Source organism: Hirundo rustica, chromosome 1 (genome assembly GCF_015227805.2).
Source record: "Hirundo rustica isolate bHirRus1 chromosome 1, bHirRus1.pri.v3, whole genome shotgun sequence".
Taxonomy (NCBI): Eukaryota; Metazoa; Chordata; class Aves; order Passeriformes; family Hirundinidae; genus Hirundo; species Hirundo rustica.
In genome coordinates, this window is record NC_053450.1 from 103,183,269 (window position 1) to 103,247,277 (window position 64,009).

Here is a 64,009-nt window from a genome sequence, read left to right on the forward strand (position 1 = left end):
ATACATCCCTTTGTCAGAGAATTCCACACTGATATATGGCAGGCCTTTGCCTTGTAATATTGCTGCTGCCCGCATGATAGCATTCATCCAGACCAACCATCCCCTGGCTTTTTTCCTTGCAGATTAGCAAACAACAATCACCCAGTCAACATTTCAGGCCCATAATACCCACAGGCCATTTACTGTGAGCTTCAAGACCCACCCAAGGCCCTCAGAGCTCAGTTTGGGAACCAAGTCACAAAGCCCTGGCTGACACCAGGCGACTCCTCTCTGCCTTGGGTGATTTGAGGCTACACTGAAAGCAGGCATGCCAGTCCCAACATTTGTCATTCAAAAAAGATGAGATATGGAAGGGGTATGAGGAAGAACAGAAGGAAAGTGAGCTGCTTAGTGCCAAGCAGCAGACTGGATGGAAAGCCAGGAACAGAGCACAGGCTTCTTAGGAACAAGCTTAGAGCTCTCTGTGGAGTGACAGCCCCTGGAACACAGATACTTCAAACTTATGCAGAAATTTATGTTTAGGATAAGAGGTCACTAAAAAATACATACATACTTACATACATATATACATATACATATACATACACACACACACATATATATATAGCCAAGAGCTGCCTTTCTGCTGAACTGGACAGCTATAACTCCGCAACGACTTGCTCTGTAGTTTTGGGACGATGTTGCAATTTTTTTTTTTAATACTTACTATTGTCATAATATAGAAGGAGAAAAGCTGTGATGTATACTAAACTCCTATTACTTAGCTTTGCCAGGAGAGAGATCACAGCAGATTTGACCAGCATTATAAGAACATTCTTGATTCTAAGAGAATAATTAATAAAAAAATTAAAAGGCCTACTGTTTTCTCACTTAAGTGTGGCAAATAAAGTAAGCTAGTTTTGAAATTCGCACAACGTGGTGGTGTTACAACAGACAGCTGTTGAGAAACAAAAAGTTTTTAGTCTCTTCTAGTGCACTCTAATTTATCTTTGGTAAGGCTTTGTGTTCATCTTTCCTTGAAGCAGAGTTGCTCAACACTATCAACATTCCCTAGTGTTTCAGGCCACAGTCCTCCTGCATTTTAGTATCTGCCTGGGATATGTGAGCCCTGCACTTGGCTCCCTCCAGAGCTATGACAACTTTAACAATTTGACAAGTCCTGTGACATAAGGCATTTAAAAAAAAAAAAAAAAAAAAAAAAAAAACGAACCAAAAACCCCAAATAACAACAACAACAACACAACAACAACAACAACAAAACAACAAAAAAAACCCCACCAAATACCTCAGAACTAATAAAAAACAATAGAACAGGCATAAGCCATGTTTAACTCTCCCACAGAGAAAATGTGAGTGGACAATGCATTCGTTTTCTCCCAGGACATCTGCATCCATCTGTATCTCAGGTCAGCCTGTCTGCTGGCAGTGCCTGGTAATATCCACCTCACAACAGGAATCAAGGCAATTCTTAATATTCAGTACTCCTCTCTGCTGGTAGTTATGACTTCTGAACAAACTCAGCTCGTGACAAGAAACAAGGTTTTCGATAATAATACCCATCCCACTTCAGCTCTCTGGGAATATATTGTGCTGCTTTCCTCCTGCCTTTCCCTACAAATAGCCAAGGCACTGACATGACAAAATCCCTTACCATATTCATCAGATTGTTACTACAGTTATTTCTCAGAGAAACACAGGAGCTTCATTCGGGTACATTCAGACAAACCACATTCAAGAATATGGTATTGGGCATTTCCAGGAAAAGAAAACATTCAGGCTGGCAAAAAGGTTCTATTAGCTGCAAGAAGAGCTGTCAAGCTGTGCCTTATTCCTTGCAAAGTTCCCATTACCTGTGAGAACATGTGTCTGGGAGAGGTTGCTATTCCCTCCTAATCTCTTCACTCATCCTCCTTCTTCCTACAGTGGTTAATGGCGACACCCAATGCCACACATTCCTCCAGGTGGATTCCTGTACTGTCCTTGTAACACTCCCTTAATTTCTTCTGTTGTACCCTCCTATGATAACCCTTAGCAGTAGCTCCTAATTTCCCACACTTCTCCCATCATCATCACCACCACCACTACCTCCGGTACCCACTGGCCTGTGGCTTTGTCCTCTCTGTTGCTTAGAGACTCCTTTCTGCTCTTTCCTCATCAACTTCAGCAGGGTAAAGCAGACTACTGGGACAACAGAAAGACAGAGATCTGGGAAGACTTTGCCCTTTTCTATGCCCTACATACCTATCTCCACCAAAAGACACATGCCTCTGGACATCTGTCATACATCTGGACATCTATTATTGTGTCTATCATATACCTAAAATTACATTCAAATATTGATGTGAACATTCCATAGTCCACTAGTCCACCTTTAGGAAGTGGCAGATCTGATTTCCCTCTGAGCCACGTGCTGATATAACCCAAGTCTGCTGCTTCATCCAGAGTCCACGATGGATGGCTGAATTAGGGGATGGATATTTGGTTTTAACATTATTATTCAGTTTATGGTATTAAGAGCATATCTTCCCCCTGCTGACCTAAGCACAGAATTATAAATCCTAACAGGCTTTTCCATAGTATTCATCACTTTTTTGTGGAGTCCTCTAGCAATCATGAATATACCTAAAACCCTTGCAACATGCCTGTTCATCTCAGTGCCACGTGGTTTCCTGGCCGGCTGCCACACCTTTGGCAGAAGCAGTCTCTGTCTTACCTGTGTGCTCCCAGGGTCTCCCTGGCACTGGAGGCCTTCTCTGTGGTTGTTTCCCTGAACAGTTTCATTAGAGGATCAGACACCCCTGCCCTAAGGCAAAGCTAGAAACATGTCTCTGGTGATGGGAAACAGGGAAAGAAGGACTGCCTCTTTTGGGAGCAGTTGCATTTGCTTACAAACATCTTAACAGACCAAGCCTGAGTTCCATTACATTGCCCATGTGCTTGGGATATATTTTGTGAAATCAATAATGTAGGATAAATTCAAACTGTATTTTACAGAGATTTTAAATAGGGCTTTTTGAGCTCTGCTAGAATGCAAACTGTTTAACTGATTAAAACACCTCAATAAGTCCTACATCCAAAACTTTAGTTCTACTTCTAAATGGTTAACAAGCTTAATCTCTCTAGAGGTCAGCACAGTACCAGAAACAAATAAAAACCGAACAAACCAAAACAAAACAATACAAAACAAAACTTGTTTGACTGGGGTTTTACATTTCCTCTGGAACTTCCGAAAAAGAGACAAAGGAATTCATAATTTTCCAGAAGAGACAGGATTCCCAGTATTTTAACCCTGTAAAATAATTGATACTGTCCAGAAAATGGTAGAACTCAGGGAGTGCTCTGGAGTGCAGGCTACAGCTAGTACAGTACCATAGTACTCAGTTCCTAATCAAGAGGTTGCTAACAAATCGTAACAGATGTGGCCAGGACTGCCAAGTTTGAAGTTAAGTGTCAGGCTGAGCCATGACACATGCACTCACTGCGTTACCTAAAGTATCATCCTTATAAACAGTTTTAGATTGGCTTTTATAACTGGGTGTTGGTAGAGCAAATGCAAACAGCTTGGTCTTCCATTAAGGCAATCACATACCCAGATGCAAAATCCAGGACTCTGAGACTTCATACAAATCTGACAGTCCTTGGGGAATTTGGGTTTGATGAAAAATATATATAAATATTATAATCTGTGACAGATATAATCTTACTCCAATATTTTCCACTTTATTTAAAAGGAAATCTACCTATTTGGTTTAGTCCCACAGTCTGGCATTTACAAAGATAAAAGGACCTTTCAGCATGAGCAAACTGCAAAACGTATTTGAAAATAAATTCTTAATGACAATTGGCATTAAACAATTTATTTTCAAATACATTTTGCAGGCTGTTCACACTGAAGGGTGTTTTAATCTTCTGAACTGGATGCTGCTAGGCTGAGCAGAGATGAAGTTTTCTCTTAACTCTTTCAGTACCTCACAGAGAGCAGGTTCCATCAGGATTTTCTGATAAAGTACTTACACCTGCATTAGATGCACATTGCATTACAGGGCCTCAGTTTCTAGTCTCAAGATAAGAAGCAGATAACGACAGCTCTGATAGCCAATCACCTGACACCTACTTCTAACTCAAAGAATACTTCTTTAATACAGTCCCCCTCCCCACCCCCACCCCCCACCCCCTTTTTTTTTTCCTCAGCAGAAATCCCAATTGCTGTGCTAACAGTGCCTTTTTGGTTGACCACAAATCATAGCAGCTTTACCTACTAAGTAGCAGGCACGCTTCGCAAGACCAGAATTTCCGGTCTCCCAGGTGGGAGTCAGCATCTTGTGTTACAAATAGCTCCTTTGTTGACAAGGGAAAGGCAAGCTCTGCCTCCATTTCTGGCATCTGTTCTGCGCCGCATGCCTCAACCTTCATTGCAACTCAGGCACTTTTAAAGTCACAAAATAAAGCCAGATCACTGCTGAACAGTGTAGTACATCCACCACAGCTCTGCCCTGCTACAGTCATTACTATGCTTTCCCTTTGGATATTCACAGAGCTGCACCATGAACCAGGACTGGGAAAAAAATCCATCAGAAATCAATCACCCTTTTTGCTTTGAGCCCTTTTAAAGCAAAATAGTTCCCCTGGCTTGTCTGACTGTATAGCCAGACAAATGTCGCTGAGGCAAGCTTAGAGGGTGGAAATAAGAAGCCAGGCTTGGGGATGTGCTGGAATTTATATTGCATTTAAAAAGTAACCACAGACTAAAACAGAGGTATAACAGAACTTTCAGTAACAAATTCTAGGAGCCTAAAGGAAGTTGTGAGGCATATACATTATCCAATAGTATGAGCCACCTAGGGGCTGCACCATGGTGCCAAGATGACCATTATTTCCATCCCTTCGGGCTTCACGTTGTTGTATAAGGAAACTAACGGAACCAAACAATGGAGAACAAGAAGGGCCTAGAGAAAGACAGACCCTTCCTGATGCCACTGGAATTTAGATCAGACTGTAGAATATAACCCTGCCTCTGTGAAAATTCCATTTCTATTTCTTTTGGGGCAGAATGAGAAGAAACGGAAATCATCTGAATACAGGACATAAGCTGTAAAAATAACTAGAGGAAGAAACTCTGAAACACTCATTTTTGCCCAGCTTGCTCTGTCTCAGGAAGGAGGCAGGTAAAGGGAAAGTCGGAAGAGTTATTTTGGATCACTGCATCCAGTTATCCCCTTCAGTTATCCCTTTCCATTTGACTGGTTAAACATCCTTCATATCCATCCAGTTCACAAACACAAACAGCACATACCATAACTGCAAACTGACTTGAATCCATGACTATCCAAGCTCACATCTAAGAGAATTATCAGAATGTGAAGGAAAGCTCTTGCCTGATCCAACAGCTGCTATGCTCAAGGGGTATTGATATGGAAAACTTATCAAGAGTGATAACAATGAAGATATGAAGCCAGAGCAAAGACGCATACCAAAAAGGTATCCATAGAGAATCAAAAAAGCTGGATGAACCCAATTTACTGGTGTGATATTAACCTGAAGAGGAACATTCCAGGAGAGGAAGACAACTCCTTCCACTCATATAAGATCAAAAAAAGCAGAAGATATGAGCTCTAGCACTCCTCAGAGATGCTCTTGTTGAAGTTGGTAACACATCTTCCACTAGCTTTAGAAATACTGAATCCTAAAGAAGAAAAAACAATTCATAATAGAACATGCTTCCCTGGTATGAGAAAGATGCTCTTGAAATCTATGACTTTATTATGATGCTCACAAACCATTTTCAAAGCCCTCTCCCATTTTCCCAAGGATCCACTGAAACTGGGATACTACAGTGGACACCCTTGACAGAACAGGTAAGCTCTGGTATCGGTGCTGCTGGTGCTTGTTTTTTTTCATAAATCTTTACCTATACAAAGCACTCTGTTTCAAAAAAGCTCCCACAGGCGATAGGAAGCCGTGACATATGGAGTCAAATATGCTGCTTGGTAAACCAAAGTTTTCAGCAGTTGAGTAAGGTCACATTATCTCTGAGTAAGCATCTTTGCCCTCTGGCAGAAAGCTGAGAGGTTGAAGTTTTGCAGATAAGAAAATGCTTCTATCCACTCCTTCCTGGCAAAGTTCAGGTGAGCTCCTTCCCTCCTGACCTCTTTCAGATCACCCTCCATGGAAAGGACACTAAAGCTGTCTTATGAAACTGTGACAAACATGCCTTTAGAAAAAAATTGCAGGAGAACTATACACAGAAAGGAAACACTGAAAGGACATGATGATGTTGTGACAAGAAAGGACGTGGAACAGGAAAACAAAGTGGAAAACGTTGTCTTGATAAAAGCAAGCCTGTATCTCCTACTAAACAAACTAGCATGTGAATGTATCAGCTAATCACATTTGTCTGTCTTTTCTCAGCAGAGCACCACTGCAAACTGCACATCCGCTTTGCTGGTTCAAACACTCTTGCCTGGTCTCAAATGTCAATCCCTGTCACTGTCAGTAACTATGGACAAGGCCATGGTGGCAGGAGAATTTCCATTAAAATCAACAAGGCTTGAGGGGAAGCCCAAAGTGCACTTGTGAGCTGCAGCACCCCAACCCACCGACCTGTCTGGTGCTGCCAAGTCTGTGAGTGCCAGAACTTGCATGGGGGCTCTTATGAGACAGCTCTGGTGTGTCTGGCCCAAAAGTGCTACTCCATTTGGACTAATTACTGCTAATTTGTTCTTGGACAAAAACTAACTTTAACCCATCGTTTCAGTTTATGTCTTTCAAGAGTGTTATGGAGCTACCAGATGAGATCAGCTGAGGTGACCAGCAGCCACTGACAGACTGTTCTTGGCCACCGTTTCTCTGCATCACTTCCAGTATTCACTTGACCTCTACTGAGGTATCCTAATTCTCCAGTATAGTGGAAAAAGAAAGTTTTCTTCCAGATCAGCAATGTTCAATTCATGCAAGTCATAATGCAGTCTGATTTAAGTTGTGGTAAATTACGCCTCTCAAAATTAAACAGGAGCTTCTGTAAAGGCTTTTATATCAAGTTCATATGCAAGAATTCAAATTAACATCCAAATTTACACGGCCAAAATCAGAGTACCCTCAATAAAGAATGCAAAAAGTAAATATTTACATGCTCTGTTTTTTCCTCACTCCTTCAGTTGGTACAACTAACAGGATATAAAAGTGAAGTGCTTAAGCAATGTAGAAACTTTCTACAGAGGAACAAATGGCTGCACAGTTCCAGAGAGCTCCTAGTTTAACATGTTCTTATAAACTGAAAGACTTGGCAGAAAAGACGAGATATAAAACCATCTCCTCAGTCCTTACAGCTTTAGAAGTGTTGCCTCTTATTTATCTACAGTATTTTCATTACATTCACTTAATAACATCATATTAGGTTACATTACCTAATGACTACCTGAGTGTTAAATAGGGAGGGCAATTCTCTGGGGAAGTTGCAGGAACCACTCCTAGGAGACAACAATTTAAGCAAAACAGAATCAGATCATTCTCTTCAATACAAAAAAGTGGCTTAGATCTACCTTACTGGAGCAGTTGGATATTGTCCTTGCACAGTGAACATGTGGCTTGATTTAGTCAGTCAGGCACCAAAGTCAGCTATGAAAAGTTTTTAGAAATGAAGATACATGAAACAAGTGACTTCTGACAACTTTTCTGCAAAGATGCACTCTCCACCTTGTTATTCATCACATGTAATGGATTAATTTCTCAACTATCATACATTTTGCCATCACTAGCTTATGGAAAGCACTGTCATCAGATTTAATGAGGCAAAACACATAACAGGATTCCAAAAGCACCTAATGCTCCTGGAGAGAATGAGACAGTCCAAATAACACTCACAGTGAGCAGAAACAAGCATGGGATTTAGACTTTTCTAAGCACATAATTATTGACAGTAAGAAAGAAGCGATCCCTGTGGGAAAACTGTCCAGTAACAGTTTATGAACTAGAGCTTCTTCATTCGCCTCCCCCGCCTTCAGTAAAAGTGGCTCTCAGCTTTGTGCAGGGCTCAACTGAGGATAGCAGGACCTGTTTCAACTTTACCATTCCTGAGTTTTTCTACCAGCCAACAAAGAGCACACACCCAAAACACCAATTCCTTCTGACCTACCAAAGATTTCTTAGCTTTCCATAACGTCTTTCTCTCTCTCTCTCTTGACCTCCTTCACCTCCTCTTCACGGCTCCTCCTTCCCTCCTGCCCCCATCTCTGGAAAACCTGAAATAAATATTTTAAGACATCCCTGAGAGGCAGCAGGTTATCACTCAGTCAGATTTGTAGTCTTGTCTGTGCCTCAGTATCCCCAGCTGTGAAGTGGTAAAAACTTATTTACCTTTATAAACTACACTAGACTTCTGGGGCAAAAGAAAAATATCTGTATTCCAAGTAGTGCTGAAAGTCTGGTCTGAGTAACAAAACATTATTTCAAACCACTGTATTTAGAGCATCTAATATGTAACTTAGCATACCCTTATCTATACACAAAAGATCCTGACTTTATATTTTTTCTCAGGTTCTCCATAAAAAGCCATATCTTCTGATTGGCAAACCAATCAAAACAATCAATCAATTAGCTCCAAGAAGCCTTCTGAAACATTAAACGCTAAGTGAAGTACAAAAAACTCTTCTTTTTCTCCTGTAGACTTTTACTAGAATCTTTGACTTTCCTTTTCTCTCAAGCCAGTCTCCATGAAAAAGAAGAGAACTCTTTGCAAAACAAAAATTAAGGGACAATACTTTTCCCAAAACATGAATAGTTATATCTGCCACCAGATGCCCTAGGCATCAGCTCACAAGAAAAGATTGCACTAGTCTTGGGACCTTTTCAGAAAGTCTGGTCCTTGCTGCTAACAAAAAAACCCAAAAACAACAAACAAACAAACAAACAAACTTGTTTTTAAAATAGTAGTTTCAGTCAGGTGTTGTGCAATCTAATCTCACAGCTCATTAGCACTGAGTCTACTTCTCTAAATTAAACAATTTTCCAAATTATCTCTTTTGGCAAGATGCAAAAATAAAAACAACGCCAAAAAACCCAAACCAACCCTGAACCACAACATTATAAGAATTTACTTATTGTTCAAACAGCAATGAAGATAACCACCTACTTTTTTTTTAACTATTCTGCAACTGTTTCAGAGACTCAAATTAGAATCAACACCCTTCCCTCCCCACACTAGTGTAACAAAGGATAATGCTTAACACAACCCAGTCTAACCAAGGATCCACCTAACCTACTGCACTATTTGCAAAGATGGCCATGAGTTCATGCCCAGAGAAAAGTAAGAACTTAGAGATAGTCTACATTTTATGCACATAAACACATACAATATGTCAGCCCCAACTAATATTCTCTCACTTTCCAGCTATTTTATGAAGGTTTCCAAAAGCAACGCTTACGTAAGGATAAGAGGGTAAGATTGTAAGGGTAAGAGACAACAGGCACAAGTTAAAACAAGGAACGTTCAGACAGAACATTTGGAAGCACTTTTTCACTATGAGGACTATCAAGCATAGAAGCAAGCTTCCCAGAGAGGCTATGCAGATTCATTGGAGGATTTCAGAACCAGACTGAATAAAGCTCTGAGTAAAATTGTGTGAGCCAGGTGGTCCAGCTTTCAGCGGGACATCACACTAGAGGTCCCCTGCAATCCCTTCCAAGCTGAATTAGCCTATGATTCTATTTTTCATCTCAGGGATCTTTGGTCTGGATGTTGCTTCCATGTCCCAAGTTATTTACCCACTTTTTGTTGTTGTTGTTTTACTTTTCTTGTGAGCTTGTTTGTTTGTTTGTTTTACTGTATTTTGTTTTCCTTCCTGTTTCTCCCCTGAGCCTGTGCAAACTTCTGACAACTAGTTCCTCCACCGTCTGACAAACAATGTCCCTTTCTTTGCTCCTAGCTTCACTGAGCTTTGTTTCATGACTCTGGCTTGCTTTCAAGTGCAAGAAATATAAAAAACATGTGCAAGGGAAGAAAGGAAACAAGTTTTAAAAAATTAGTATCATTTATTCACAACATTCTTAGGACATGAAAACACTTTAAATAAATACTCTGCACAGTATTTCTGAATTTGGAGGGGAGGGGGAAGGGTGGTCACATATCACATTCAGTTACCATCACTTGCTGTCAAAACTTCCCAGCACTCTGCTTGACTTCACAGCACACCTTTGGAGTTCTTGCACTGAGTCACCACAACGCAGGACAAGTTCCCACATCCAGTCATTGCACAGGCACAGAAGCATATGAAGAAAGAATTTCTTGTCCCACACCTGCTGGAGTCCCAGTTCCCAGTCTCTGTATCAACCATGGCACCTGGACCAAATGGGTGCTGAGAATAAGTGAAGTTGTCCCTGCACAGAGATGGTTTGACACGATGGCACCACAACCTGTCACACTCCAGGTATCAGCAGAGAGTTTCAGCCACTATCATGTTTCTATCAGATATCCTTCAAAACCCTAATTCAGTTACGGGGGGTTCACTCCTGCTGTCCTGACTAAAGACAAGTGGATGCTTGCACAGCTTTCCACCTTCTGCACTTGAATGAGGCAGACACCGTGCATAAAGAGTTTGGACAAACTTCCCATTTGTAACCAGAATATTACAGATGCTGGAACCTTCTTGCATTTTAACAGTGAGACTAAATATCTTCCACCACCTCTCAGAGGAATGTGGTGATCCATCTCCACAGTATTTGCTTCTTCTTAGGAGTCCAATATCAATCTGTACAATTGAGACTCAAAAGTCATGGCTAAGAGGAACAACTAGGTAATCACACCTAGGGTTTTTTTTGTTTGGTTGGGGAGGGTTGTTTGTTTGTTTTTGGTTTGGTTTGGTTTTTTGATTGTTTGTTTGTCTGTTTGTTTTGGTGGGTTTTTTGTTGGTTTTTTGTTTGTTTTGTTTTGTTTTGTTTTGTTTTGTTTTGTTTTATCTACTAGGTTTTTCAATACCACTCAGTTCCCTCATAGTAAATCCAGTGGTTATTACCTAAATCATTAATTTTGCTTCTGCATCAAGCCAAAGTCTCTGGCTGTGCCTCCATCCATTCCATTAATGACTGCTTTAGGACCTAGCTTTTTGGGTTTTTTTCCCCCTTTATGAAATGACAAAACATAAGTCACTCCTGTATCCTCCTTTTCGATAAAATAAACAGATTTTACGTCTGAAAGTGTTTGTCCCTACACAGGGAGGATTTTTTTTTTTCCCCCCAAGATTTAGGGTTTATTTCTTTACCCACTTGCGCTGGTTTAGCACAGATAGCAAAAAACAATTAGTGACTGTCTTTGAAACTGACAACCAGATTAGCCAATTAAATATAGGGATACATCTCTGGGCTACACAAGTTAAAAACCAGAAGAATCACGGGAAACTTTCTTTTTCTTCCGGGATTTGAGAGAGGTAAGCCAGCCTGGTTCCCTGCTTGCCGCAGGAGGCTAGGCGAGGCAGCCTGACCCTACCACCACCTTCAGCCACTTTCCAGGGAAGAACCATCATGCCCTCTGCAGACCTGGGAGATGTTAACTCTTTCCTTGCACATATGAAATTTTAAAAGCACTAACCCTTCTCTGAGTGAGAGGAAAGACAGAGTCATTAAGAAATGGAGAGACACAGCATGAGACTAAAGTCAGTGAAGAGACAGAAAAAGTTCTAAGTTGGAGGAGGATTGAGGAGTTGCCTGGTTTGGGCTGGACTTCTCTTGTGAGGCCATGGAGAATTGACTAAAATATCCCTGTAACAGAGAATGCTTTTTAGGGGGATGCAATGTTCTAGTCATAACCATGGACTGATATAGCTGTGATCCAGTGAAGAATTTTCAGCAGAGGAAAATGATAAAGAGATGCCCTCTGCCCCAGAGATGAAGAGAAAAGAAGACCTCTGCTTCTTGAGATAAAGATGATTTTGGAGATAGATGAAGAGAATCTTTATTTTATACTAGAAGAGGCATCCTTAAATGGTACATTAAAAAGAGCAGATAGGCCTATGAGTGCAGCTGGTGGGAAAGCTGCTAAGTGGGAGGGACTTCATGGTTTGCAGAGTTTTCTGGGCAGCTGCAGATTTGTGACATGGGAGCCACCAGAGAACTGTTTCTTGTGGCAATGTCTCCATGGGATTTCTAAGAGAGACTTCTCTCTCTAAGAACTGATGAAAGACTATTTTATGAGTGGTGAAACTGATTGAAATCACCAGTTTTGTCTCTTTTTGTCTGTGGGAAAATGAACAGTTATGGGAGGATGAGAAGTGTTTTGAAGGTTTCATTTTGATTCTCATTTTCTTCTAGTGTGTGTTAATAAACCTATCTTTATACCTTTGTATTGGATCATGTAACCTAGAAATGTGTATTCTATTTCATCTGTTGAAGGCTGGTTTTTTTGGGAGATGTTTTGTCCTTCTCTTGTCCCTCCAGGGGGGAAGGAGGAGGATGCCTCCTGCTAGTGGCCCAGCCATTAAAACCAGGTGAGGCAGTGTTTCTTATCTCTTTCACCTCCCCTCCATCCTCCAGGGGGACATCTTCTGATAATGGGCCATTAGGGCCCACCAATGACATGACACATTCCATTGTCCCATTGTGAGATGCTCCACACAGTGGGGGAGGAGCCAGCTGTTCCCAGCTAGAGAAAAACTGGGACTGAAGGACACAAGGTATCCCTGTTTTTCCACTGGATTCCCAGAGGAAGACTGGACCCATCTCACCACCACTGGACTTTCTACAGGACCATCTCTACTCCACAGAACCACATCTGTTACTCCAGGAGGACTTATTTAGACTGCTTCCACAACCCTGACCACCAAGGTGCCAGGCTGTATCCCTGACTCTGTCAGGGTTTTTTCCAGGATCTTTGTTTGCTTCCTTGCTTGGTGGTGGTTTTTGTTTTTGTTTTGTTTTAGTTTTGGGGTTTTTTGGTACGACTACATTTGTATTTTCCTTTTTATTTTTAATATTCCTAGTAAAGAACTGTTACTCCTATTTACCATATCTTTGCCTGAGAGCCCCTAATTGCAAAATTATAATAGTTGGAGGGAAGGGGGTTTACATTCTCCATTCCAAGGGAGGCTCTATTTTTCCCTTGCAGACAACTGTCTTTCAAGACCAAGACAACCTTTTAAGTCTGAGCCTGCTTTGCTTTCCCTCCTAATCCTATCTCACAGTAGAAGGAGAATGGATCATTCCAGTGAGCACTCAGACCACTACACTAATTTTAAGAAGCAGAAATTGGCAAACATGAAATCATTACATGATCTGGTGTTTCCACCTGGTTGCTAACTGAAATCATCACATCTCTCAAGTTTGGTTATATTCTATAATGGGTGTTAATATTTGGCCTGAGGGCCACATTTGGGAATCTGGGGATAGAAACAGTTGGAGCAAGACATTTCCAGGTGCAGCCTTCATTGCTTATGTGTGGCTTTTATTCCTTTATGCTGTACATGTAACTTGCATTGTTGGCTGGGGCACACTGAAAAAATGGTATCTAAAAGCAATAAACACGTAACACACCTCTGTCTCCACCATTACATATTCCACAGGATTCTCATATCATCTGATGATTCCTTCAGTAATGTTAACTGTACTTACCTTCAGATCACTGAAGATACTGAATAGTGACAGGCTCTGTATTAATTCTAAACACACTCCTCCCAGCCCAAATCTCAAATAGCAAGAAATCCCACTCAAAATATATGCCTTTGTTACTACTTTTTGAGATTTCCCCTTAACAATATGACTGTGAGCAGTGAATAAACAGTGAAACTAACTTTGTCTCCAGACAAACAACTAACCTGAAACCTTGCCTTAAAATGCCCAAATTCACTGCTTCAAATTTTTAGAAACTATACCCACAAAATAAACAGATGAACATGGGAAGAGCAAAATGAGCAACTGTGTTCAATGAACCTCATTAAAAGGGAAGATAAATATTTCAAAAACAAATTAGAGATCCACTCAGGGAGCAACACAATTCCTCTTTCCTTGTACAATAGTAACCCATTAGGAGTAACAAATTCTCAACATATTTATTTATGCTTCCTTCAAAACTAGCTGGCCCAGTACCTCATGAAAACTGTGTAGGAAAAGTATTTTCAAGAATGAAGAACAAGAGTTCTTAGTCTACACTGAGGAATCTTGCTCATTGCAGATAGTTATCTGCAGATTTCTGACCTATGTATCATATTGTTATAGGCAACTTGGCAACAAATTCTTCCATACTGAAGAAAAATTCTTCCACATTTGAAAAAAAAAAAAAAAAAAAAGATGATCTTATGCATCAACATTCAGTTGAAACCAGTAGCACAGGAGAAAGGTACTGCAGCAGCCATGTATGGGTAGGAGTTCATGGGCATCAGTATTTCCTTTTCTTTTCAAGAAAAAAAGAAAATCTTTCTGTTGCAGCATAAAAAGCTTGATTAGAAGAATAAAGCCTCAGGCTAACCCTAGAGGTAGAAGCAACTTGAAAGAAACACTGTGCTCAAAAACTATGTTGATGCAATATTGAAGAAGTGAAATCAGGGAAACAGGGCAGGGGGAAATCTTACAGAGTCAGATTCTGAATTCTTTTACGTTGATTTGACGTTAACCTAATTCTGCTAATTACTGCAGAATTGCTAGTTGCAGCAATTACACCACTCACTCACACAAGTGTAATATACAGAGCCAGGCCCACAATTCTCTATCTGCAACACAGAGTTGCTCGCACAGCCCTGAGGTTCACTCCTCCTTCCGCAGACCCCAAAATATATCTGGTTACAGTTGCCACAACCTCTGAGTGTCTGGTCATGACCCATTTCCCTGGATGGGGAAGGTCATGGGGAACTGAACTGCATGATCACAATCAGAGCAACTTCTCTGCATCAGAAATGGCCCTTGCAACAACAATTGTGCTTTGCTGATCAAACCACACACGGGAGACAGGTCCCCCTTAGACCTTCTGGTTCTGTCCAAACCTTTCAAGTGCATCATTACAGGACTGAGATATTACAGGCTGAACAACGCACACACAAACACAAGTTTTCAACAATGAAAAAGGAAGTATTTCCGATGAAATGCTTGATCAAAACAATGCAGTTCTTTCACGCTGCTATTATTTCCTTACAACACAGAAGCCAGGTGCACATTTTTCAGTCACATCTAACCTTTCACCTGTTACCCATAAGAAATATTCAAGCTGTCAAATGTCATATCAAAGGATTTTTGAAGATCCTCATTCAAAACCAACAGGACCAGTGCTGGAGGAACCAGCATTGCCAGAGGCACACAGTGACATCACTATCAGTGTTACTGCAATTTGGGCCACCGCTGTCCCACGTCTCTGCCTCCAAAGTCCTTTACTGCTTGCAGCAAAGGTTATCTCATCCTGAAATAAAGGGCAGGAATTGCCTGATTACAGTCTCCTACATTCGTTTTGAGAATGTAATTTGATGTTGGTTTTGTAACCTGTTATTTTCAGGCAGGTGTCAAAGCGTGCAGATGTAGGAGCTTGCCTTTAAATACCATGGGCTTTTTGTCCACCATACATTTCAAGTTTTGCTCCAAAGGCTCATTCTTTACTCGACACTTAGGTGACTATGCTGCAAAAGATGACAATTGTTTCAGCACTGCTGATTCTGATCCTGGTTGATCAACTAAAGGCACAAGGTGAGTCAACAACATTGGCAAATTCACCTTTGTCAATTTAAGTAAGATTCGCATTCATACTGTCCTTACTCCTAGAGTTACTTTTCTCCCCCTTCCTAAACTCCTACTTGGGATCTCTGATCTGTAAAACGAACTACACACATTTTTGGATATCCCTAAAAATAACTTTTCAAACCATGCTCCTCATCCTGTAAATTCCTTTCACTTTATTTGTAGGTACCCCTGTTACCCCAGTGCTTGAGGTAACAAGCGTGGAGCAAAGCAGTGATCCCAGCACACAGCCAGGCACAGAGCTGCCCCCGGACTACAGCGGAGACTCACACACAGGGCAACCTGGGAACAACGGAGTGCAGGAAGGTGAACAGACCTTTTGGGACCTGAGCGGAGAGTCGAGTGCTGAGTCTACCCCTAAGCCCAGTGTGGAGCCAAGCCAAGAATCGACCCAGAAGTCATCCACTGAAATATCTGGTAAGACCCATTTTGTCTTTGACTGTCTATGTTATTGAAATCTCAGTTTTGTTACTCCAATCTCCCACCTTTCCTGCACTAAGGCGGCAGGATGAATTAAAACACTGTGTTTCATTGTAGCCTGTTTTTGGCAGGATATATGGCATATCACATATCCAGCCTCTCCTTATTCCAAAAACAAAAATAAATTGCTGCAACTGAGAGGAAGATGACAAATTGTGTTATTATGGATGAGTGCGTTTTACAACTGTATGTGAAGCAAAGAGATCAGACCTCTCCTGATCTGGAAGAAGTTTTTCTTGTGGATATAGTTAATGATGGTTTTTAATACACATTTCTAATGTGGGGAAAAAAAAAAGAAAAAAAAAAGAAAAAACCACAAAAAAAAAAAACCAACCTGAAAACATATTTATATGGTCAGCTCCATTGTTATGAAGACCTGTGGTATGTCTGAGTGACATTTCACTCTGGTGAACATCATCTCAATAAAGATGGGCTAAATTAACCCCTATAGAAGAAAAGACCTGAAGAGGATTTTGGTACCTACACAGTATAAAGTTCTGTGGCCTGTATCTCCATATTTCTCATTACTACCCTGAGCTGCTTTATCATGTACTCAGTCTCATTAATAAAGCAGCACAGATTCATTATCAGATGTTAATTCTTTTGTGGACTTTGTGGGGGGTTTCTTATTTTGTTGATTTGAGATTTGATTTGGGATCTTTTTGTTATATCCCTTCATATTACATATTTCATTATATGTGAGGAGCACTCACCTTCTGTAAGAGACATTATAAGTGAGGATCATTTAAATATACACAATGGAATAATAAAGCTGTGAGGAGGGGGGTTGTTTGCTTATTCCTTACAATAGTTTATATAGGAACAATCTTAATTTCCATGGTGTTCATAGGGAACAACTTGCAAAGCTCCAAAGTCACACTTCTGAGCATATTCACTTTTCTTTTTTTTTTTTCTTCTCTCTCTCTCTCTTGCTAGAGTAAATTGGAGTAAATTGGAACAAGCAAGAGCCAGTTACCTAAAGAAGTGATTTCACCACTGAGAACACAGGAGGTGCCTGTTGCAAGCTAGATGGCAGAGCTATTCCCAGAACTACATCTTGCAGGAAAACTGTAACCATAGCCTTCACTTCAAGAACCCCATCTAATTCTTGCTTACTTTACCAGATTAATTAGATAACAGCTGACCTGTGCTGTTTTGCTTGCATAATAACCTGAAATAAAAAATGTCATTGCAAGTGCATGCTTTGTCATTATTGTAAATCCTTTCCTTGGCCCACTTCAACAAAAAAAGATTAAAAACATTTTAGGTGGTTGGTTGGTGGGGTTTTTTGTTTGTTTTGGGGGTTTTTTTGTTTGTTTGTTTTTGTTTTTGTTTTAATGTCGCCTCTCAAATAGATTTCATACAACTGATGCTTGTGTTTCCTTTTTTTATTTCTGTTATGACCAAGCCTACTTTCAGTTTGCAGGAACTAGAAGCAGGGTTGTGAAAGGATTTTCAGACAGGCTCCAGCTGACCTTAGCAGAATGCTTTACATTGGCTAAAGGCATCCTCAGATGACGGGCAGTTTGAAACACAAACCACTACTGAGCCCATTAACTTTTAAACATCTAGGACTACAAACATGGAAAAACTATCTCTGAGTGTTTTCATGGCTTGCAGGTACAATAAATTATTGATCTACAAGATTTTTTAGCCAGAACAACAGCAAGTAAAGTACACAGAAACATAAATGTACTAAAAACTTAACTTATTGATTTATTTTTCATATAATATCCAAATGCTTCCTACTGCCTGGCATCAATTGCAGCATTCTTCATTTGATATTCTTACTGTTGGAGCAAAGAGAGCAGGCTGAGTGCTGCACAGAACAGAGATGTTCTCCTTAGAAACCATACAGAAATGATCTAAAATAAATTAGAAGTGTCAGAAGAAAAACATTCCCTAAAAAAATTTAGGATTCCATCTTTCTCAAGAAGCTTAATGCTGAAAACTTCCAATAAACAAAAATGTCTCAAAATCCATAGCAGCAAGTGAGACATGTCCATATTCTCCTCTGCCTGGTGTAGTGTAGACAAAGCAGTTGTGTGATGTTGGAAGAAAGGAAAAGCAGTCTTGGATTTCCATTTATTCAAACTAATTTCAAATATAATTTTCCATCTTCTAATGGCTTATTTGTAAAGTCATAAATAAGGGAATTTCAACATCTAATCCCCCATGGATGACATTAAGTAAAAGATATCTAAATGCACCAAACCAGAGCACTGGTTTATATGAGCAGATCACCAGTATATTCAAAGGCAATATAAAAACCACCAAATATTACAATCAAAAAACATTTTGTTTCCAAGCCAGCATTCTTTCATCTTATAGAACAATTTTTAGAGTCTGTCAACAGTACACTTCTGTTTGACTGATAAGCAAAAAAAAGGTGGGGGGGCTGGGGGGAAGAACATCCACATTCTGAGTTTTTCATTGCAAGATGCAACAGGGAAACAGAAGATAACAATAAAGCCCTCAAGATGCCCAGGGGCGGGTAGAAAGGGTTTAATATTCCTAAAATAGTGCCTATATGATTGGCAGAAATTAGTAAAAGAAAGAAAATTGGTTCAACAACAAATACCGTGTTGCTCAAAAAGGACTGGTAATAAGGAAAATCACCACACGATGGCTCCAGATACAAAGGCTTTTAAACAGTTGCACTTTCTGGTCACACCAAAGTGTGACTGCAAAACCAGTCTGCCAGCTCGGTAGCAGCAGCTGTGAAGGAATACTCACCCACTTCAAAACAAAACTCACACACTTCTGATCCCAGGAATACAGAGGTCACTTGCATTTTACTGCTTTCTCCGGGTCACCTACCATGTTAAAATGCAAGACGCTGCCCTCTCACATCTGGCCTGGAGAAACTTCTTCAGAAAGTGCCCAAGAGGATAATCAAGATTGCTGAATGCAATACAAGGCAAATGATGGAAACATAATTCTTTAGAGCCACAACAAGAAGTGGAACGAAGCAGCTGTCTCCCTTTTACTCAATCAAAGCCCTCATCAGGTTAAAAAGGCTGTGAGCATATTAACTTTAATGAAAAGGATTGAAAGGCCATAATGAATTACCATGCATAAGTGCACTGTTACCATGCACCTAGCTTTGACTATATCCTGTAATACTGTAAAACAGATTAATCAGTGAAAAATCACTGGCAAGGAGGAGACATTGCCAGGAGCATCCGAGGGAGATCTAAGCAGCTCCAGGGAGCACAAGGGGCTGCTTGAATAGGCAGAGTGCAAAGGTAGAGCATAAAACTTAGGGAGTGAGTCTTAGGGGTGATGACCCATCGAATTAGAAGAGGAATAAATATGCCTTCAACTCAGTCAAAAGCCATTGGGAAAAGGAACTTGATGACCCAGATGGACCTCAGAGAGTGGGAGATAACTGGAGCTGCCCAACCTGCTCCACAAATCAAGAAATTAACAGCTAGTTCAACCAAGAAAAGGTGGCAGGTGATAGGAGTGGGTGATTCCACTTTATGAGGTACAGAAACACTCATGTGTCAGCCTAACCCACTCTAAAGGGATGTGTGCAGACTTCCAGGAGCCTGGATCTTGGACATTACTGAGAATCTCCGAAGCCTACTCAAATACAGACTATAACCCATATTAGCGTTCCATGTGGGAGTCAGTGATACAGCTGGCACCAGTCTGGGAAGCATTAAAAGGGACTAAGAAGCCCTGGGAGAAATAGTAAAGGTCCCTGGAGTTCATGTAGTTTTTTCATCAATCCTCCAGGTCAAAGGAGAGGGACTTGAAATATGCAGAAAAATCTGGCAGGTCAACAGATGGCTAGAGCAATGGTGCCCTAGCCAGGGTTTTGGTTACTCAGACTCACAGGACTCATAGGATTTTGCCAAGCTTCGTTTACTGGGTGATAATAGGATCCATTTGACAAAGAAGGAGAAAAGTACCTTTGGTATCATTACTGGACCTTGTGCTCACCAAGAGGAAGGAGCTGGTGGGGAATGCAGTGCTTCAAGGCAGCCTTGGCTGCAGTGACCAGGAGATGGTGTTTATGAACCTGAGGATAGCGAGGAGGGCACACCGCAAGCTCATGACCCTGGAATTCAGAAGAGCAGACTTTGGCCTCTCCAAGGACCTATTTTGGATAGAGTCCCATTGGATAGAGCCCTGGAAGGCAGAGGGGTTCAAGAATCCTGGCTGAATTTCAAGGATCACCTCCTCCAAGTTCAGGAGCAAGGTATCTCAACAAGGAGGAGACTGAGCAAAAATGCCAGGAAGCCTCTATGGATGAGGAGCTGCTGTGCAAACTCAAAGCAAAAAAAGAAGCTTTCAGAGAAAGTGGACACAAGGATGGAGGGCCTGAAAGGAGCAGTGTAATTGTACAGGAAACTAGGGACAAGGTGTAAGAGTCGGTCTGAAGTTCCCTTCATTTGCCTCACGACTGTCGCGAGGACCCCAAGGACCCCACTGCAGTTCTGGCCTGCTCGAGGTGGATGCTTGCCAGTCGTCTGCAGGTGCATTTCCCTGTGTCATCATGCCACGGTACACTGGCTTTGAGCAGTATAATGGCAATTTTGTACCTGACATTTGTACCTGCTTCATCCTCCCGGCTTCACGGTCCCTGTTTCATGACAGTAGCCTACAAATTTCCCCACCTCTTGGCCAAGTGGACTTTCTGGGGTAACTCTGGTGGTCCCCCGTGGAAAATCCCCCATCTGCTTCACAACCACCGTGACAGACAGAGACTGAAGCTCCCTTCCCAAGGACTGAGACCTCTATACGAAGCCCCTCTCAAAGACTGAGACATGAGACCCCTATAACCCTAATATGGGGGTGGGGGGTGGGGCTGACTTAACCAAAGTGAGATGTTTGCCTGCAGGCGTGGTCGTTGTACCAAGAAGACAATGGCTCTCGCTTACTGCTGAGAACATGGACTACCTGTTCCCCCTCAGTGGCTTCAGTAGACTTATTCTTATTACCTGTTCCCCCCGCAATGAAGGACTATAATATCAAACCCCTGAGTTAACCAGAGATTTTGAGAGGCTCTCCCCAATGTGACAGGCAGATCCATCGACCGGACCATGAGGACTTTGTCTCCACATTTGGTAGCTACACCCCCTCTTTCCTCTCTCTCTATCTCTTTCTCTCACTCTTAATCCCTCTATCACATTTGCTATGGTCAATCAATAAAAAATGCATTTGTTTTGATTAATGCTGAAATCCCCTCTGTGTCATATTTTGCACTCTGAGATCAGTAAATGAACCATCAGAACCCCCGCTTGTACGAGCGGATCGTGACACAAGGTCAGAGAAGCCAAGGCCCAGTTAGAACTGCATCTGGCTAGGGATATTAAGGTTAACAGGAAAGGCTTCTATAGATATATTGCAAGAAAGACCAGGCTAATGGGGGCCCTTTCCAGAAGGAAAAGGGAGACCTGACCACTCTGGACAAAGAGGACGCTGGGGTTCTCAACTTCTGTGCCTCTGTCTTCAATGGCATGTGCTCCAGTCACACCACCCAAGTCAAGAAAGGGAGATGCAGGGATTGGGAGGATGAAGACCCTCAGCCGACTGCAGGAGAGGATCAGGCTTGCTACCACGTCAGGTTTGAGAATGTGCACAAGTCTGTGGGACCCAGTGAGGCTTATCCATGGGTCCTATGGGAGCTGGCAGACAAAGTTGCTGAGCCACTACCCATCATTTCTGAAAAATCATGGCAATCAGGTGAACTCCCTGATGATGGGAAAAAGGGAAATGTAACCCACATTTTTAAAAAGGGGAAAGCAAAACACCTGGGAAACCAGTCAGTTTTCACCTCTGTGCCAGGCAAGGTCACGGAGCAGATTCTGCTGGAAACTATGCTAATGTACCTGGCCAACAAAGAGGTGACTGGTAACAGCCAAAATGGTTTCACAAGGGGGAAATCATGCCTGACAAATCTGCTGACCTTCCATGACAGGGCTACAGCATTGGTGGACAGGTGACAAGTGATGAAAAACTTCACATGAGCCACCTGTGTATGCTCAGAGCCCAGAGAGCCAGTTGAATCCTGGGCTGCATCCCAAGGAGCACGGCCAGAGGGTCAAAGAAGGTGATTCTGCCCCTCTGCTCATGGGAGATCCCACCTGGAGTGATGTGCACAGTTCTGGGGTCTCCAACATAAAAAGGACATGGAACTGTTGGAGCAAGTCCAGAGGAGGCCACAAAGCTGATAAGAGAACTAGAACACCTCCTCTATGAACACAGGCTGAGAAAGTTGGGGCTGTTCAGGCTGGAGAAGAGAAGATTGTGTGGAGACCTCAGCAACCTTCTAGTGTCTGAAAGGGACCTACAGGGAAGCTGGAGAGAGACTCTTCATCAGGAACTGCAATGACAGGACAAGGAGTAATGGGTACACATTGAAAGAGGGAAAAATTAAGCTAAATATTGGGAAGGATTTTTTTACTGCAAATGTGGTGAGACACTGGAACAGACTGCCCAGGGAGGCTGTGGATGCTCCATCCCTGGCAGTGTTCAAGGCCAGTTTGGATAAGGCCTTGAGCAACCTGGTCTAGTGGGAAGCGTCCCTGCCCACGGCAGGCGGGGTTGGTTCTGGATGATCTTTAGGGTTCATTCCAACCCCTTAACATTTTGTGAATCTATGAAATAGTAAGCTGTCTTTTGGAACCTCAACTTTTACAACTCTGAGCTGCAGACAAAAAGAACCCATCTCTCCCAGGTTATTTGTTCATAAATTATTTACTAGGAGGTTTCCTGTAACCTTTTTCAGGACATGTGATGCAAAACAGAAACACAGTTTTGAAACACACAGTTCTTTTTCTGTTTTTCTTTAGACAGATGGTCTCCCCAAGCCCTGTTCCCACTCGTACTGCAGAGGAAAGACATCACACAGGTGTCCAGAGTAAGAGCTCTCATGGCAGAAAAGAAAGGTACCTTCCTTCCAGCTGTTTATAACATTTCACAGACCTCTCTGGCTGTGTCTGGTAAATCCATCACACCATGATAAATTACTACCTCTCTAAGCTCCCACATGGTGAAGCTTGCGCCATTAACAACTAAGGCAGACTTGCATTTCTGCAGCACAGCCAACATATTATTGTTTCATTGTGTTGGTCCTCCTTTCCCTTCAGAAGAACTTTCAAGAAAATTAATGGATACAGTGGGAGATGAATCCTGCCATGAGGTTTCACTGCACTGTGTTAGACTGTAAGAACAAGCTAGATGTTTTGTTAGAACTCACCAAGGAGGAACTGAGATGCTGGCAGATAGTACACTGGATGCTGAAGCAGCAAAACCCAAAATCCAGTTCCACCCCTGAAATACTTCAGGGACCCACAGAAAATGGGGAGCAGACTGCCCCTTCACATTGCTAAAAGCTTCAGGTAAAGCTATGCAGCATGTGGTTACTGGTGACAACTCCTAGCATTTTACTCTACAGGCATAGTAAGAGCAGACAAAGAAGCACACTTCTGCCCCTTGGGAGTTCATCTTACTTAGCTGAACAAGGCATGCAGAGTGGCCTTGCTGGCATTCCAGTATCTTTGCATCACTGCAGGGGACCAGAAAGAAATAATTTGAGCCTACAGCTAAGGGCAGCACTGCAGATATGTTGTACTGTGTGAAGAAATTTAAAGTGGAGTGGCAAGAGAATGCTCTTTGCCTTAACTATTAAGCTGCATAATAATGCAATTATGTTGAACAACAGCCTATAAAATATTCAGTGGGTATCTCTTTCACTGATCTGATAAAAATGTGTAAGTTGGGGCTCAGAGCTTCACTCTGACATCTCAAAATTTTCCACTAGGAAACTGATGAAAATTAATACCAAACAACAAGTGCTGTCATTACAGCATTCAGGAAGAAAAAGCAAAAACAAAACATTATAGACTCCTACACAGCAAATCTCTCCTGGGGAAAGGAAAAAAAAAAAAAAATACAACAGAAGACACAGTTGTTTATTCTACACTTTGAATAAAAAGAGCAATTATACCACAAACAAAAAGGCTTCTCTCTACTACAGAGCAAACTAGGATTTAAGAACATACCCTGCAAATCTCCTCCATCGGTCCAACACCAAAGGGCCTCACTGAGGCTTTGTTTCAGGTAATCCACATGCAACAAAGCCAGACTCAAGTTCACCATGAGTCCTCAGCAAAGAGCACGCTAATATCAAAAACTACGTGGATGCTGCCTCAGTTTAGGATTCTGTTATCTGAAGCTTTGAGTTGGGCTTTACAACCAGCAAGACTTTGCATTTAGACAAAGGCTAAGAGAAATTGGAAGTGGATGTGCCTCTTTGGCCTGCTACCACTGGCGGTCCAGTTTAGCCCAAGAGTGACAACATATTAATGCAAATAATATCCAATTTCAACTCCCAACTTCAACTGTTTTTTCCAAGAATTTTAAAGAATTTTAAATTCAGTCTTACCATGGTCTACATATAGAGGTTCCTTTCAGTAAGACAAGGAAGGCTTAAGTTGGTTTCTATTCATGGCTACACATCTTCACACTTCCAAAAAGGCACAGGTCTCTGCACAAGGTCCCTCTGCATCAACCAATAAGGCTGAATAGAACAGGGGAAAGAAAGATTTAAGTCCCATGGAAGTCAAGCCGAAAGAACATCTAAAATGATGAATTTTACCTCTCTGAAGAGGACAAAAATAACAAAGGCACCTCAGTAACTGTATTTTAACTGAACTTTTTAATGGGGATGGGTACAATTAATACATTCTAAGCCAGTTAACGAATTACATTGAATTCTTATTCTTTAGTGAATAAATTAATGGTCAGCTGGCCAAAAAGAACCTCAAGGAAGGAGTAAAGATATTACAAATCCCTTGAAGAGCTCTTCCACTGTTAGTTGCTGTCATCATTGATACACACCCAAAAGTGTATTATTATGATTCTTCTGTTTCTGCAAATGCCTCCACTGCAGTACCTGCAGTATTTCCATTACTAACTCATTTAATGACTTATACTCCATTATCAGATGGGCAGCGCTTTGGTAGAGGTGTGGCAAAAGACTCTTTGCTTTCTGTCAATGCTCGTGGGTGATGGACAAAAACACTGAACCTGACACCTTGGTTTGCCGCTGCCCTCACAAACCCACTATTTGCAGTCATGGTGATGGCTTTTAAAGTGTCTCCTGTTCCAAAAATGGCTAGAGAGCGGCTGTTGATTTTTGAACTAGCCACTAGTCCTAAGGCACGGTCAGAGGGCTGATCTGGCACCACGTTAATTCTTTCAACAAGCAATGCAGCTCGCTCCTTCTCTCCAGGTCCTCCCAGCGTTTCCAAGATGGACTGAAAATCTCTGACAGCAGATTCACAGGCAAAGAGCTCTTTTCCCTCCATGAACTTCTTCAGCTGAGGCAGGACTCTCTCCCTTCTTTCTTGGGCTGCTTGCTCTGTCAGTACTTTTTCTTTGAAGACAAAGTAGCAGCCACCATAGCTCAATGCAGAGACATAGGTTATTAAGGTAGTGATGTCCAGATTAACTCTATTGCAGACATTTACTTTGATCTGGGTAGGGAAAGCAATGCTGGCCACTAAATTCTCACGGTCTACTCTGGTCACCTGCAGGAGTTCAGGGCCTTCTTCATCTGATTCACTGGTGCTGAGATTCTCGTTTTCCGCAGATGGCTCTACTAGTGAGTTCACAGCAACAATGTCTCCTCTCACAGATATTCCCATCTCCTTGAGCCTCTCTGCCATAGGACTGGACACACTGTTGTAGAATGCAAAGATGATGTGAGGATTGCTGTACTCCACTGGCTGCTGACGGCTTGCTTGCAGGAAGTCCTCTGCCTGCTCAATGACACTTTTGTCACCATACTGGCCTCTTCCCAGCCAGATGTTGTGCAGGGCCTCAGCTTTACGACCAATGGCCTTCACCCACGTGTGACCTCCGTTTGCAACAACATCTACCACCAGCGTCTGTTTGTCTCCAAACCTGTCCTCGTAAGCAAAGACATGGAGGACACTGACAACATCCTCCAGGTTCTCTGCTGACTGAATAATGGCTTGGAGGTGGGTAAGGTTTGTACTCTGCAGATGGGATTCTTTAATGGCCACTTTCCCTGCCTCTACCTTGTGTAAGAAATTAAGCTCAGCCTTCAGTTTGCTACATAGCTTTGCCACACCTTCTATTCTTCTTTTCTGGGACTTGGAAAGGGCTTCCGCTCTCTTAATCAAGTCTTCGGCAACAGCAATTCTTTCACAAAGCAGCGACTGCACAGACATGTTGGAAACATTATTCCTGTCAAGTGAGAACAAAGGAGAAGATTGTTATTGCATGGCCAAGAATAAAAACAGTCCAAAGAGCTCTTTCTAACAGCATACACTCCAGCCTTGCAGTAGACTTAAGTGCAACAGCTATTGTAAAGCACAAGCAACTGGATGAGTGATGAGTTAAATTCCTTTCCTTCACCTTTAGGGATCCAAACTACAGCCTCAGAAGATGCCAGTTCTCAACTAGGCAGCACTCAAGTCTACACATAGACCCTGCAAGCTTGTGGTTTCTCCCCACCTGCTATGTAAAAGACCTTCGCTCAGCCAGCCACTGAGAGGAGTGACTGGCTCTCACAGCTCATTTGCAAAAGCTGCCATCCAGAGCAAAATTAGGAATACAGTTAATGCCATAAGCAAATCTTGCCTTTCCCTCTCATCACATCATTAAAAGCTACCCACCATGCTTACACATACCTAGCTTTCAACCTGGAGTGTTCAACTCAGTGCATGAACCCCTCAGAAAGTGATGAAGCACTGGGACAGGTTGCCCAGAGAAGTTGTGGATGCTTCATCCCTGAAGTGGTCAAGGTCATGGTCAGGTTGGATGGGGCTTGGAGCAACCTGGTCTAGTAAAAGGCACCATAGTAAAAGGTGTCCCAGCCCACAGCAGGAGGGTTGGTACTAGATGATCTTTAATGTCCCTTCCAACCCAAACCACTGTATGTTTCTATCACACAGCCTCATGACAGACTATGATTCATAATTCTGGTGTCAGGAGAATCCCCATGCTAAAATTGCTGTTTTCTAATTCTACTAAGAGATTTACTGGGTTGCATCTGATAAACCTATTCTTTCACATCTGTATTACTTTAATAGGCCTTCCTTGAGGAAAGTATGATAGGAATTCCTTTACTGAATATGTCTTTGAAAATGTAGGGTTCATACTACACCAAACAATAGTGTATTTAAGACAGTAACTGCTATGAATAGTAGAATTAATCAAGTTTGACTCCTGACTACAAGCATAAACACTGTAATTCTTCCTATAATTCTTACCTAACCTGCATGTTCAAATAAACTAGTATTAAAGGAGACGATAAATGAAACTCCAACTGAAAAGGAGCAACGGGACACAACCTGCTCCTACAACATGATCTGCCAGTGCAACTCAGTGACCTGCCTTCAAACAGTGGGAACCACCCCGGCCAGCATTAGCTGCTACTGGCCTGGTTCACATCCAGCATGAGCAACATCTCCTCCTGCTTCTTCACGGTCAGGAATCCTGTTGCCTTCCGACACAACTCACTAACTCTCTTCAGGGCCGGAAAAATCAGCCGTGCCACCTCCAAGTCTTTGCCACTGTCACAAGCTTATCTTTGCACGTAACGCAACGAGTACAACCTCACGAATAAGTGGGCACCTCTCCCCACAGGAGCTGTAAATCCTACGCACACACACGCTTCAAGACAGAGCGTAAATCAAGGGCGGCAGTGACAATAAAACCATAGACGCAACTACTTTTCCAGCACAACTGCGCGCCGGCGCAACAATCCACAAGGTCACACACACTTCCTTCACTTCGCCCCAGCGCCCCACCTCCCCTTGGGCGGGGATCGGCGGCGGCCGCCCCTCCCCGGCCCTCTCCTCCCGCCGCTCCGCCATCACGTGTTCGCCGCGCCGGGGAAGCCGCGCCGCCATCTCGGGTGAGGGCACGGCCCCCACAGTGCTCGCCCCAGCCCGGCTCGGCCCCCCGGCCACCCCTCCCGGCTCGGCCCCTCGGCCTCGCCCTCCGCCCACACGGCGACCCCGGCGGAGCAGGCGGATGCGGAACGCCGGCCCTTGTCCCTCCTGTTCTTCCCGTCCCCTACTCTCTGCTGGGACGTGATGTGCTCGGGCCCGCCTCGCCTCTGTTCCGGGGGCTTCCGGACCCGCTCCCTCCCCCAGGGTCGCCGCCTTTCGCCAGCCCCCGCAGCCCGTACTCACAGCCCGGCAGCCACAGCCCTCGCCCGGGGCTGGCGTGGCGTGTCGCGGCTCGGCCCAGCCCGGCACCTCCCCCGGGGCCGCCGGGCGGGGACAGCCGCACCACCCGCCTCGCTCCGCCGGCCCCAGCCCGCCCGGTCTGGCTCTGCTCCCCGGCGTGCCTGCGGGTTTTCGCGAAACCCCTTCAAGGGCGAAATGCATTAAATCAGGTCAGGCGCAATCTCAGAATATTCTGAGTTGTGAGGAACTCACAAGGATGGTTGCGTCCAACTCCTGACGACAGCCCCAAGCGTCACACCGTGTGCCTTAGACGGTTGTCTAAAAACCACTTGAATTGTGTCAGGCTTGGTGCTGGGGAGCCTGTTCCAGTGCCCAAAACACCCTCTGTGTGAAGAACCTTTTTCTAATATCCAGCCTAAACCTCCCCTGACACAGGGGCGAGTCCCTCGGTCCTGTCACTGGTCACCACAGAGAAGAGATCAGTGTCTGCTCCTCCTCTTCCCCTCATGAGGAAGTTGTAACTACAATGAGGTCTTCCTTCAGTCTCCTCCAGTCTGAAGAGACCAAGTGGCCTCAGCTGCTCCTCATACAGCTTCCCCTCAAGGCCCTTCACCATCTTCATTGCCCTCCTTTGGACGCTCTCTAGTAGCTTTGTATCTTTCTTACAGTGTGGTGTCCAAAAAAGCACACAGCATTCAGTGTGAGGCTGCAATAGCACAGAGTAACAGGAACAGGCAGAGACAAATTAGCCTTGGACTTTTATCTTCATTGGAGAAGTAACAGCCCTGGTTCCATGCATGCTGGATCTGTGCACGCTGGGTTTGTTACATCTGGACAACAAAAATGGGCAGTACTAAACCATTCTGTGAATATGTGAGCATGTGTCCCCAATATTTGCCCCAAGTTGCTGGCCTGCCTCCGTGCAGCAGACAGAGCTGTGGTCCCATTCCTCCCTGTGCAGCAAAACTCCCTTAGAGTGTGGGAGAGACTTGGCTTCTGACTGCCGATTCTTGCAGGGAGAGATGATCTCTACTTGTCTGAATGATTTCACAAGATCTGGAAAGCAATAGTAAGCCAAAGCAAGTTGAAAGTGGCTTACTGCACCTGTCTGTCCTTTACTGTGGGTGACAACACACTAGAACAGGCTGCCTGGAGAGGTTGTGGAGCCTTTCTCACTGGAGATATTCAAGAACCATCTAAACACAGTCCTGTGCCCTCTGCTCTAAGATGATCCTGTTTAAGCAGGGAGGTTGGACCCGATGTCAACCTGACCCATTCTGTGATTCTGTGACTTAAAGTAAATACTTCATTAAATAAAGTTACTGTTCTCAGATCCCATTCCCGCTTGTTAAACAAAGCCCATTTCTCACAGATGTTACACTACCCTGAGGACCTTGGAGCAGATACTCTTCCAGGATAAGCAAATCAACATTACATGCTTCAAGTGACAAGTGTCTCTTTTTCTTCCTTCAGATGACTGCATTAGTAGGAACAAGTTAAATGACAGAAAGTTATAATTCATAGTGAACTGAAGTAACCAAGCCTGTAATTTGTCATTTCTCACAAAGGAACAGTGTTTGTCTGTCTTATTGCACCTTGACCCCTTTATGCAGTTTCTACAAAATATTAAAAAAAAAAAAGCTAATCTCATGTAACTAAAGAGTGCATTTCTTGAAAATTACCACAATCACCACATAATTTGGTAGTCCATTGCACTAGTATCACTCACTCATGAAGTGATTTTATTTAAGAAATACATCTTCAAGTTAAAAGTACTATTTCCTTAAATGTTAAAGACTTTAAATGGAAAAATATGTTACTTAGTTCTCTGCAGTTTAAAGATTTCCCTTTAAATAGTAGATAAAATTTAGCTATTATTCTACACATGCAGTTAAAAAAAGAACCTCACATTTGAAACCACACCACCTTCCCCATCAGAGCAGCATAGTATCAAGGTCTATCTGACTACCACTAAGAAAATTACCTAATACTTAAATAAAGCCTGAATTCAAAATATTATGCATATTGTCTCAAAATTATACCAAGTGCTATGAACTCTGATTCACTGCAGGATTCAAGTATTACCAGGGAGATTTGTGACTCAGTTCTTAACGGTATAAAAAGAGTCACACCAGGCTTGGGAAGTGAAAACCACTGGCAGTAGACCATAAAGACCTACTGTGATATGTGACCTAAAGTTAATTCGTGTTAGGTATTGTGATATGTAATATAAAGTTAATTCGCGTTAGGTATTGTGATATGTAATATAAAGTTAATTCGCATTAGGTATTGTGATATGTAATATGTAATATAAAGTTAATTCGCGTTCGGTCTGTAAAACCTAAAATGTATTTGGGGTTAAAAAACCTGAACTGTAAGAGGGGGAAACGAGGGTTGAAAGACAAGGAGGGCCCCTGCCGGGAAAAGCCTCAGGACAACCAGTAACTCAAAGAATGGGAAAGATGATGAGATAGACTGTGTCTCCCCTGGAGATAGACCTGCTAACGACCCAGCGATTAAGAGAAGATAGATACCTTATCTGTTCCGGCCCAGTTTAACATTTCCAAAACTGTCTCCGGACCCAGCAATCAAGACATTGTTTTACTTCGAGAACCTATTCAACCGACCAGAGACCTGAACATGAATACCTAATGAGGCAACCAAGAAGCAAGAGCACTACGGTCACCTTCCACTCTCAGCAAAAGACTGTATAAAAACCAGCGGCTCGGGGCACACTTTGTGAACAGGATAGATATGGAGCGATAGAGTCCGTTTCTGTGTTCACCCAGTGCCGAAACCCGGGGTTCGACGCTGTTCTTTTTAATTGTGGCTGTTAGAGACTGAATTGAAGTCTCAAAATAAAATTCTAAATTTTTGATTTACGAAATTGGGCCTGTTCATTTATTACACCTACTCATATCCTTTAACACAAAACAAGGAGCAATTTACCATGGTTTGAAACTTACTTTGGTTTCAACTGCTCTTCACAGGGTGTTTTTTGCTCATCAGGGTGTTTTTGCGAGTGGAAGGCGACCAGTTTCTATTAGCAGAGACAACTAAACCACTGCAGTCAATTCCTGAAGTACCTACACACATTTTTGCATGTAGAAAACTCTTGAACATTTATACAGCATTAAAAAACTAAGTGTGCATAAATATTCTAAATCAAAGATGCAGCAATATAAAGTTTTCAGTTTCAGATCTGAGTTGTTTTATTTTCTCTAGAATAAGAATCAGAGTACCGCCTGGTTTTCAGATAAAATACTCAAAAAGTGATCTGGCAGAACTCTTAAGGAACCATTTGGTAAGAGTTTTATTTCTGACACTAGGAAATAAAACTTAATTTATGGCATGCTTCAGAAATTCTTATTCACCTGATGATAACATAAACCATCAGAAGACAGACATTGGAAAGCAAAGGTCAATCAGCTTATACACTACTTTCTACACATATTCTGTATGTTCTTCATAGTTATGGCTGGCTGACGTGGGACCTGCCAGGCTGCTCCCCTACATCCTTAGCCTTATGTACTAGTGGACTGACCCAGCTACCACTCTCATTTCATTATCAACATTTTAACAATCAGATTGCTTTAAAAAATATAAAATCTGAAAACAGTAACTTAAATGGCTGCAGACCAGATTATTTCTGCTGAAAAAAAAAAAGGGTATTTATCCTGTGGTAATAAAAGATAATGTAAATATATCTTTTGTGGTAAATGTAGGTTTTTATTACTTGAACAACTCTACATATGTAACAAATTGTTGGGGGTTAGGTTTGTTCCTTTTTATCTTAAAGTATTTTCCCTGTGAGTTATTAGGAAACAAAGTGCTGGTGCTTAGATGGTACTTGATCCACACAGAAGATGTGGCTGGGAGGGAAGAGGATCGCACGAAGTTTGGGGAAGGGAAAAGGACAGGGCTGGGGGAGCTGAGGGTTCTTCCTTGCTCTGGGCATCGGAGAGGATGGTCAGGCTGCGGTTTGCTGCGGGAGAAGCCCACTGTCAACAGAAAGTCCAGTTGGGGGGATTACCATCATCTGCTCGGGTACCTAGGAATTCTGAGCTCCTTTGCGTGCCATGCTATGGAGCTGGGCCAGCCCTGTCCAGCCATCAAGGCTTCTTCAGCACTGCTCACTTTGCCGGCACACCCCCCTGCCTGCCAGGACACCCCACCAGCCCCAGAGTTTTCCACCATTCCAGCTTGGTGCTCTCAGGGTCCCAAGAGACCAGACTGCCCCGGGCTGTGTGAAACAAAGCCCCTCGAGGTTCCTGGTTCTGTTTATTATTAATGCTGTAGTTGTTGTTGTTTGTTTGCCTTGTTACTCTTACTAGTAAAGAACTGTTATTCCTTTCCCCATAGCTCTGCCCAAAAAAGCCCCTTTAATTTTCTAAATTATAATAACTTAGAGGGAGGGGATTGGAATTCCCCATTCCTAGAGAGGCCCCGCCCCTCCCTAGCAGATACCTGTCTTTCAAACCAAGACACCAATGTATTGATATATCCAAAGAATGATATCTGTAAAAGTTATGGTGCACAAATTAAACCTTCCTTTCATTACATCTTTAGAATTATCTTGCGAGTTGGAAAATACTTCAGCACAATTCAAGGGATAAAGTAATTACATTACATACTCTCATTCTGTTTTTTAAATCCCATTGATTTTTATTGATGGTGATAAATGCATTGTTTTCAGTAAGAGTTACTACTTCTACATTTCCTAACAATATTTCAAGATTGAAAAAGTGCAATTTCTAGGGCCAAGAAAATAACTCAAGTAAAACAAGATCTTGCGACACAAAGACCATGAGGGTCAAAAGCAGAGAGCCTCAATCAGATCACAGTAAACACCTGAAATGGAAGACTTTCCTGCCCCTTTGTGAATGAACACGATCTTTTTCACCACATAAAACTATTTCTGAAGATTAATTAACATTTAAACAATATTTCAAAGTGAAAAAATTACCCTGTCATTTAACATTTAATTTTTTTAAAAGAAGGCTGAACGTAAGTTCATTGTGACTGTATCTGAAAAACTATTTCCTCAACAATAAGGATACTGAAACCTAAGCTTCATGTAGATAAACAAGCTAGGATTGAAAAGACACACAGACACCTTCCCCCGAAACAATGGCCTTTGATTTTATTCTTTAGCCTTTTTCAAGCTGTCACTATAACTTTACATTTTGTACAGTATTTTGTGTATCAAGGGAAGAATTATCTTGAACAAGATTCCATGTATTACAATATCAAGGACCGTTGTATTTGCACCCATGATGTTTAAAAAATCTTTCAGACAAACCATGTAGAAATAAGTATGCAAAAACTGCAAAGAAAAACATTTAAGTAGCCAAAATTAAAAAGACCTTTGTGTGAACCACACAGTCTACCTCAGTTTCTACTAGGCTATTGCAGCCAAGTAGTCCTTAACTTCAGTTGGAGTGAGCCTCCTAAAACCAGCTTCATTACAGATGCCAACTTCAATATTGTCTTCTGTCATTTGCCCTTCAAAGCTCTCCTGTTAAAAAAAAATACAGTTCAGTGAATCCTATCAGTGAAGACATAAGAAACTTCTTTCTTAAACACTTTGCTAACCTTTAGTGTTAAGATAGCTGTATGAATGGCATCTTCAAGCTCCAAGTCTTCATTGTACCTGTAAACAGACATTAATTTATTTCAGTGTAGGACAAAAACCTTTACAAATTTTAAATCCTGGAGTCTCTAAAATCCCCAAAACTACTAAAATCTTTCTGCTTCTCATACAAATATTACTTGTAGGCATAGTGGCATTAATAGTCAATGTTATTTTTTGTTTAAAAAAAAAACACCTACTTTTCCTACTGACACTGTATAAACGATTGCTGCAAATATGCTGAATATAACGTTTACTGCACTCAAGTAATTCTACATAAATACAAAAGTTGGAGTTAAAGAAATCAAACTTCCTGTGCACGGGTAAAAAAGTACACTGGAAGCATCATACCTTAAGTATTTTAAAACTTTGTTCTTACAATTTTAAGTGTGCATTTTAAATTGGCTATTTTATACATATGGAACCTGAACAAAACACAGTACCCTTTCAGAGAAATAGCAAATACATTACCTTTTCTCAAGAAATGTTTTCCCATTAACGTAATTTTTTCCCATTGCTGTTGCTTTCCAGGCAAAATACGCTCCCTGTAGAAACAACAATCTATTGATTGAATTGTTTTGTGTAATTTAGTGAAACGCTATATATTCAATTACTTGGTAAGAAAGTACAGAAACAATTATGAAAATACTGAGTGTACTGAGACTACAGGAGACAATTTTAGATCATATTGAAACTAATTTTATATGGGAACATATCCTATAAAAATAAACAACATGTGTATTTTCATCCTCCCGCTACTTTCAAAGATGCATTTAGTAAGTTATTAGCATAGTTTTGATTTGGGGTTCCTTAAACCAAAATAGTACGTTTGCCTTTGAGAAAGTGTACACTCAAATCCTTACTGAAGCTCACCCAACATATTCTTTTTGAAGATAAAGTAATATAAGTAACTTGTCCCAAATCAGCCATCTGATTTATGTTCACTACTACCAAGATACTTAGTCATCGTTTCTATTCCCTCCTCTGGCATGAAGACCATGAGCAGTTCTATGCCTCAATCAAACTGCCTTAAACAAAGCATCTGCATTTTGCTTTTTACACTGGAGCATCAGGTAATTCAAACCACTGCAAGCTGCACTGATCACTCCAGTGACCTCATTTTTTCGTCTGAAGCACTGCACCTCACACATGCATCAAAAGGTAGTTTTTCTGAAGTGCAGTGCAAACCCAGCAAAAAAACTCACTTAAATTAACCACTGTCATTAAATACCAAAGCATGTGTGTTACATTTCACAATGCAACAAGTTTTGGCTTAACTTCCATCCAGTTTGGAGCAGTATAAACAGTTCCATTTCTTTTTTCCTAGTAGCTGTTGCAGAACGCCATTTTTACTGGCGCTACCAACTAGATGGGAAGGTATGAAAAGGGATGCTCTCCCTCAGAAACAGCTGCCATCTCTTAAACAGTACAGGAACATGTAAGCAGAGAATGAGGGAGGCTTGCTCCAGGCACCTACTAAAATGACCCATTTTGACTTCTGAAGTTATCTTTCATTCTAGCTCTTTATTCTTCTCACCACAGAAAGTATTTCATGAGCACATGCAAAGTTTCACATGTTTTATCAGAGCAGCAAAACTTACAAGTGTAAGATACTTACAGATGGATCAGACTGAAATAAATATGGCCGCCCTTCATTCCAGCCACATATTAGCAGTGATACACCAAAGGGACGAACACCACTACAGGCAAACAAAACATAATAAATTATCCAGTGAAAGTCAAAGGTGACCAATTATTTTGGATGAGTTCATTTTCTCCCCAGACCAGGGCTGTAATAAGTATGACTCAACCAACAGAACAAAACCAAAGCGTCTTGCCTTGGCTGACATGTTTGTGTGCAAGATGTGGAAACCCATTCTCACCCATTGCCAGTCAGTGCTCCTCACACTGGCACACTTTCTGTGCACGTTCTCCACTGAAAAACTGCCCTTTCCACAAAAACTCTAATCACTGGGTAGCTGTTGCTCATTACATTTAAACAACACAATCTTTTTAAGCAACTCTGCAATCCTAGCACGTACCCAGACTGTGTGTACTCCTGCATCACAGACGCAATTCTCTGTACTAGCTGAGCTGTTGGAATGGGCTCATGATAAACCAAGTAATACTGCTGGGCCAGCTTCCGAGCTCTGTGTACAAGTACTCTGAAAACAAAGACAAAAGTACTATGTCAAAAAAACTCCAACTAGAACTGAAATTTGTAATAATTAATGTCTATTCAGGAGTTGTACATCTGGCGCAACATCAGTGTAAGAACACAAGACCGTGCTGAGTTATCTTTATCAACTAAGTAATTGTTGAAATATTTAAAGTAAAAGTAAGGTTGAATTACACTGGTTTCATTCTTCAGATGCAAGGTTATTTGACAAGTTAATGAATATATTAAGAAAAACTTCAAATGAATGTCATTTACAGTGCAATACAGTATTATGACATACACTTATAAAGAACCAGCTAATTGCTACCTGTTACGTAAACTTCTTGTAGGAATATGCATCTAAATAGTGATCAAAAAAATGTTTTAATACCTGTAATCTGGACCCATACCACTGTACACTAAACCTATATGTTTGGTAATTGGTTCTACTTTGTGGACACTCCTTTCATCATACAGAATAGATTTCTGCTTCTTCTCAGTTGCCAACACCACTCCATTTGCAGCTGGAAAAAGAACAACAAAAAAATTTAGAAATTAAACTAAAATTAGCAGTCAAAACACAGAACACAGAATAAACTTGTTAAAACTATAAAAACTTTCTTCCTTTTTAAAATCCGTTCAAGCTTACAATCAGGTTAAAGAAAGATACTTTGATGAATACACCCAATAAACACATAGTTTCTTTTTAAAATAACCACACACCTCTCATAATCCCAGAATCTAAAGATTCTGTAAAACATTAATAATTTAGCAATCTATGTAACATTTGTTTTGTATGTTATTTCTATATATAAGGACAGGAACACTCAAAAAAAAAACCCAAAACCAAACATTTGCTTCTACCAGCTGCATGTCTCCAAAATCATCAAAAAAAAGAACTCCACAAAACATTAAACCTATTAAAATATGTGAAAACCCACTGAAAGAACAACAAAATATGTAACCGAAGAAAAAATAAAGAAGGATCCAATACAAAGGACACAGTACATAATCCAAACTAGTTTAGTTCTCTCAAAAAAAATAGCCAAAACCCTAAATCTTGTCAGTAAAGTATTTTCAGGACATACCTTTAATCCCAACTGATGGAGCTCCTGCAGCTACTGCAGCCAAAGCATATTCAATCTGAACAAGCTTTCCAGAAGGACTAAAAAAGAAGATGCAAAATAAAGTTTTCCACTCAGTGGGAAAAATCTTCAGGCTGTGTCATGACTTCCTATTGAAATTACATTGTATGTGTGGTTTCCAAAAGCTTTCAAGACACTGATGCTCACTGCAGAAAGGAACCACCAAAACATAGCTTTGCTTTTTGACTGACAAGCACATGAGGTCAATGGCACAAGACAGCAACAACTCCCATTCCATGCCCAGGTATTCCTGCATTTTGTTTTAACAATCTACGTTGTCCTGGTAATGAATGCAGAATCATCAGAATAGAGCTGCAGGTGTCAAGCAAAATAAAAGTTAACTTGTTCAGAAAGAGGGGGGGGTGGAGGGGTCCATTCTCCATCCCCAGGATAAAGGACACCAGAGACTGCCACTCACTGGACAAGTGATTTTGCAAGTGGATCTATTCCCTAGGCTGTATTTCAGACACTGCTGCTTTAATAGTTGCAGAAGTAAAATGGGGTATTATGTAACTCAGTGCTTAGACGAAGAAAACAAAGCAAGCAATAATCAATCAGTATAGTCATTTATACACTGAGGAAACAAGTATAAGGGTGACAAAGTAGTAATTCTGCCTTTTCCACTATAAAATAGTGGAAATCATTGCAGCCACGTAGTGCTTCTGTAAAATAGAAAAAGTTTGTAACTCCCTTAGGAAACCATTTGTGAAAGCTAATAAAGAATTCAATCTACTTGAGCAGAGCAAGCATGTTGGGCTGCTTCCATCCATTCTTTTCATCCTTTTAGATTGTGAACTGCTTAATTTGTTCAACTGCAACAAGCTTTAGCAATCCCTCTTGCAATTACACAGAGACTCTCCACTGAAATTAAGGGGACACTTCACCACAACCAGCATAAAGGTTCTTGTGCCCAGTTTTACTTTTTTTTCTATATGCAATATAGATCTGAGTACCTTAATACTTGGGGGGGGGGGGGGGGGGGGGAAGAAAAAAGAAAGTCATTTCCTTTACTCTGAATTAATCTTCAATCTAAGTACTAGAGCAAACCTCAACAGACTTCAATACTTCAGACTTCAAACCCCAACCCCACTTCAATAGCATATTCACTCTGTGCATGCCAGCATCCCACATTCAGGCTGTTGGACAACACCAAGGAGAGCTGCTGCAAGGAGAGCAGCAACTGCCAAGTGCAGCAGGAAGGAAGACAAACTATTTAAAAACTCATCTGCTTTACTCATTCCCACATCTGCAAAGTTTGTTCTGAAGCAAGCTCTCAGGACACCATAGCTCAGCTGTCATCACACATCTCCAGTTAGCTCAGAATCACAGAATTATTCCCCAGCCTATGGTGTGTATGTGGTGATCCCGAGTTTGTTAAGCCAAGCACTCCGTGTAAGGCACTACCAGTCTCGAGACAGACCTTAACGTGATCCTACAGCACCTCTGTCTCACAGCAACGAGGAGACACAAGCGGCGTCCGCACTGGAGCCTGAGGTCAGCGATACACACCAGGTGGGACCCACGACCCTCCCCGCGACTCTTCAGGAAGCCTTTGAGCAGCTGCGTGTCCCCCTCGGGCGCCTGACCCCCGCCGCTCTGCCCACGGCCGTCACTCCTATCCACGTCCAGCCCCCCAATGCTCGCAGGCCCGATGACTCTGCAAAGCGCCCCTTCGGTCCTGCCTCGCCACCGCCGGCAGACCACTCCGCTCAGGCTGCGCGGCGTTCTCCCTCCTGCCCGGCAGCCCACCCGCCTCATCCCTCGAGCGCACAACTGCCCCCGCCCAGGCACCTGAAGGTGGTGAGGGAGAAGCTGTAGCCACGCTCCGCCATTTTGGCACCAGCCCCTGCGCTCCCCGCGCCAGCTCCTCGGCGCAGGCGCAGACTCCGCTCCCACTTCCAGCGCGAAGGCACAGCGAGCACGCTGATTGGCGGGATGGTGGCCGGTTGCTGAGCGTGCCGGGATGCGGTTGGCTGAGAGGCGCGCCGTGAGGCATGCTGGGAGTCTGAGTCCTCAATCCGCCCTCCACTGCCCCGCCCTCCTGGTGGCGAGAGCAGTGCTGGGACTTGGAGTCTCGGTCCAGTCTACCTGCAATGTCTTGACCGGCTGAGGGCACTCGGTTTCCCAGAAGGCTCAGGAACAGGAGCGCCTCCCCCGAAGGCTCGCGGGACCGTGTGGGGTTATGGCGGTGCTGGTGCTGCTCCGCTGTCCGCTGACGCGGCTTCGCGCTCTGCTCCAGCGCTGCTGGGGTCGGCTGGAGAGCGGCCTCTGGCCGGGTGTCTTCGCGGGTCAGAGCTCACCCTGGGGTAGGTCCCGGCCTCTTCTCCGCCCAGCTGAAAGAACTGGACGCGTTCTTGTGTCACCGGCCTTAGGAAGGGTTTGGAGTAGATGATCTCAGAGGTCCCTTCCAACACCATCTATTCTGTGATTCTGTGAGAGGACGACATCGGGCCTGAGGAACTCATTTTACCTCTGAAGGGCGGAGGGAGGGAGGGCGCTGGGGCAGGAGGGCGCGGCCCGGGGGTCAGTGAGGGAGCGGGGCGGGGGCGCCGCTCTGGCCTTGCTTCGTGGGTGACGGCAGCATTCGTGTTGTGTTTCCTCGACCGCACGTAAATGGGTCTTGGCCGTAAGGAGTTTCTTTCTCACAGAATCACAGATTATGGTGAGCTGGAAGGGGCACACAAGGATCACCAAATCCAATTCAGCCCTGCACAGGACAGCCCCAAGAGCGTTGTCTAGACTTTTCCTGAACTCTGTCAGGTTTGGAGCTGTGACCACTTCCCTGAGGAGCCTGCTACAGTGCCCAATCACCCTCTGGGGGAAGAACTTTTTCTTAATGTCTGACCTAAACCTCCCTTGACTCAGCTTCATGCCGTTCTCTTGAGCCCTGTCACCACAGCGAAGAGATCAGTGCCTGCCCCTCTGCTTCCCCTAATGGGGAAGTTGTAAACTGTGATGAGATCTCCCCTCAGTCTCCTCCAGGCTGAACAGATGAAATAACCTCAGCTGCTTCTTGTATGGCTTCCCCTCCAGGCACTTCACCATCCTTGTGGACCTCCTTTGAATGCTACATAAGAGCTTTATATCCTTATTCTGTTGTGGTGCCTGAAACTGCACGCAGCATTCAAGGGGAGGTTGCACCAGTACAGAGTAGAGTGGGACAACAAGCACTGTTTTCCTTTCTCCTGCAGGACCAGCACTAGCTGTTCAAGGTCCAGCTCTTGTTCCACAAGGGATAAATGATGCTGGTGAGAGCAGTGCCGAGGCACCAAGCCTTTTGGAGAGCGTTGTGTGGATGGCGGCACCGAAGCACAGGCGCACCATCGAGGTGAACCGCTGCAGGCGGAGGCATCCCACCAAGCTCATAGAAATAAAGGTAAGCAGCAAAGCCCTTGTTTTGAGGAATCATTGCAGAGGGAAGTACTGACTAAAAGCTCTCTGGACTTTGTTTATAAATAAGTAAGCTTAAAAGATCCTGTAATCTTGTAAATCCTTTGTAACAGGTACATTCATCATGTGTGACAGTAGTCTGAGGTTAAATGAACAGTGACACTTGAGGTGCAAACCAACAAAATGTTGGCTGAACAGACAATATAAATGGAAAAGGCTTACTTTTTCTGTGCATCTAATTGAGTTCATGACTTAGATACTGCATCTATAGGCTCTTCTTAGTAGTGAGTATTTGACATAGCAGCGCATAACAGAAAAGTTACGTAGAAGAATACATTTTGAAATGGTAGGTGAATTTCTCTAATATAACAATTTTATTTGTAGTAGTTCTCTGTTTCTTTTTTTGCTGCTCTTCAAATTACAAAATTTCCTGTTTTCCATTGTCATTTTAGAGGAACATAGATGTTTGTCCTGAATGCGGAAACTTGAAGCAGAAACACGTCCTTTGTGGCTATTGTTACGCAAAGGTCAAAGAGGAAACTCGACTGATACGGATGGAAATGCACAAGAAGGAAGGAGGACCATTTAATGCTCCAGCTGTAGAGACTGTTGTCCTTTATGAAGGAGAAAAACCCACAGAAAAAGATGAAGGCAAGCGGATCATTGAAAGAGCCAGGAAGCGTCCATCTTGGTTTGTTCAAAATTGATGCTGTAGAATTAATGGTGGCAAAAGCAATTGCTGCAGAAAGAGAATTCATTATTTTCAAGAGTGTTTTCCTCATTCACTCAGTGTGAACAGAACTCCTCTGTACTTTTGGGAGGCCTGCTTGAATTGTGTCCTGCCATATGATTTTACAGCCTGGTGTTGTTTCTCTACTATGCAGTGGGAAACGCTTCTCAGTGACAGAGCACAGCAGTCAACTGAGAGAATCAGGATTTGCCTCAGATATCTGTGTACCATACCCTGAACAATTTGTATGCTAATGTTCTCTGCTAGTTTTGTAAGTAACATATTTTAAATTCATGGTTCTACAGTAAAATTTGTTAAGTGTCCCAGGGAAATGTGCTTTCTGGTTTAGGCTGCTGCTCTTTTGAAGGAGAAAAAATGTTTAAAAGTAATATTGATTAGAAACAAAGAATATTTGCAATGAAAGATGCAGTTACTTGGTTATTTCCTTTGTGTGGATCTCTCCACAGTGTTGCCATTTGAGATAATGGGTGATAGTCCTAGGTTTGACCAAAATAGTGGTTGTGACATAGTATTTACATTTTTTTTCTGCACTGGATGAAGGTTGAGTGTTCCTTGTTATTGTCAGTATACAAGATAGTTTTCTATCTTAAATGGATGTGGAAAGCCTGTTTCCCCCCCCCAACATACACTTGAGTAAAAAACCAAATTGAAGTGTAACGACTGGAAATCTGTAAATATGACAGGGGTCAAAGCTGTCTCTTTGCAGCTGTTCAGTAGTCTGGGTGGTCAGTATGTGCTTGGAAGACTGCGAACAGCCACGGTACCTTAGGCTTGAGTCCTGGGCAGAGAAGGGGCAGCTCTGCTTCCACTCTCCACTTCAGAGGTACAGTTGCAGCACCTGCCTGGATTTTCATTTTGGTTTTAGCCGCACAGCAGTACCACTGCATTAGGGGTTTAAGTCTGTTTTCAGTTTTTGTTTGGAATTTCAGTATATGCACAGTACTCTTTGGTATTGTGGCTCAGCCACCCTAGTAGCTATTTGCTGCCAAAAAATGCAAACCTGCTCCAACCCCATCACAGAATCACTAGGTTGGAAGAGACCCTCAAGATCATTGAGTCCAACCCATGCCCTAACAGCACCTCAACTAAACCATGGTACCGAGGGCCACATCCAGTCTTTTAAACATCCAGAGATGGTGATTCCACCACCTCCCTCAGGCAGACAATTCCAGTACTTTATCACCCTTTCTGTAAAAAACTTTTTCCTAATATCCAACCTATATTTCCCTTGCTGCAGCTTAAGACTGTGTTCTCTCGTTCTGTCAGTTGCTGCCTGGAGAAAGAGACCAATCCCCAGCTGACTACAACCACCCTTCAGGGAGTTGTAGAGTGTGATAAAGTCACCTCTCAGTCTCCTCCAGGCTAAACAACTCCAGCTCCCTCACTCGTTCCTCACAGGGTTTGTGTTCCAAGTGCCCCACCAGCCTCGTTGTCTCCTCTGGACACGCTCAAGCATCTCAATGTCCTTCCTAAACTGAGGGGCCCAGAACTGGACACAACACTCAAGGTGCAGCCTCACCAGTGCCGAGTACAGGGGAAGAATGACCTCCCTGCTCCTGCTGGCCACACCATTCCTGATACAGGCCAGGATGCCATTGGCCCTCTTGGCCACCTGGGCACACTGCTGGCTCATGTTCAGCTGCTGTCGACCAGTACCCCCAGGTCCCTTTCCTCCTGGGCACTGTCCAGCCACACTGTCCCCAGTCTATAACATTGCAGGGGGTTATTCTGGCCAAAGTGCAGGACTCAGCACTTGGACTTATTAAACTTCATCTTGTTAGACTCTGCCCATACATCCAGCTGTCCCAGATCTCTCTGCAGAGTCATCCTACCTTCCAACAGATTGACACACGCTCCCAGCTTAGTGTCATGTGCAAATTTACTAATGAAGGACTCAATTCCCTCATCCATGTCATCAATAAAAATATTGAACAGAGCTGGCCCCAGCACAGACCCCTGAGGGACACCACTGCTGACTGGCCCCAGCTGGATTCAGCACCGTTCACTCTCTGGACCCAGCCATCCAGCCAGTTCCTAACCCAGCAAAGAGTGCTCCTGTCCAAGCCACGGGCTGCCAGGAGTATTCTCTGGGAGACTGTGTCAAAGGCCATGCTGAAGTCCAAATAGACAACATCCACAGCCCTTCCTGCATCCACCAGGTAGATCACTTGGTCATAAAAGGAGATCAGGTTGGTCAAACACACCCTACCTCTCCTAAACCCATGCTGGCTGGGCCTGAGACCCTGGCCATCCTGTAAATTCTGTGTGATGACACTCAATATAAACTGCTCCATTACCTTACTGGGTACTGAGGTCAGGCTAACTGGCCTATAATTACCAGAATCCTCATTCCCACCCCTTTTGTGAGTAGGCATCACATTGGCCAGCTTCCAGTCATCTGGAACCTCGCCAGTGAGCCAGGACTGTTGGTAAATAATGGAGAGTGGCTTTGCAAGCTCGTCTGCCATCTCCCTCATCACCCTGGGATGGATCCTGTCTGGGCCCATAGATTTATGAACATCCAAGCAGCTCAGCAGTTCTCTGACTGCCTCCTCCTGGATAACAGGGGGACCATTCTGTCCTGACACCATCTGCCAACCCAGGAGGACAGTTGTCCTGAGAACAAGGTGTCTTCCCACTAAAGACTGAGGCAAGGAAGGCATTAAGCACTTCTGCCTTCTCATCTGCAGCTACTAAGTTCCCTCCTGCATCCAGTAGAGAACAAAGGTTGGCCTTACCCTTTCTTTTGCCATTAATGTATTTGTAGAAACATTTTTGTTATCCGTTACAAAAGTTGCCAAATTAAGTCCAAACTGAGCTTTGGCTTCTCTAATATTTTTCCTACATGCCCCAGCAACCCCCTTAAATACTTTCTGAGAGACTTGACCCCTCCTTCCAAAGATGATACATCCCCTTTTTATTCTTACATTCCTTCGAAACCTCGTTGCCCATCTGGGCTGGATGTTTGCCTCATCGACTCATCTTTCAGCACACAGGGACAGTCCTGCCCTCAAGATCTCTGCTTTGAAGCATGCACACCTTTCCTGGACTCCTTTGTTTTTAAGGGCTGCTTCCCAAGGAACTCTCTGAACAAGTCTCCTAAACAGACCAAAGTCTCCCCTCTGGAAGTCCAAAAAGAGAGTCTTATTGATGTTCCTCCTGATTTCACCAAATATTGAGAAATCTATAATTCCATGATCACTGTGCCCAAAGCAGCCTCCAAACACCATGTCTCCCACCAGCCCATCTCTATTTGCAAACAATAGGTATAATATAGTCCCTCCCCTGGTGGGCTCACCCTCCAGCTGTGACAAAATGTTGTCCTCCACACACTCTAAAAACTTCCTGGACTGCCTCTTTTCTGCTGTATTAAGTTCCCAGCAGATGTCTGGCAGGTTGAAGCCGCCTACAAGAACAAGGGCTGATCCTAAAACATTCTCCAGCTGCTTATAGATTAAATTGTCCACCTCTTCTTCCTGGTTGGGTGGACGATAACAGACTCCCAGTAGGATGTCAGTCTTGTTGGCTTTCCCTTAATTCTTACCCACAGGCATCCAACTCCATTATCATCAGTTTCAATACCTACGGCATCAAAAGCCTCCCTACTGTAAAGGGCCACCCATCCACCACTTCCCCTTTTCCTGTCTCTTCTGAAGAGCTTGTATCCATCCAGCGCAGTGCTCCAGCTATGTGAGTTGTCCCACCACATTTCTGTCATGGCAGCTATATCACAACTTTGCTGTTGCACCATGGTTTTCAGCTCTTGTTTGTTACCCATGCTGTGTGCATTGGTATACACACACTTCAGCTGGGCTACTGATTTCACCTGTAACTCTGGCTTACCACCCTTGGGCCTGCTTCCAGGCAGCCCAGCTGCATCCCCTTCCCCCTTCAAACCTAGTTTAAAGCCCTCTCAATGAGTTCTGCCAGTTCATGAGCTAAAATCCTTCTGCCCTTAACAGAGAAATGCAGCCCATCCTGTTCCAGCAGGCCAGGTGCCATAAAAGCTGCCCCATGATCAAAGAACCCAGTATTCTGTGGATGACACCAACCCTTGAGCCATTTGTTATGTGGGCTCTCCTATTCCTTTCATTGTTTTTCTCTACCACCAAAGGGACTTGAGCAGAACACTACCTGGGTGTCTGGGTCATCCCTCTATTTCCTTAGTACTTGAGTGTATGTGCTCCTTTGTTTCCTGGTTCAGGGAGCTATGCTGACTTCAAACTGTTCCCTGTCTTTCTACATCATGGGTTTTTTGGTGGGGATCTCCCCATAGGGATCTTTTCTGACAGAAATGTGGCAGTGTGGACTGTAGGAATATGAAAGTGGAGGACACAGGACCACAATTTCCACAATAGCCTTAATTTGTAGATGGCTGAGCTCCTTATGCCTGCTTAAGGAGTGGGCTGGTGTGTGCTGGGATGTTTCAGTTTTCCTTTCCTTGCTCTGGATCCCATGCTTTGAAGGATAACTGGTAGTAACAGATGTTAGTGGAGATATTACATTTCCTTCATAAAGTAAGGGCATAATGAAAGCTGATAAGTGTAAATTGATGCCATTCAGTTGACAGTATCCAAGCAAACAACGTAAGTCCTTTTGATTTGTCCAAACAGGATTTAGTCCAGTCATGTCTATTTTTTTGCTTGTTCAGAAGTAGAGCCAATGAAAGGTGTCCAGCAGGATGTGGAGTGGAAAGCAAACTTTTGACAGAGCTGCGTGAGATGGGACTGGCACATTAGAGGTGAGGTTAGCCAAGCAATAAGGCAGATGCATACACACCTTTTCCACAGGGCAGTGTATTTTAGAGAGAGGTGAAGGTCCTTTGATTTGCCCACATATAGGACAAATTACACCTTGCCAATTGCACTTAGTTGCTTTTTAGATATTAATATTTGACAGTTCTGTAGGAAAAAAGCTGAATAAGTATCACTTCTTCCAAGATCAAAATCAAGATCAAGATCAGTGAATCCTTATAGGTAAGCAATCAAGCAAAGCGGAAAGAGACTGCATGGATGAGCAAGAAGCTTCTGGCAAAACATAAAGAGAACAGGGAAGTTTATGGAAGTTTGTGAAAAAAGGGGCAGGGTTCTTGGGCGCTTGAGAGGGATATAGGAATGTTTTCAGAGTATACAGGAATGAGATCTATAATGCTAAGGTCTGTTTGGAATTAAATCTGGCAAGGGATATCAAGGACAACAACAGGGGCTCCCTCCAGTACATCAGTAGCAACAGGAAGATTTGGGAAAACGTAGGCTCACTACTGACTGATCGTGACAAAGGATCCAGAGAAGGCAGAGTTATCAAAGGTCTATTCTTCAGTGTTCACTGGTAAGGCAACCCTCAGGAATATCTGACTCTATAGGCAAGCAAAGAAGTCCTCAGAAAAGATTTGGTATTGAGGAATATCAGATTAGCATTGTTAAGCAAATTTAACACTCTCAATTCCATGGGCCTTGGTGGGATGTACCCTCAAATGCTGAGGGTTATTTATAAAATCATGGAGAGGTACATGAGAACTTGAACTTCAAAAAGAACAAGCAGGAGGACAGGATCCAGGGAACTACAAGCCATTAACCTCAATCCCTGGAAAGGTGATGGAACGGCCTGGTTGTCATCTCTAAGTGTGCAGACAAAAAAGAAGGTTATGACAAGTAGTCAACATGGATCCACCAAAGGGAAATCATGCTTGGCCAGCCATCCTTGTATGATGGAATGATTGGCTGGGGATGAGGGAAGAGCAGTGGATAATGTCCACTTTGACTTCAAGGTTTTTGACACCATCTTCCACAACATTCCCAAAGGTCAGAATTGGCTGAATGGCAGATCCCAGAGCATTGTGATCATCAGTACAGAGTCCAGCTGGAGGCCTGTAGCTAGCAGTTTTCCCTCGGTGTCAGCAGGGGGTCCGGTCTTGTTCAACAAAGATCATGAAGGGACTGGAGTACAGGCTGAGGGAGCTGGGCCTGTTGAGCCTCACGAAGAGATGACTGCAGGAATCTTACCAATGCATAAACTGCTCTAGGTGAACCTGCTTCAGCAGGAGGTTTGAACTACATGATCTTCAGAGGTCCCTTCCATCCCCAGCATTCATAGCATGGCCATATAGTTTGTGCTGGTTCTGCATTTATGCAATTCAGACAAGAGGAGATGCTTGGTGATGTTTCATAGTTGTTTCTGAGTAATGTGAGGGGAAAATAATTTGGTATTCATGGTATCTAAAAGAAAAATTAGAACCAACTGATAAATATTGAAGATTTGTCTATATAATTGATGTCATACCAGTTAATTTTCCATAGAAGGAATTATCTTCAGTGAGAATCAGAACAGTCTTGTTTGAATTATTTTTCCTTCAAAAGAGAAGCAAAGCTCACTTTCATAGCTTTGTCATATTAACTCTGCCAGTGTCAAGCTCCATTACCTTCAAATAAAATTGTAAAAAATAAAAATTCCTTTAAAACGTGTAGCCTGGTGCGTTACTTGAAATAAGCCCTGTTTAAATGTAATTTTAGAAAAGTATAAATAGCAATTGTGCTAATATAGAAACACACTTTTGGAAGCAGTGTAAATTAAAATTAACAGGAGGCAAGCTGGTTGTTGCAAATGCTGTGCTTTAGAATCCATTTACAAACAAAAATTTTATGCACCAGTAATTTCATTTTGACTCTTTGGGTACCTGCTAGAAGTTGAAATAGACATTTTTTGGTCTAAAAAATTCATATTATTAAATATATGTGATATTTGATTATGTTTTTTTCTTCTATAAGGATTTTATGTAAAAAATAATTTATTTTATATTTTAGAAAGATCCATAAGGATGATGTAATTTCCTAAAATACAAAGATGCAGGTTGCTAAACAATTTTGTATATTACTAAGATCTGCAGGCATAGAGGCGATCTCTGGCAGTGACCAATTACGATATCCTTAGAGGCTGATAAACCAAGTTCCTCCTTAATCACCCATTTAGTGAGGAAATGTTAATAAAATGTTTCTGTACAGAAACATCTATTCTCTTGAACGTCCTGTGCTGGCATTTGGTGTAAGATACCCTCTCTCAAAGCACTAGATGGCAGACCACTGCAGCTTTCAGGCAGCTGTAAAACAAAAGTCCGAGACCTCAAGTGCGATAGGAAACAGATTCAAAGAATTTCCACCTGTGTAAGCAGAACTTCTGCGAAAAGACTGAATTTGATAAATTTGATAGAAATTTGAAGAAAAATTTATTTCATAACAATAATTGTTATGAAATATAAATCAATGTATTGTAATTAGTTGTTCCAACTAGATTTAACTCTATGAAGAACTAATATGCTGGCTTTTGTTTGTATTTATGCACTTCTGTTCTTTGCTGGGTGAATTATTTGAAATTGCAGTTTTACCTGTCTTTTCTCCTTAATTACAGCTGGCTTTTCTTGTTGTTTTCTATGCCTATAGAAAACAATACCTATATATTTTTGTGCCTGTATATTCACGTAGTTGACTTTTTATTTTTGTGGCTAGAGAGTCACAAAAAATAATAGGTTTGATGGCATTTAATGAATTTCGAGGTATAATTGTCTTGAATTCATAGAGCAATAAGCATCTAGTTGTACACAGCAGAGAGAAGCCGGAAAGAAAAGGAAACCAGTGTGGTGTTTTAAAAAGTATTAGTTGCTCAGAAGGGAATATAAAATTTTGTGCCCCATCAAAGGTTTGAAATGTTTTAGAAGCACAGGAGTGATAAAGGTTCCTGTGTCTTTAGAACTTGTGAATTAATATTTAAATAAGATATTAACAAAATTCCTTCTTTCACCTCACATGACCACATTGTGTAATTTATGCTGTGAAGGAGGATCAATAAATATGAGACTTTTCCAAATATGAGTAGTTTCCAAATAATTTTCCTCACTCTTAACCTGCCAAAGACGTAAGAATGAGGCCAAATGGAAGGAAAACTCATTAAATTAATGTGAAGAAAGTAGGCTGTGCAGCGTTTTTGCTGCAAACCTAGTTTTGCATACCCTTTTGTATATTCCTAGGAGATTCTGTTGAAGTCAGTGGTGTATAATTCAAGGGAGAATTTGGTCCAAGGTGCTGAAATACGGACATATGGATATATGCAAGTATATATATATATATATGCTTAATGCAGAGCACGTACCTGGGAAACTACTGCTGGGCACCAAACAGGTTTGGTTTATGGCTGAAAACTAAGATTGCCTTTGATGAATGTAGTAAATTGAGTCTAATCAGTTGATGTCTTTCAAACATTCTATATTTCAATTTCAGTTGCCACATTTTCCTCACTAGTTGAGGACAATATGCATAGAAGATAGTTTATAGGATTAATTTCATATTTGAAGTGCTGGATAAATCTATGAAAAAGAAACCTGAAACTGGAGCAGAAGACCCAAAACAAAGCTTTTGTGGAGTTGAAAACATAGAAAATATGGCAGGGAGTTCTCTGGAGTGCCACTGCTGAATTCTGTGATTTTTAATTGTTTGTTTGTTTGTTTGTTTGTTTGTTTGTTTTAATAAAGCAAATTTCCTGATTCTAAGATGGTGGGTCAAAAATGAAGCAGCAAAGATTTGTGAAAGCAGCAGAAATCCAGCCCTAGCTTATAATTTTCTGTCATGTTCTACCTTTTAAACTAATCCTAAGATTTTGAAGAATTGGGATATACTTATCCAAATACACATGTATCTGTTTCCTTTGGTTTCTTCAAAGGGTACAGACTCCTCTCTATACAAGGTGATTCTGATGGAGCTGTTCTCACTAAACAATCATCCAGAAATGTTCTGACATGTCCTGGTTGTGAGGTAGAATAACACTTTATGTGTCCTAAACTTGGAATCAGCTCACCAAGAGGAATAGGCATTATGAATGTAGCATGTGTCATGGTGTAGGAAGGACAATGAGCCCCTGCCTATGGGGCTGCCGGGTTTAACATCCATTCCCAAGGTGTACTAAAGCTGTTTCTATTCCCATTCCCATCACACAGCTCATCAGCTTATCTATCAGCATGGCTTACTGCTTTCCATTATGCTGTAGCTCTAGAGCACATTATGTGACATTCTCTCAGTGGAACTAAGGATTTTGAACAGGCTGTTGGAAAGATATATACTTCATTTTATATTCTGGGATTACTATTTGTCATAGTTTTAATTTCACACTGGGCAGAAACACTAATTAATGTAGTGGTTTCACGTTCACTAAATTTTGGTCTTGGTACTTACTCTTTTTGTGAGAGAGAGAGAGACTAGGAGAAAAACAAAGCAGGCTCAACTTTAAAATTAACAAATAGTTTATTAACATACACTAAAAGAATAGAAAAAAGAGAAAGTTGGAAAAAAAATGAAAATGGAATGATACTTTAAAAACACTTTTCCCTTCCCTTACAAACTATTCACTTTCTTACAAAACAACATAAAGAGACAAAACTTGTAATTTTAAGTTAGTTTTACTATCTGATAATAGTCTTTCATCAATTCATTAGGGGAAGAGTATTCTTTTGAGTCATGGATCCCATTGACAACTTAGAACAGTTCTCTTGTGGGTTTTAAACTGTCACAAAAACAACCGCCCGGAGAAACCTGCCTTTGTGACCCCTCCCAGGAGCAGGTTCCCAAGCTGCTTATGGGTCATGGGTCTTAGACTTTTGCATACTGGGGTGTCACTTTTTAAAGATGAATAACTTTAAAAGCAAAGGATTCTTCACCTCAAGGTACAGAGATATCTTCTCACTTCTTCACTGGTGCAGGGGGCTTCTCATCTCTATCTCTGTTCAAGCATCTTATAGGATATTACTTAGTTCATCACAAACACCTTTGCTTAAATCTACACACAAATTAAAACAATCATCTCCCCAAATACATATATTTCCCATGATTTAAAGGAATGACTTAAATATAGAGTTCATTTCCATGGCTCAAGTAAGAATAGAACAACCAACTCTTCAACCCTCTGTCCCAATAGGCTTTTTATTCTTGCTTTACTGACTTCATCTTGTTGTTCTTTATGTTCACTCAGTCTTTCTTTACTCTCTCAGAGAAGGGCCAAGCTCTGGAAGCTTCATGTTGCTAAGAAAGAGTTAAATTTGCTTGGAGTCTTCTCTGTAGCTCGTGCTATTAGATGTTCAAGGCCGTGCTGGTGAGGGAGGAAGAACTCACAAAAACATCAGAGATCAGAGCACTCGGGCAGTCTGGAATCACAAAAAAAAAAACCAAAAAAACCAGGCAGGATCATAAATGCCTTCTCAGCCCACCCCTCGGTGTAAATTGAGGTGGCCTCAGCCCAAATGGTACCTACAGCTCTTATCAGGGCCCAGCAGAGATCTCTCCCTGCTCCAGGGAAGTTTAGAGAAAGCAGTTGTTGTAAAGCAGCGACCTCTCCTTCCCCCCTTCACCCGGGAGCCGATGGAATCCGGCCAGGCCTCAGGCCAGATCCCCCCTCAAAAGGGGGGAGCAGCAGGCCCAACTCGATGTTACCTGCCTCCCTCTGGCCAAAGGAAGAAGAAAAAGGACCCACCTACAGGAAATCAAGAGGTTTTATGTGGTACTTCCCAAAGTCGCAGCCAACAATTTCAGTGGTCAGAGTAGATGTCAATATTCTAACTAACTCTCTGATAGGTCTCTGTCTCTTCCAAAGCAATTCCCAGGTCCTGACCTGGAGAATTATTTTATATTCTTTTATAAATAAAAAACCAAACTGTACTAACCTATGACACTATTAAATACAAAGAATAGAGGTTTTCAAGGGGCTATACGGAGTAGCTTAAGGCTCGATATTGACAGGCCAGTCCTATACAAAATGTTTATTCTAAATATATTGGGTTTGGAAGTTCTCCTCATTCATTTTTTGACAGTTTCCACTCAGTCATAGTCAGATCAAGTAGAGCATCTAAGTTGTTTTGAATAACATCAGGAGTCTGTGCAGTTATAGATATCTTACATAATTCTGTCTCTCTTAAACAGGATAAATGATATAATGGTATTCAAGAAGCCATTGATTTCCATAGGATTTCTTTTAAATGAAAATGTAATTCCAACTGATTGAGAGGTGGGCTATAAAACATGAAGCTGTCAGTTACAAAGTAAATTAATGAGATCATGAAATCGTTATTTTTAAAATTTTGATTTTTATAATGCAAGTCAAGAAAATAAAAATTAAGCTGTTTCCAACACCCTTCATGATATATCATTGAGCCCAAGGGTCCAGGTCTGCTACAGTCCTTTGGATAAGGCCATTTGTGAATAAAGAATGTAATCTTTTAGGAGTTCGGGACAATGCTCACACATTTCAATTTCTCTTGCTCCAGGTGAATATTTGTCAGGTATTTTTGTGCAGCACAGAGCAGATTACCACAGAGTTATTATGGAAAAGGAACGGAGGAAGGGTTAAAGCCCAAGAAGGTCATTGGCAAGTATGTAGAAGTAAGAGGCATCCAGTGTCTTTGTGTGTGATACAAGGATACAATAGGAGCTGCTGCAAGAAATACAACTGAGTAACTGGGAAGTGCTCGTGTGTGGGGCCCTGCAGAAATGGGTGCAGAGCAAATACCACACCCTCATACATCACTTTGGTAGTAGCAATATTGGAAGCTAAATGACATGATTACTAAGTGACAGCTGGCAAACTGAAGTGCCAAAAGAACGAGTGAATTCCTCAAAATTGCTCCCCAGTTGGTGTCAGCGGAAGGAACTGAAGCTATTTGCAGATTATTAGCCTGTTGTGTTCTCTGCTATCACAGGGCAGGGAATAATGACAAATATCACTTGTGGTGACTGTTAATGTGGCCTGGTTTGTGTTCTCATCAAGTAAACCACTGAAAAGATACCATATGTGAAAACATTTGATGGGACACAGGCTCACAAAGGCCTTTATCTATAGCCCTTCAGATAAACTGAAAATCTGATTTATTACTAAATCACACCCCCTTGATTGATATTTTTTTCCCCCTTTCACTTTAAAACAGAAGGAAAAACAGTGAGACTATTGCAAGAAGCTTCCAAGGACAAGAGACAATCACTTTTCATCTGCAGAAACAGTGTCTGCACTAAAAGAAAAGCTATTTTGTGCAGTGGGGTTATTTATAAAAGTATGACTCAGCTGGACAACAATGGCAGAATCTGTCTCCAGGAATTTTTAATATATCAATCTAAAAATATGTGTAATCCTAGAAGTAAAAGGTTTCTTCTCAAAAAAAAAAAAAAAAAAAAAAAAAAAAAAAGGCAACACAAACAGTACAAGTGATTAAATTCTTAGGAAGAGAAACCCCAAGAACATAAGATAGATCCAGAGATCATTCACAAGCAAAACCAGCAGGACCAGTGTATAAAGAATTGGTTTCGATCATTTCTCAAAGAATTTTTTTCCTGTGAGACACTTAAAAACTTGAAGGAAGAGATTTTGCAATAATTTCTTCCCTTTTCTTTCTGATCAAAGAGTTGTACTTCATTTTCAAACCACCAGAGTGTATCTTCCTCATCTTGCTGATTTGGCTGATACAAATTCAATAGACAACCAATTGAGAATAGTCAGTTTTGATCAAAAGTAATTTAATTCTTTTCAGTTTATTGATGTTTTAATAACCCTGATTGCAATGACTGTATCTTCCGAAGAGCATAGACATTGGCTTTGTTAATATGATTTTCAAGAATTCTATCTGTATGAGGAACATTGCACTTAAAGCAGGGGAATAAAGACTCCATAACCTTTGACAGATCTTATAGTTACATTTGGGCCTCACAAATATGAAGAAGAATCTGAGACTTTAAACAAGATTCCGTTCTTTTCAAAGATTAAGCTGAAATTAAAAAGTGATGACCAGTGCTAAATATGTTTCTCTGAGTTTTCCCAGTCTGTGGAGGTAAAAAAAATATAAAGATGAAAGCTCCTTGCTGAATTTAAAGCTGTAGAAGCACTGTTAGACAGGATGATTTTTGTGCATTCTATATTTGTATCCCAAGAGAATATCTCATACACATTCACTGTTAATCATGATTACAAGTAGTTCTTCATAAAAGAGGTGGGAGCAGAAAAAGCTGCAAGAAAAGTGTGAGTTACAAGGCCCTACTTCAAGAGTGAAATCCGTTGTTAACTTTGTCAAGTAATAAGGATCTAAATTTCATCATTCAGCATCTTCCCTTAGGTCTCAGAGGGGTAGTCATGGTAAATAATAACAACTATCTGACTTTCTTAGGTTCTGAGGAGGCAGGAGGGAGCACAGGCACCAACTTTGAGGCTTATTGCTACTGCAAGAGCTGCTTTCTATTGTCTTCCATGGCCTCTTGATGCTTTGCTTTCCCAGACTCCATCCATGAGGCAATTCTTACTCCAATGCTTGAATATTTAGACATTTGCATTGTAATTTGTAATTTAGCCATGGTGGACTCCCCTTTACTGCTTAAATATGCATATCTTTGGCATGTCTTGTGATTTCCCAACCTAATCACATATTTTCCCTATTCGAAATTTTAAGAAAATGCTAGATGTTCAGCATCTTTCTTAAAAGAAGGTCTTACATTTCAAACAGCCTGATTTTCCTACTATCCTCCTCCTATTTTATATGTATTGGCTTAGGGCTAATTTCACCTTTGGTAAACTATTGATGTAAGCAGCACACATGGGGAAAAGCATGGTCCCATAATTCCAGCCAGCTCTTGCTGGGAGCTGCAGTAGGCCCTCCGGATTTTGCAAAAAATGGATTTGTGCAGGGCAGAAATAAAGCACTATGCTCAGAATTCCTCCATATTTTGTTTGAAATCCTGGACTGCCACAATTCCTGTCTCTTCCTCAGACATTTTCCTTCAAAAGCAAAATCCGGAGCCAAAGCTCTAGAACTGGTCAACAAACTTGGTGAAAATTACTTTCAGAGTAGTTTGAGACAGTCAATAAATATGGAGGACTCCCTGTACTTTGTTGACTTCTTCTTTCCAGTTTGTGTTTTCCTATGAAGAAAAGGACATTGTGCTTCAGTGACATTCAGCCCCTACAAAAGACAGCTTTGTGTTTGCACAGCTCCAGCGGCAGCAGTACGTAACGCTAACAACAATGAAGAGTCCACGCTGAGAAGGAGCCTTCATTTTCTCACCTAGAGATGTGTATCTACTTTTTTTTTCTTTCTGATCAGCTTGAATGATGCTGGCAACATGTAGAAGAAGAGGTCTGATGCATCACTCATTATGCTGAGTCTAATGTGGCTTTATATCTTGTTTCAGTTACAGAGGAAGTCCTGAGGCCATGGGGGATTATCAGAAAAGCAGCAATATGGAAATGTGTATGGAGGGGAAAGAAGATTGAACAGCTGGAGAGTACTCAGTGCTGGTGCTCTATAGGGAAAGCAGAGATCTCATAAGTGCCAAGATTGTATTGTAAGTACATTAGTCTCATAGGGGCATGCAAAGACAGCGTGGATTGTTACTTGTAGACCACCACCACTTAGAGATTTTATATCCTGTAATGACTATCACAGTTTTGATTCCCTTGCCATGGAATGTATCTGGCTGCTATACCTTTCAATTAATTTATGCATGGTTTTTCTTGAAGCCAGCAGAAAACCATGTTTTGTAATTAATTAATTTTTAATATTGTGTCTGTGTATGAGAATGGTTTAATTAGCCAATCACTTCTCTTGAGGGGTAAGGTTTTTTTCCTGGTACTTATTCACACATATATTCCATATATTCTTCTAAGTAGCAGAAAAATTCTTATTATTTTAATAACTGTTATTGGCTAAACAAGTTCTCTAACAGAGAAAGTAATTACTTCATTGCCTTGTTCAGAAATTCTTTTCAAGTGGGTGACCTTGTCACAAGTTAATAACTAGAAATGTGGATCACTATGGGAAGTATATATGCAGACTTAACAACTGAATGAAAGCTGCCGTAAGGATAGTTAATTATGTCATTAAAAAGTACCTTTTTACTTTCTCTCTGCCATTTCATGTATAATTCCAAATCTGTTATCCCTCTTGCTTTCCACATTCCTTTATCGAAGTGAAGCTATCCAGTTTGTTTCACTATAGACACATCTCTGACCCATTCTATTGTATCAAAGAATGGTTTGGGTTGGGAGGGACTTTAAAGATCATCTAGTTCCAACCTACATGCCATGGGCAGGGCCACTTTCTTCCCATATTTTCTTCCAAGGATTGTGGGGGTTGGACTAGATCATCTCCAGAGGTCACTTCCAACCCTAACAATTCATTATAAGCTATTGTATAGAACCCTTATCTTCACACCCACTAAAGTCTGAGATAGCCTATGTCCTTCCCTTCTTCTCCTGAAAACAAATGTTTCCTTCTTCTGATGTCTTGCTTTGAAATGTGTTTGGGACCTGGTATTTCCACTCAGTTTACTGGGGAAAACCACACAAAAGCTTTGTTCAGGAATGGTGATGCAAAGGGTTTTTAAGGAAGAAAAACAAAAAGACAGAAGGAGAGGGAAGCAGGGAGGGAAGAAGGCAGATCCTGTATGCTTGGAGATGTGAAATTAGGCTCAGATGGAGAATAGCTCCAGGACTCACTGTCCCAGATGTTGTGTCTGCACAGCTGCAGCTGCCTTCCTAGAGTGCTCCACCTCACATGCTCTGCTGTGGAGTTTTCCACTCTGCTAATACTTCAGCTGGGAAGACTGAGCAACCACTGACTGAATTATTGAAGGTGTAATTAAACTGGCAGTAGTTGAGGGGAGCATGTGAACATTTTCTTAGCAAAAATAAAGGGCTTCCAATGAAACAAAATGTCACATGTAAGTTCAGTTACTACCCTGAACCTTCCCCATCTTCCTCAGCTGAGGCAGTAGTTGTGAATACTGGTAGTGAGTTTTTAGGAAAACCACCCAGCTGTTTGTAAGGTAGCCAACATCTAACACTACAGGGAAAAATGAGCTCTCATCTTCCACTTTATTTTCCATAGCAGTAGTGGTGAGCTCTTGCTTAAAGGCAAGATCACACCCCTACCTACAGGTCTGGGTAAATATTGCATGCAAAATTTAGCAGCCTCTGTGTGGGAGAACAGATAGAGATAGTGCTGAAGGCACTCTTGCCCCTGATATATTGCAGCTGTGTTAATTACCAAAGAGTGGGAACAGCCTTGCCCTCGCAGCTGTGGGTGATATAAGAGTGAGTTAGGTGACGGAGTGGCCAGTTAGTTGGAGTCTGCTGGCCATGCTGTGAGGAGGAAGGGTCAGGAAGCAGCAAGCCAGAAGTGCAGAGAGAAGAAGGAGAGAAAGAGCCAGAGCTGTGTGCAGTGACTCATGGAATGTAGCAAAGGTATGGAAAACGTTTCAATGACAAGGTACTGATACTTGAGGCCCCCTGAAGTTTTTAAAGAAGCACTCTTGAGTGCTGTGGCTATCTCGATGACACCTCTGCACTGCAAAGATTAATACAGGCTGTGAAACTGCTTCCTGAAACTTGTTGCCTGGAGCTCCTTTGAGGTAGAGATCGGGGCTCACAGTTTTGTCATATGTGTAGCAGAGTTCTTTAGGGTTGTGACAAAGATATAAATCAGTCAAATTTGACTTGATAATGAAGCACAGGCTATTTTAGGTGGGCTTCCTTTTTGAAGGACTTCGGCTAATCTTGCCTGTCTTGCTCTAACCTAAGAAGCCATAATCCAGCTGTGGAAATCAGGTTTGATAGAATTTTATTTAGCCTAGGAAATGCTTGCATTAATTCTGGGATTTAATCATTCCACAGCTGAGTGGTTGTGATGAAGTTGTGTTGGATTTATCTATCAAGTTATTCCAGCTCTTATGGGACAAAACCTGAAACTAAAAAAAGTATGCTTTCCTTCTTTGCCTCCTTACCTTTGAGTTAATAACTATAGCTAATGGGAGATGTCATTTCTCAGGGAATATTTTTCCCTCCTTAATTTTGCTGCGTAGCTGGTTTCAGTTGGATATTTTTGGGTTTGCTATTCTTTTTCTACTGGAGAAAAAGAAAGGTTGTATTAATAAGATGGATATAGGAAATAAATTTTCTAAAGATTAATTACCTGTTTCAATGTTAAGTTACACAGTTGTTTGCTAAAATGTTCTGTAAATGTCTCGTAAGTTAATCAGTTCTTAGTTCATATCCCCCCCTTACTGTTGAGTATTGCCCTGCTGCTCCCTTTGTATCCATGATGGCAGAAGATTGCACCACCTCCTATGCAACCACGAGACTCCCATAAGGCCTAGTACCTGGCAGAAGTCAAATGAGCAGACAAAAACCCCTAAACCCCATGAGCCCTAGTACCAATAAAGATCTCTAAACACTTTTAGATGGGGAAAACAGAAAAGAACATCAGACCACCAACCAAAGCTTTTCACCTTGTCGCCATGACCAGGACTGCACTCAAACAGCATGGCACCCATAGACAAAGAGCCAGCAAATGTCTTCCTGGAGACTCTCATGAGGCAAGAAGACCCAGATCCACTCTGCAGAGATGGAAATGATCGCTTCCTTCCCTGGGTCCTTGTGGGAGCAGCAGCGGTGTGTGCCTACCCCCACCTCCCATAAAAGCTGTTGTTTTGGGTTTTTTTTTAATAAAAGCTGAAATAATTTTGGAGCTGGTCTCCCAGCCCATTCATAACAGTATAGTTGGTATAACTTTCCCTTCAAAATTTGGGTTAGAGCAGCAGAATGTGGGCCATACATTTTGCTTGCCCCTGCTCCAGTACAGAAGCAGCCTTTGCTCTACAAGTGTGTTTGAAGAGTGTGGCTGCTCCTAGATTTATTTAATAGCCAGAGAACTTCTGTTTTGGGCAGAATTCTAGGGGAAACCTAGAATGGGAGCCATGGGAGGAAGCCAGAAGTGAAAAGGCATGAAGAAGTTGACAGAATTTAATGAAACAAAATACTTTGGCATTTAAAAAAGACCCAACACAGTGTAAGCACTTTAAAATAAAAATTAATCTTCATAGGCATAGGCTGCTTTGAAAATTTCACTTATAGTCTCCAGTTGTATTTTTTTAATGTTTTTATTTGTCCTGATTTAGCTTTTTTTTAACAGTTTATGACAACTGAGCACCTAGTAAATTGTGTCTGTGTAGTCCAGCTCCTCTTGGGAAAATTGTGAAGTTAATTTATCAAGCAATTATTCTATGACCTGAAATATTCCAGTAATACAGCTGGATAATGAATAAAGAAGTAGTGCCAGAGACAGTTATAAGGCAGGTGAAATATGGTTTATTTTGTGATTGTGTGGGTTGGTGCAGAATATGACAGGTGACATAAAGAGAAGTTAAGCTCTACCACCACCACACTCCCACCCCAGATCTACAAAGGCAAACATCGTATTGTCTATGCTAGCAAGGGTTCTGAGAACTTCTTTAAACAGAGAACGGAGTGGAAGAGTGATTCCTCTAGATAATTTCTGACCAATTGGCAGAGTTGAAATTGGCTTTGCAGCAGAAATATAATTTACAAAATCTTGAAAGCAAGTATTTGCAGTGCTTCAGGCAATTATACAGGTTTCCCAAATAAACTGTAGTATTTCCTCAATTCACTCTCTTCCAGAAGACTCTTTCCCTGCCTCTTTTGTGTTGAGCTTATGGTCTTTACTTCTCCTGCTTCAGATAAACCAGAGGAAGGATGCATTTGCACGAGGCACTGTACTTTGTTACATTTCAGCTAATTACTGTACCACTGACCCTTCCCTCAGAACTAGACTAAACTTCTTCAGTAAAATAATGTATGGGTGCGTACTGAGCCAGCTGCCAGATATATTGGAGGTCACAAAGGCTGCCAGGCTTGTGAGGAAAGCAAGTGCTGGGAGTAAGAAAACTTGTGTTGAATCATGATGGATGGGTAAGCCACAAAAAGGGATGCTGAATGAAACAGGGAGGATGAACACAGAGGAGCTGTGGCTGATATTGGTAGTCACTCCCTACTGAGCCAGACTCATGTCCCACAGCTTTACTGGTGTGTGACAGTGGAGGCTGGGAAGGTTCCCTTCTGCTGTCATCGAGGCTGGGATGCAGGCACCTCCACCACAGTGGCCAAACTGTGCTCTGGCAAGTTTTTCAGGAGTTCTGAAGCATTTTGAGAGAGACATTTACAAGAAGCAGCAGCTCACGCTGACAGAAACTCGGCAGAAGGGAGAAGCGTTGTTCTCCACAGAGGCGCATCGCACCAGCAGCACCTCTCCCACTGAGTTTTTGTCAGCACAGTGGCTTGGGAAATAAATACATGGTCTGACACACCAACCTAGCAAGTAGCTGAACCCTTGATGAAACTGTTGCCAGATGTAATAAGAAAATACAGCAATTATGCAGTCACAGCTCCAGATCACATCATGGCTCTTCTGATCTCTGGTGCTGTGCCTCCCAGATGCAGAGCTCTGTCTAGCACAAAGTCTGCCAGCAGGCTTCCAGCTGCCTTCTCTTCTTGCAGACACTTATGCAGACATGTGCTAGGGTTTCAGATTTGCTTGTCCTGAGTCCCTCAGCCCACTTCTTTGAGCAGAAAAAGCTAATGATTGTATGTGATTTTGTAGGTTATGCTGCCTGGTTGCAGCTTTTGTCTCCATCTCTCCCAATGTCTACTGAGTGCTAGGTTTGCATTCTGCAGACCATGGAATGAGTAAGATGCGGTGGGAATGACCACCTCAAATGAGAAAGCAAAGCCTCTTGACAGAGGCATGAGAGAGGCTTGTGAGAGGTCCATGCCAATGGCCTCATGGAAAACAAGAAAGAGTGTTTGGGTGAGGGAATTTTAACCTGAAGCTACAACCTATGTCTGAGAGTTTGGGGGTACTCTCTCTGTCCCACAGTGGAAACAACAGAAAGAGAAACAAATCCCTACAGCCAAGGTGAATTTCACTTCTCCTAGAAACCTGTTGCTCAGGACAAAGATAGTAACATTCACTTCACACTTATTCTCAGCTTGAATGAGAAAGGAAGCCAGGCTGTTTTCATTTTATTTCAGATATCCAGGGTGGTCTTTCTGCTGTATCTGTCCTGCATCTGTTTCCAAACATTAATTTAAACTAAACTTTATTTTCCTTGAGGAAATAATCCAAAAGAAATAATTTGCCTCTTCTTCTCCCTCTTATCCTGCTCATTGGAGATATGTGGTGCATGAGAATTAGAACAGCCATCTCTGCTTCCTCCAGTGTTTCAACAATATTTTCAAGTCTTCATTCTCTATTGAGGTTTCATTCTACTTTTTTGAAAGTGGGAAAAGCAAAAAGCTTCCAGCCAGCCCTCTTTCAATATAACAGGGTAGATCTGTTATCCCTTATACGGATTTACTGAACTTTTCCCACAGATACTAGCATCATAGCAACCCAGAAATGTAAAATCAAAACAACTGAGTGAATTAGCTGTACAGTTTGCATGAAAAATTGAGCTTTGTAAGATGGATGAAGATGTTGGGGAAGAGAAGCTAAGGGACAAAAAAGAAAAAACATTTTCCTTTTGGAACATTTGTTGTCAGATTTTCAAACACGTGGGGAAGAATATAGTCATCTGAATATCTAGTTTAATAGTTTGTGATGTGTTTTGTGATGGGAAAGCAAAAATTTTTCTGAAAGGAAAAATAGAATAATGTGTGCATGTCTGCTAATTATGGGATTTATTTGAAATTTTCTGTACTGCTGTTTCACATTTATCCTGGGAAAGCACAAAGTGCTGGTGCAGGCTTGTCCCTTGTGGCCTTGGTAGCATCCTCAAACTGGGTTTGAGGCAGAGCCTGGAGGGGTGAGAAGCAAGCTCATCTTCAAGGCAGCTACCTGTGCACTGAGGCAGCCAGCAGAAGCTGGTTAGTGTTCATTTAGGTTATAGCAGCAGATCTGCATGGAAATAAATGGAGATGGCTTCTTGCAGCTTAACCCCCTGCAAGTGGTTGACTTGTTGCTGAAACAGCTGGATGCATTTGTGGTGGCTTCCAAGGGAGGTGAGGAGATCGATGGCAGTGTGTGTGCTACCAAAACAGAGGGAAATCCCATTCTGAGCTTGGGAAGCTGGGGTTGTCTATCAAGAGGACTGTCTTTTGTTTGCAGATAGAACTGCCAAGCATTAGGATTTATCATAGAGGCGAGCTGCTTATCACAAATGCTCCAGGGAGGACGGGAAGGAGGCTAGGTTAAGCTAAATGGTGAAATTGGAGATTTCAATTCCTACGGCTGCTTGAAAATTTGCTATGGCAGCCTACAAGGGAAACGCACAGGACTTGTTTTTCTCCAAAGGGGGTTTTATACTGAGACTTCAAACTCACCTCCAAATTAACTATATGTGTAGATATTAAATTTTTGAGGATTATTTGTTTACTTGTGTGGAGGCTAAACAGAATGGGTTCCCTGGACAGCTATAATTTCCTGTAATAGTGTCCTAGGTTACAATGTAAGCTTTGCCCAAAGTATGTATTCTATCACCATCTACATGAGCTGTTGAAACTAGGTTGGGCAGTGTTTCTCTTGCCCTCTATCTTCTGTTAATGGCCCATCAATGCCTTGCCACATGACTCATAGATAACTCCCTCCGAGAGCTATCTCTGTTTGATGGGCAATCAAGGACCCATTGCAAGACTCATAGAATGATATCAGCCCATTGTGAGATGCTCTGCTCAGGGGGAGGAGCCAAGCACTCCCACCTGGATATAATCTGGGATTTGGGACAGCACAGGCAGCCTTACCCACTGGATTCCCAGAGGACAAGAGCTACCAGACCTTTCTACGGGATCACTGCTTCAACAAGACTACTTTGTCTGGACTGCTACTACCACCACTACAGAGTATCAGGTTGTGTCCTGACTCTGCCAGTGATCTTTTGTACTATTGCATTTATTTTATTTCATTTCCCTCCTAGTAAATTGTTTTTTTGGTGGTTTTTTTTTTGGTTTTTTTTTTTTTTTTTCTGACTTGGAGTCTCTCACTGATTTTGCTTTCAAGCCAGCACAAATAGCATTATTAACAATAAAAATGCAGAGAATTCCTGAGACAATGAAGCATTTGCTGTTGCCTGAAAAGAATGTTGTAAAAGGAAGCAGGGCATTAATAAGTGTGACTCTCCTAAAAATGTTTGCAGGGACATGTTACCTGCTCCTGCATATGAAAATTTTTTCAAGGTGTTCCTGATTTTTGTTTTGGCCTTGCATTTTTTTAAAGACTTTGCCTAGAATGCCAGAGAAGTCAGCCCAAACCTGTGTGTACTCATCTGGGAGAGATGGGACAGCTGCTGACAAAGGGCTGGAGAAGAAAAGGATCTGGGGAGACTGTAATGGGATCTTGTCATATTCATATATAAGGGATCTTCACAAGAAAGATGGCAAGAGACTTTACCAGGGCCTATGGGGACAGTGCAAGAAGCAGTGGTTTTAAACTGAATGAGGGTAGATTTAGACTGAACATAAAGAAGACATATTACAGTGAGGGCAGTGAAACACTGGAATAGGTTGTTCAGATACACTGTGAATGCCCCATTCTTGGGAGTGTTCAAGGACAGATTGGATGGGAGTTTGAGCAATCTGATTTAGTGGGTGGAATCCCTGGCCATGGCAGGAGTGTTGGACTAGATGATCTTTAAAGGTCCCTTCTGACCCAAATCGTTCTGTGGTTGTGAGATTTGCTCCCACTCCTGTGGGACATTTTTCTTCTCTCATCAGCTA

At 42.1% G+C, this 64,009-nt stretch overlaps 3 protein-coding genes and 1 long non-coding RNA gene across 10 annotated transcripts; 2 read left to right on the forward strand and 2 right to left on the reverse strand.

Moving 5' to 3' along the window:
* Positions 1-24,834: 24,834 nt before the first annotated feature.
* C1H7orf25 (chromosome 1 C7orf25 homolog) lies at positions 24,835-28,782 on the reverse strand. 7 transcript variants are annotated; one of them, XM_040081585.2, is made up of 2 exons: positions 28,614-28,782; positions 24,835-26,409 (listed from the first exon to the last, which is right to left on the reverse strand). In XM_040081585.2, exon 2 carries the CDS (start codon positions 26,391-26,393, stop codon positions 25,125-25,127), a length of 1,269 nt encoding a protein of 422 aa, XP_039937519.1. In that variant the 5' UTR covers positions 26,394-26,409; positions 28,614-28,782; the 3' UTR covers positions 24,835-25,124. The 7 variants fall into 7 exon arrangements, 6 of the variants coding, with proteins under 6 accessions (XP_039937519.1, XP_039937487.1, XP_058279058.1 ...); XM_040081553.1 differs by lacking the exon at positions 28,614-28,782 and adding an exon at positions 28,365-28,481; XM_058423075.1 differs by lacking the exon at positions 28,614-28,782 and adding an exon at positions 28,250-28,267.
* Positions 28,783-33,478: 4,696 nt separating this feature from the next.
* On the reverse strand, positions 33,479-39,239 carry PSMA2 (proteasome 20S subunit alpha 2). Its single transcript, XM_040054538.2, has 8 exons — positions 39,088-39,239; positions 37,240-37,316; positions 36,543-36,675; positions 36,036-36,158; positions 35,612-35,693; positions 34,465-34,538; positions 33,957-34,014; positions 33,479-33,879 (listed from the first exon to the last, which is right to left on the reverse strand). Exons 1-8 carry the CDS (start codon positions 39,126-39,128, stop codon positions 33,763-33,765), a joined length of 705 nt encoding a protein of 234 aa, XP_039910472.1. The 5' UTR covers positions 39,129-39,239; the 3' UTR covers positions 33,479-33,762.
* Positions 39,240-39,324: 85 nt separating this feature from the next.
* MRPL32 (mitochondrial ribosomal protein L32) lies at positions 39,325-41,839 on the forward strand. Its single transcript, XM_040054550.2, has 3 exons — positions 39,325-39,602; positions 40,488-40,672; positions 41,139-41,839. The coding sequence occupies exons 1-3, from the start codon at positions 39,479-39,481 to the stop codon at positions 41,391-41,393; spliced, it is 564 nt and encodes a 187-aa protein (XP_039910484.1). The 5' UTR covers positions 39,325-39,478; the 3' UTR covers positions 41,394-41,839.
* A 15,727-nt stretch (positions 41,840-57,566) lies between these two features.
* On the forward strand, positions 57,567-60,022 carry LOC120758192 (uncharacterized). Its single transcript, XR_005702799.1, has 2 exons — positions 57,567-57,688; positions 58,684-60,022. It is a non-coding gene; the product is annotated as an uncharacterized LOC120758192 (long non-coding RNA).
* The last annotated feature ends 3,987 nt before the right edge of the window (positions 60,023-64,009 follow it).

What these genes read in the sequence shown, in the direction of transcription:
- C1H7orf25 (XM_040081585.2), bottom strand. Translation starts at nt 26,393, where the DNA reads ATGTCTGTGCAGTCGCTGCTTTGTGAAAGAATTGCTGTTGCCGAAGAC.
- MRPL32 (XM_040054550.2), top strand. Translation starts at nt 39,479, where the DNA reads ATGGCGGTGCTGGTGCTGCTCCGCTGTCCGCTGACGCGGCTTCGCGCT. An exon ending in GGGTCAGAGCTCACCCTGGG is followed by an intron (nt 39,603 to 40,487) that starts GTAGGTCCCGGC and finishes TTTCTCCTGCAG; the next exon opens with GACCAGCACTAGCTGTTCAA. An exon ending in CCAAGCTCATAGAAATAAAG is followed by an intron (nt 40,673 to 41,138) that starts GTAAGCAGCAAA and finishes TTGTCATTTTAG; the next exon opens with AGGAACATAGATGTTTGTCC.
- PSMA2 (XM_040054538.2), bottom strand. Translation starts at nt 39,128, where the DNA reads ATGGCGGAGCGTGGCTACAGCTTCTCCCTCACCACCTTCAG. An exon ending in GGTATGGGTCCAGATTACAG is followed by an intron (nt 36,159 to 36,542) that starts GTATTAAAACAT and finishes CTTTGTTTTCAG; the next exon opens with AGTACTTGTACACAGAGCTC. An exon ending in CAGGAGTACACACAGTCTGG is followed by an intron (nt 35,694 to 36,035) that starts GTACGTGCTAGG and finishes GTTTGCCTGTAG; the next exon opens with TGGTGTTCGTCCCTTTGGTG.